The 71,773-nt window shown below is 39.7% G+C and overlaps 3 protein-coding genes and 1 long non-coding RNA gene across 6 annotated transcripts; 2 read left to right on the forward strand and 2 right to left on the reverse strand.

Moving 5' to 3' along the window:
• The first annotated feature begins 3,824 nt into the window (after nucleotides 1–3,824).
• On the forward strand, nucleotides 3,825–11,652 carry LOC146689100 (uncharacterized). Its single transcript, XM_085437128.1, has 3 exons — nucleotides 3,825–4,239; nucleotides 7,285–7,338; nucleotides 11,407–11,652. Exons 1-3 carry the CDS (start codon nucleotides 3,825–3,827, stop codon nucleotides 11,628–11,630), a joined length of 693 nt encoding a protein of 230 aa, XP_085293254.1. The 3' UTR covers nucleotides 11,631–11,652.
• Nucleotides 11,653–19,682: 8,030 nt separating this feature from the next.
• On the forward strand, nucleotides 19,683–40,093 carry rhpn1 (rhophilin, Rho GTPase binding protein 1). Its single transcript, XM_085436217.1, has 16 exons — nucleotides 19,683–19,826; nucleotides 20,249–20,348; nucleotides 23,073–23,188; nucleotides 27,761–27,889; nucleotides 28,455–28,530; nucleotides 28,905–28,982; nucleotides 29,155–29,279; nucleotides 29,740–29,906; nucleotides 32,515–32,702; nucleotides 32,785–32,941; nucleotides 33,487–33,612; nucleotides 33,763–33,957; nucleotides 34,041–34,117; nucleotides 34,210–34,356; nucleotides 34,824–34,976; nucleotides 35,454–40,093. The coding sequence occupies exons 2-16, from the start codon at nucleotides 20,259–20,261 to the stop codon at nucleotides 35,664–35,666; spliced, it is 2,037 nt and encodes a 678-aa protein (XP_085292343.1). The 5' UTR covers nucleotides 19,683–19,826; nucleotides 20,249–20,258; the 3' UTR covers nucleotides 35,667–40,093.
• A 1,030-nt stretch (nucleotides 40,094–41,123) lies between these two features.
• On the reverse strand, nucleotides 41,124–46,416 carry atpaf1 (ATP synthase mitochondrial F1 complex assembly factor 1). Of its 2 annotated transcripts, none has more exons than XM_085436218.1 (10): nucleotides 46,359–46,416; nucleotides 45,483–45,740; nucleotides 44,754–44,862; nucleotides 44,492–44,554; nucleotides 44,061–44,123; nucleotides 43,916–43,966; nucleotides 42,605–42,652; nucleotides 42,161–42,256; nucleotides 41,737–41,844; nucleotides 41,124–41,593 (listed from the first exon to the last, which is right to left on the reverse strand). In XM_085436218.1, exons 2-10 carry the CDS (start codon nucleotides 45,695–45,697, stop codon nucleotides 41,411–41,413), a joined length of 936 nt encoding a protein of 311 aa, XP_085292344.1. In that variant the 5' UTR covers nucleotides 45,698–45,740; nucleotides 46,359–46,416; the 3' UTR covers nucleotides 41,124–41,410. The 2 variants fall into 2 exon arrangements, with proteins under 2 accessions (XP_085292344.1, XP_085292345.1); XM_085436219.1 differs by lacking the exon at nucleotides 46,359–46,416 and adding an exon at nucleotides 46,076–46,093.
• Nucleotides 46,417–51,230: 4,814 nt separating this feature from the next.
• Nucleotides 51,231–53,048, reverse strand: LOC146689103 (uncharacterized). Of its 2 annotated transcripts, XR_014916057.1 has the most exons (4): nucleotides 52,780–53,048; nucleotides 52,484–52,522; nucleotides 52,208–52,305; nucleotides 51,231–52,063 (listed from the first exon to the last, which is right to left on the reverse strand). It is a non-coding gene; the product is annotated as an uncharacterized LOC146689103 (long non-coding RNA). The 2 variants fall into 2 exon arrangements; XR_014916056.1 differs by having other exon boundaries at nucleotides 51,231–52,305.
• Between the last annotated feature and the right edge of the window lie 18,725 nt (nucleotides 53,049–71,773).

Here is a 71,773-nt window from a genome sequence, read left to right on the forward strand (position 1 = left end):
GGTTCTACAGTATCTTTTACCAATGACTTTAATTTGTCATCAGTGAGCATCTTGGATTTACAGAAGTTGAGAAGTTCTCTTGTAGCAAAACAACAGCAGATTCAAAGGTCATTAGTTTAAACAACTGTTCATAAATATAAGTTATTCTGATGCGTACATTTAAAAGGTCTGAAAGAAGACCCAAACTGTCACCCTCAGATGAGAGTAAATTAGTTAAGACATCTCGGAACCACCCAGGAACCATCAATGCTCGAGCCTGGCATGAATTGGAAACTGTTGGAAACCCAGTGTCACTGTCCACAGGGAGTTTTACTTTACTAAGACAGTGTACCACTGTACCAGTGGTAGAACAATTTGCTGTTGGTTTTGTTTCCCTTCCACCCGGACTCCTCTGTGCACAATATCTCTCTCTCTCTCTTTACCAGTCATAGTCCCTATGTACAGTCCCTACTCTTACATTGACATTCTTGCTTTTTCTTCTCTCTCGCTGCCTCCTAAACCACCTTCCCCCTTACCTCTTCTTTCACTTTCAGTCAACAGTATCACACTTTCCACCATATCCTGTTGGTCAATAGGGTCCAGTTTGGAAATCTCATTCTTAATTATCCGCAAGTTTGATTTGGCAAAGATCTTGTTAATGTCAGCTATCAAGTATGGTGGTGGTACTTTAATGCTCTGTGGCTGTCTTGCTGATATGATACTGAGAGATTGTGAATAGAATTTAATGAGGAAAGAAATGTTCAACTTCACCTCAAATCAACAGCTAAATAGTTAAAACCTGGACACATTTGTGTGTTCCACCAGGAAAATGATCCCAAACACAAATAGCTAGTTTTGGAATGGATGAAGCAGTCTAACACTAAACCTCTGGAATGGCCTTCTCGAAGCCCCAACTCAAACCCCATTGAAAATGTGTGCACTGCACTTAAAAGTAGCTAGTGATTGCTTGTGTTGGGACACTTGTTAGTCAAAGCAGTTACACTCTTAAGTGGATGAGAAAATGCAGTTTTTGTCACTTCCACATTGTTCATTGAGCCCTGGAGATGGCCAATAACAGCAGGAATCTAAGATAAAAATTTTTTTATCTTGTGTGATCTTGGTTCATGGTATTTTAAAATGCATCTTTGCTCTAGTTTTCTATTATTTTGTTATTATATTGACTTGCTTGATTCTACATTGCACACATCACATTTAAAAGCTTCACTACAGGCAAAGTTAAAAGAAAATGACCTACTTTCTGAGACTGATGATGCTTGATGTTAAAAATCTTGAAGGAAATGTCACGCTCATTTGTGACAGCTGAACCTTTGAAGGCCACAGTGGCTTCGTCAGTGCCTCACTGGACATCATGATTGATTTAAGGGTCAGTGAGTCCAATACATTTCATCTGAGCTGATCTCTGAAGAACTGATGTGATCTTAATTGAGTCTGTTACATCTTCCCAGGAAAAGAGAAGGAAGGGACAAATACACAGGCCTCAGAGGTATAAGGAACATCACAGAGATAATTGATGCTCACAGTATTACATTGTTCCCTTCTGGTTCCAAACAACAGCACTGTTGTTTGACTATATCCAATTTGTTAAAATGTTGCAGTAGCATGACAACTGATGTATTTGATACCTGTATGTATGTATGTAACTATTGTGATACACAATATATTATATAATTACAGGTACACAAAGTCATCAGCTTGGTCTAGAACAGATACAGAGGTATGATAACAAGGTTCTGCAACTCTGTTCATAGAAAAACCTTTCGTGGTTTAAATATGCCAGATCTTTTTAATAAAGTAGTTTTCCTGTACACCCCTGGACCGCTTTCAGCACATCTGCTTTTTTTTTTTTAGATCACTTCACAGAATTTCCACATGTACAGTTTCATCACAGGCCTTACACATGAGTAGAGAGCAAAACATCAACCTCTATGTATGTCAGGTCAACCCTGCCTTCATGTCCAGAATGAACACTGGTGAATGCCAAACATGAGAACAGGAGTTTTCAGTGCTAGAGTCCATAGTGTTTAAAGCGGAAGACAGTGTTCAAGTTACAGATGCAGTTAGTGTCCTTTTTTTTTTTTAATTTTTGCATTATACCAGCTCAGGGTGCCAGTGCTGACTTTTCACTGTCTCTGTGTGAGGAAGAACTTTGCAGCAAACAAATCATGGTGTGATATAGGCTATGATGCCATAGTGCCTTTATAAACCAGCAAGTTGTCAGGGGTACAGGAGAAGGTCCCACCATGTAAATTTCTGTTGCACTGATGTGACACAATTTGGGGGAGCAGCGGGGCACATAGTTGGATTAAATTTGGATACTAAGTGAAGAAATAGTTAGTAACTTCAGTAATGTTCAATGAATCTACTTCAGTTCCTCTAGTGAATGATTATGTTTTTTAGTTTGTATTATAGCGCATCCTCCACTCACTCTGAAAATAGTGCATTATTTCTGGGAATGTATTTCTCTCTTCCTGAATGGGAATGACAGTATCTGCATCACTGGAGTGTTATCATTCTTGAACTTCTCTACATTTGCTACTGGTCATAGGCAGTATATTGTTATAGACTTACATGCTATCTGTCCTAAATAAACTTTAATACGATTTACAAAGGCTTTAATGACACCCTAACTTTCCCTGTGCCACCATGTTTTAATTTTGTGTGAAATGTTTCCTACTTTTTTGAATAGACTGCAATCAAATTTAGTCCAGATTTGCATTTTGCTATCACAATGACTTGTAATCAACCCCATATCAATCGGAAGTATTGTTAAATGCTTTCATTTAGGGTATAAGCAGATCAAGTATATTTTCATTTGCCCTAACTCTCCTGTCTTTAATCAGTAAATATTAATATGCTAACAAGCTAAATATAGATGGTGAACATAATTCCTGTCTCCCACTTCCATCTCATGTAAAATAATATGACTTAAACTAATTTGACAACAAATCCTTCATCCTCAAAGCAAAGATAGACCATGTTTATTGTTTCTGGTTGCTATCTACCGTGAATGGTAATACCGGTACAATGATAGTTAATCATCCACTTGCCCAGGGGCTATACAAGCCCCTTTTCTTCTTTCTGAAATAAGAAATACATGAAGGAATAGTTCTCACATCTTACTAACATCAGCAGTTATCACTGGATTTGTTGAATACTGAGTTAAACCTAGTAGTGAACAAAGATCTGAAACGCCAGATTGAGGAAGAATAAGGAAACTGGTATGAACTTACTTCTAGTTGTGGCTTCTGTAGAGAATCGCTCCATCCGGAGTCTGGAGGAAGAACGGACAAGTGCTCTGACACCAGCCGTAGGGCTACTGTTTATTTCAGATCCGAGAGAGGTGAAGAAGTGTCCTGCTGGCACCGTGCAGTCGTCCTTGCCGTACATAACGCAGGTGCAGGACGGGCTTTTAGTGTGTAACTGTCACCATCTGCGCACGTGAGAGGCACAGGGACGTGGATTGCTGACTGCGGACACTCTCTGTTCCTTTACTTGACGATGACTCTGCAGGCTGGTGCGCTCTGCTACTGCACTCTTTTTGTTTTACTTTAGCAAACAAACCAAAGATCGAATGCACTAAATTCCTTCTTTCGTGCGTAATAGCCGCGCGGTAAGGCTACGGTGACGCGTTTTGCCTTTCATCATTGAGAGCGGGGCAAGTTTTCAAAGGCACCGATGAGCTACTGTCGGAGTGAGACTTTGGCATCTGAGGGTACCTGTTGGAATTAAAAAATATATATATACAAACGTTACTTTAAAGGGAAACTGGATCGGTCCGTGTTCAGTGGATTTTTTGCGCCTTGGTGACCCTCTTGTGGTGTGGTATGACGGTGGAAACGATGTTTTCATGCAATACGAGTGCCATAAAGGACTGGAGCTACTTTCTGTCTCAGATATTGCCTTTGATGAATAAAACTACAGCCTCCGCTTTGTCGATGGTCAACATCGACAAGGCGGAGGCTGTGACGACCACTGTGGTGACATCCTTGCAGCCGGACGGCGCCATGAGCGCGAGTAATCCCCCTATCGACTCCAACCATACCTCGGGCATGGAGCACGTCTTTCAGTACTCGTACTCGGAGAGTGACCTGCTGTACACGGACTATCGGACACCGGAGAGAGATCCCATGCCTCTTCCCAAAGCGGTGCTCTATCTGGTCATGGCAGCGCTGGTAGTAGTGGCAGTGGCGTATGCGATAGTTGGACACCTGGTCAAAGATGTGGTGAATGACTTCGTCGGTATGTGGCACCTACTGTGCTTATATGTGTGTGTTGAGTGTACATTCAGTGCCAATGGGTTTACTATAAAGAGCGTAAAGCATGGAAAGGTGGTAAAAACGTTCATGTGTAATATCATTAGGGGAGACCGGGAATAGTTGTAACATTTTTCACATTTCTGTCTGTAGCTTGGAGCTCTTTTAAGGTAGTGGATTCAAAATGTAATGCAAAGTATTTACATGTCTCTGCTATTAAATAGTGCAGCTATTTTCTCTGCAGCACAATTACCCATTGCCTGGTATGGCCTCAAACACAAAGAGTGAAATGTTACAATTAACCCCATAGTCTGGGTTAGTTGTAACATATCCTGGGGTGAAATCTAACACAATGAAATAAGGGTACTAACAAAACATTAACATGTAATCTTTGTTTATTCAACACATGAATGCACTTACATCCATTTATGTAGCTGTGTGTGTGTGTGTGTGTGTGTGTGTGTGTGTGTGTGTGTGTGTGTGTGTGTGTGACAGAATGCAGAAATCTAACTCTGAACATATTCCAACCCCCCAAAAAAGACAAATTATAAAATTTTCTGAAACTGAATATTTCATTAATTTTGGCTGGTCTTCCTCGAGTTTGGCCTCATTGGCTCAGTGGGCATTATAACCTACAACTCTTGCACCAATTTTGAACATAACAATGAAGCTGAAAAAATGTAGTTGTTCACCAGCATCGCAATTCCATTACTTTTTATCATGGCTTACCTTGGTGAGGTTTGCAGAGTGCTTCAGAAAGATGAGGAAATCTGTTTCTTGCACCCATCCTGATTTATTTCCACTACCAGTACTTCCTACTGGTCCATCTCTGACACAGAGGTCTGCATAATGTATGTGTGGGAACACAAACAGTGAAGTAATTGTGTTGCCAATGGCATTAACCGCATATACAAATGCGACCAGTGAACCTCTCTCTGCTGATGTCGTTGCCCCAACTTGTTTAATATAAGTTAAAGTAATAGTGTGGTAACATCTGCATTATTGTTACAACTGACCCAGACTCCGATAGCCATGAACTAGCTAACATTACAGCCAACGGCTAAAACACTAGCACTAAAGACTTACACAGAATATATCCCCATAGACATACAAATAACATAATTTGAGTTTGATGAGTTTAACTGCAAAGCAGATAATGCTATTAGAAATTGAAATAAAGTAGAAAAACTTACTTTTTGGCATACAAATTACTTTTTTTCGTGTTAAATTGTCTGTGTTTGACGAAATGTGCTGATTTTTCACATGTGATAGCAGAACTGAGTTGGGCATGCACAGGATGAGTCACATCATTTGAAACTTAGCCCTGATTGGAGAAATTGGAAGTGTTACAACTGACCCACATTACAACTATCCCCGGTCTCCCCTACATGAATTTGTAAAAATAAATAAGTAAATAAATAAATAAGTGAGACTAAATTATCTCTAAATGTCAGTAAGACCACTAGAAGCCTTAAAGGACTGTCCCTTGAGCCCCCTTTGAGAGTCACTTTTCCTTATTCTAGAAGAACTGCTGCTTGAAAGTGACACAGCAGCGCAGAAGAATCAAAATATCTTAAGGAATGCATGAAGGAAGTGACTTGGGGACTACCTGAAATAGCAAAAGTAACATTGTTTATTAAAGGAATATCTACAGGAGCTTTAGTGAGAGCACCCCCCGACACACACACACACACACACACACACACACACACACACACACACACACACACACACACACACACACACACCCCAACCCCCCAAAAACAAAAAATCCTAAATGATTGTAATGCAGATGTACAGTAGCTCTGCTCTCCTAGCCATTGACCTTGTGGAGGACAAACCACTGTCTGACAACTCAAAGCTGCTGTGTTTTTGTTTTTTTTTTCTATTTTTGAGGAGCTTCCTGTGACTGATACATAATATATGAAACAATGAAACAATGAGTCTATTTTTAGGGCACAGACACTCAGTGCTGTCTTGATCTGATAGTCAGCTTCTTCCATTAAATTGTTTAAAGAAAAATGCACTTAGTAACTAAGTGATCAGGACAGAGGAGGATATTAATCAAGCAGCAATAGGGGGCCCTAAGGGGAGTATAAAACACACACACACGCACACACAAGTGTGTGTGTGTGTGTGTTTTATATATATATATATATATATATATACACACACACACGCACACACAAGTGTGTGTGTGTGTGTATATATATATATATATATATATATATATATATATATATATATATATATATATATATATATTTGGCCTGGGTATGTATGGCTAGTGAAGCTGAACTCAGCTTCCAAAAAAATCTGAATAATCACAGTTAATTCATGATTTAATGTCTGTGTACAGTTCCTAGGGCCAGATAGTTTGGGTAGCTTTATTTCCATTAACTAATGAAGTCATAATTTAAAAACAGCATATAAAAATTATTTATGATATAATCTGGATATTATTTCTTTCATAATCTGAATGCTAACATAATTATAATATTAACAATAATATGTATCGAAAACCTTTGACTTTTGGGTTAAGCGTGTATGCTTAATTTCTTTCATTAATATGGTAATATTTCTTCTAGAAAAATGAGCACAACTACTCTTTTCTTGTGATAATTTGTCTTGCTGTAAGGAAAATAGTTTGCAAATGTATATTAAATTCATATCTATACACTATAGCTATCACTTTCTTTTGTCACAACACAAAACATGCATCACCATATATTACTATTTTTATGTACTTTTTGTTCTGGTATTTCCCATCACAAATAAAACAGGTATTATTCAACATTTATCACTTTTTTCTTTGCATCCTTTGTATGCATTTTAAGTGTCACGAATTATACTCAGTAGTACAGCAGAACTGTACTGGTCTTCAGCACCACAGTGGCCATGTTGGTGTGTTTTCATTACCTTTTATTATACCTGTTGTGTTCATATGATTTCTGTCTTTATCATTTCATAACACTCAGAAGGTAGTGTGCGCCAAATCTTACACATTTGTTCTGTTGCTCACTGTTTGCAGGTGGAGGCAGGTCGATTGTTGGGGAAGGTGACGGTACAGACACCAGTGAACCAGGTAAAAAAAATGTCCACATGGGTCACACGCTGCAGCACTTAGATTTGCCACAGAGACACGCTGCCCCTCCTCTCTGTCTCCTTCACCTCACCTGAACTGTTCACCTTCACATGAACATTCAAACTGACACACGTGCACTAACACAAACAGAGTGTTTGGCCTCCTGGGTATTTTGCTGAGGTGTAAATGTGGAGAATCTGTGTTGTGCAGACATTTTCCTTCTCACCATGGGAAGGTTAAAAAGACTACAAAGCCTCACAGATGCTCTCAAATTTGTCCCATTTCACATCAAGCCCATCATAGCATGCAATTACCTGTTCCACGGACAGCACAGCTCTTGTCCAGAGTCAAGGAGGAATGTCAAATTTGTTCTCTTTTTTTTTTAACTAAAGCTCCAGATTTGCAAATTTGCCTGGAGAAGCGCACATTTTAAATGCTTTTTCATATTAGTATGGTAGAGTCCAGCTTGGTAAAAAAAAAGAAGAGGAGTCTTTTATGCTTTTGTAGCTAGCAGAGGCAGTGATACCTGCTCTCCATTGGTAAAGTTCATGTATTACTCTGCGTATTTAGTTTCAGAATGGTGTTTCAAATTGTAAATTGTTAAATGTGTTCTTCATTAAGCACATGGCTTTACCCCTGACTTCAGTAAATAAGTACTTAGCTGTCAATCTCTTGTTAAAAACTTGTCGTTGTGCATCAGTCTTACTTTTTTTAATATGACATCTTTTGGTGCTAGCAAGCACACCAGCACCAAAAAAAATAAAAAATGGTGGGTTAGTGATATTGGGCTAGCTAATATAAAATGTGTGCTACCTGGTGGCTAGCTAAAGAACATAAAAACAGCTACAGAGCATAAAAACAATTCAGGAATTGAATTGAAAAATTGAATTGAAAATTCAAATTTAACGGGAACATTTAGGATGAGCGTTAAATTGCTCTCAAAAAAAGTGCATATTGAGGGTCATGAGCAGAGATAAACACCATCATATAAGATAAGCATTAAGAAGCCTACAAAAACACACTAGAATTTAATCAAGAGAACATTTAAGATGCTGTGGGGTTTGGATTACTCACTATGAAAAAGATTTAATCCTTAGTTTAATGACTACACTAAAATCTTAGTCAAGCTGACAGACTCTTTTCTGAAGTGTTCAAATATTTGCTGTTATGCTATGAGCTGTAGTGTACACTATGGGTTTTTATTCAATCTTTGCTTAAAGACATGCTGCACACAAATTTTGATTGTGAAGTCACATTCTTACTGACTAGTGACTTGTGATTGATACCAGGTTAGTCAATGAGCTACAGATATTTCTCCATGGTATGACCAAGATTTATAAAACATATTTAATGTTTTATTCAGAATGCCCCAAAATTCACCATGTGGTGGTTTTAGGATAAAATGAAGGTTTAAAGCACTCCTGCTTGTGACTTTATTTTTCTGACCTGGAAGCTACGTCCATATTTTATACCGTCTCTGGTTCACTTTTGAGAATTCAAATACATTTCACTTACTTTGTCAGGTTTTAGTTGTCTGACATTTCAGCAGTTAATAGTACATAGTATGATGGGTTAAATTTGCATTTTCAAATTACAAACAAAAGTAACCCATTAAATAAAAGTTTTCCAATAAAAGACTTTTTAATGGAAAATGCATCAAAATAGTAAAGGTCTTGTTGAATTTCAATATATAATCAAGATAATATTTACAAGGCCAAAAGGTCTTTTTTTTTTCTACAAGTCTCACACAACTTGATTCACAAGCTTGAACACGACAACTCAATAAAGAGAGGGAAATGTCTTAAAAATATGAAATAAATATTTCCTCTCCTGTGATAAAACTTGTCTCTAGAGCTCCATCAGTCGAGATTTGACTCAAAGAAACATACTTTACAGTATCTGTATTCCTCTTCTCAGGTTCATGACACTCTGAAGTCTCCTTTCTACAGTTCCACATCTCTGCTCAGCTGGGATTTAAAGTGATGATGTATATCATGCTAAAACACTTTTATCTAACCACATATTGCGATGGATGCAGGATGGAGGTTTCAGTATCATTTGTGCAAATTCTTTGACATATGAATAGGAGGAGCTGGGGATAGATCCACTGACCTGATTGGTAGATGACCCACTCTACCACCTGGTCCACAGCTACCCTGCTGGCTGCTAAAAATGCAGGGCTTCCAAATAACACCTAAACTGCATCAGTTCAAAAATAGGCTTAGAATTTATTGATGATCAGATCAGATGAATCTAAATGTGAATTTTTAGTGTAGCATGCTGTTGGCTCACTTTCAGTTTTTCTCTGTCACTTTGCAGCAGAGTCTGAAATGCATGATTTAACAGGGGAATCTATGGGTCTGAGGAATCCCGCCCTGCCTTCTTTCTGTTCCTCACACTCACGACTGTCAGCTATAATCTCAGATCCTAATCTGACAGAACAATGATTGATGGGTTCCAATTCAAAAAGGCTCCACCACACATGATGGGGCTGCTGTGCAGTAGACATCTACCCCCAGAAACAATTTTATGGTGCTTTGCCTCTAATGGAATTACAGAGGCTGAACCCATCACGACTTTTTGTTAGATGAAGTTTACAGCCTTGTTCAGTGCACATTATAAATGCTCAGCATGCTTGTTTTTGCCCCGTTGTAGAATGTATGGGTCTGCAGTTTATGCTTCCCTTCCACAAAGCATCATCTGTGATGGTTTATCATAAACTAACCATGGCATGAAAAGTGCTTATTAGCTTCACTTACATGGAGAGTTCAAGTTTCACACCTCTTCCTGTGAAATTCCTGAAATTGGGTTTTGAAATTACAATAATAAACACAGCTGTATTTCCAGGATTATTTAAGTGGGATGACATACAGCAAGCCGTGGGGAGGGGATAGCAATTTGAGGTTGGAATTTGGGGATGGGTCGAGGAAATAAACTACCTAAAAAATGAAAATGAAAGACCTTGTGAGTTTTTATTGTTAACATTGAAGTGTCAGATTGAATAAACTCACCTTGAAGGGTAAAGGACTTAAGGAATGGTAGGTGGTTAGGCATAAGAGTGGGAATTATTTAACACTTAGCTTAGGAAAATTATTATGATATTATGTTGATTAATATATTCTAATTACATCCAAGAAAGTTTGTGTAAGGGTCTGTAAAAAACAACCATTGATATAAAGTATACCCGATGCATCTGTGGCTTGTAGAACCACCTTTAGCAATATTAACTTCCATCTCTCACATCATTGTAGGGGAATTTTGGTCTGCTCTTCTTCACAGCGTTGCTTCACTTCGTTGAGCTTGTTTTTACACGACTCTCTTGAGGTCCCACCTCTTTCTGTCCCATTTCTTTATCTTTTCCTCTTATTCCTTCTCTTTTTTGCCTCCCCTTTCTTTTTCTAACCTGTCACTTCTCCCCATTTGCTCCAACCTTGTATGACGCCACAGATACTAATGTGAATAATAAAAGAAAGAGAAAAGGGAAAAGACTTAGAAGAGAAGCCTGTAGAGAGCCTATAGACCTCCTCTTGGCAAAGCAAATGTGTATGCCACAGCAGGCCATTAAGACCATGATTCTGCTTGCTAAAACTGCCAGACATAAAAGGTTTATTAAAACAAACAAAGAAAAAAACAGAGAATATGTTTATATTGAAAGGTTAGTATACATTTTTTAACTGAGTATTTATCTTTTATTTGTATTTAGTTAATTGCAATTCTGAGCTTTTTTTTTGGCTTGCAAAGAGATTATATTCGGGAACTGGGTATATTTTTTAGATTCTCTTACTGTGTGCTCAATTAATTCATGGATCTTCCAGGAATAGTGGTGATTGAAGGGATTGTTCAGTAGGCGGTGGTTTTGCATGTGAACATTATCTTCTTCGGGGAATGTTAGGTCAGTAGCCTAAGTGACAGTATGACGTACTAACAAGTACAAGTGAGCCAATTTGAAAAATGCTGAAAATATTACCTGAAGTTAGATCAGTAAGATCCCTAATCCTTCCTTGTAGTACAGGTATCTGCTTTGAACTGATGCCTATCAAAGCAACACTATGACTGTCTCTATTTCAGACTGGGTGTTTGGCTCTCGCCGTGCTGCCAACCGCAACAAGACCGAGGTTAACTCAATCACCAACACCATGAATGAGATGAGTGAGAGGCCCCCGCTGGTGGAAATGAGCTACATATCCCTGAACCACACCAACCATCTGAGCTCCAACAGACAGGAGGAGGTAGTGGTCACCATAGATGAGACACTACAGCAGCAACCTCCAAACACTCCCTCTGGGACTTAACTGCAACCTTCTGATCTTCACTGAGAGAAATCAAGCAGCATCTTTGCTTGCTTTTTGTGTTAAAGTGGATTTACAAGTCTGACACAAATGGAAGCTTTATCCACTGTTTCTTCACCTGCAGGTGGCTGTGTAATGTTGGGCCAGAAGGTACTTGGAGGCATGAGATGCTGATGTTTGTATGTGACTTGATTCTTTTTGGCTGAAATGACAGATGAGGGCAGCTACAGCTTGTTTGGACAAGCAGCCGGAGAGACAACTGTTATTTTTTCATGCTTAGTCCTCATCGTGCCAACCCTTTTATTTCTCTAAGTTACCCCTCATCCATTTAAAATGAAAACACCAATGCAAACAATATTTAATCGCTCTAGATATACAACACATGGTGGTCAGTGCTTATTGTAACATTTCTGATAGCAAAGTGAAAAACTTCACCCTCATGAGAACAGTTAGATTAACACTTTTGTCATTTTCGCTGAGGCTGCGAGATGAGGTTTTGCATAATCTATATAAATTTGTATCTCTTTCTATATGATGATACTGTAATTACCAAAGGCAAGTCTATCCCTAAAGATTAAATAAAATCATTTGGTAGTTTCATGGTATTAGCTTGATGTAAGAGGAAACAAGTGCTAAGTCACCTTCAAGAGCTCTGATTATACCTGCTGTCAACTCTCAAAAAATGTGCATTGCTTTTAATGTCATTATTGGTTACATGTCACATGGAATGGCTTTTGTCAAAGCCTTTGTTTACCTTTATTACCTCACTGTTAAGGGCTACATACTGCTGCTGATGACACTGCTCACAGACACAAATAATGGGGCTTATTTCTCCTTTGCATGTGGTCCTTATCCTCTGCACACATGGATCTACTATAAACAGTATCTTTGAAGGGTCTGTTCTACCTGAAAGTACTGATGTTAGAACTCCAATTTTCTCTCTCATTTATAATAGGTTTGAATAAAAGGTTCGAGGAACAGGCGTCTGGTTCACATCAACAAGATCTTAGTTTGTCCCTTCCCCAATCTGCAAGACTTTTTTTTTAAGAGTCTTGTTCCTCAAATATGTTAATCACACTGATCTGTGAGTGTAAAAGTGGAAAACAGTCTGCAAAAAAAAAGCAATAAAGCAAACAAACAAATAAAAACCCATGCTCTTTCATTTTTTACCATGCTGTTAATCGCTGTATTCCTTTCGGATCATTGAATAAATACTCATTGGTAAAAGTATTTGTTTTGGGTTTTGTGCTTCTTTAATATTTAATATTTAAGATAATAAAAAAATCTTTTTGTTATATAACAAAGACAAGTATCATATTATGAGTGAACATCCATATACATGCACTCATACAGTGGGGCAAAAAAGTATTTAGTCAGCCACCGATTGTGCAAGTTCCCCCACTTAAAATGATGACAGAGGTCAGTAATTTGCACCAGAGGTACACTTCAACTGTGAGAGACAGAATGTGAAAGAAAAATCCATGAATTCACATGGTAGGATTTGTAAAGAATTTATTTGTAAATTAGGGTGGAAAATAAGTATTTGGTCACCTCAAACAAGGAAAATCTCTGGCTCTCACAGACCTGTAACGTCTTCTGTAAGAAGCTTTTCTGTCCCCCACTCGTTACCTGTATGAATGGCACCTGTTTGAACTCATCATCTGTATAAAAGACACCTGTTCACAGCCTCAAACAATCAGACTCCAAACTCCGCCATGGCCAAGACCAAAGAGCTTTCGAAGGACACCAGGAAAAGTATTGTAGACCTGCACCAGACTGGGAAGAGTGAATCTACAATAGGCAAGCAGCTTGGTGTGAAAAAATCAACTGTGGGAGCAATCATCAGAAAATGGAAGACATACAAGAGCACTGATAATCTCCCTCGATCTGGGGCTCCACGCAAGATCTCATCCCGTGGGGTCAAAATGATCATGAGAACGGTGAGCAAAGATCCCAGAACCACACGGGGGGACCTGGTGAATGACCTGCAGAGAGCTGGGACCAAAGTAACAAAGGTCACCATCAGTAACACACTACAACGGCAGGGAATCAAATCCCGCAGTGCCAGACGTGTTCCGCTGCTGAAGCCAGTGCATGTCCAGGCCCGTCTGAAGTTTGCCAGAGAGCACATGGATGATACGGCAGAGGATTGGGAGAATGTCATGTGGTCAGATGAAACCAAAGTAGAACTTTTTGGTATAAACTCAACTCGTCGTGTTTGGAGGAAGAAGAATACTGAGTTGCATCCCAAGAACACCATACCTACTGTGAAGCATGGGGGTGGAAACATCATGCTATGGGGCTGTTTTTCTGCCAAGGGGACAGGACGACTGAGCCGTGTTAAGGACAGAATGAATGGGGCCATGTATCGTGAGATTTTGAGCCAAAACCTCCTTCCATCAGTGAGAACTTTGAAGATGAAACGAGGCTGGGTCTTCCAACATGACAATGATCCAAAACACACCGCCCGGGCAACAAAGGAGTGGCTCCGTAAGAAGCATTTGAAAGTCCTGGAGTGGCCTAGCCAGTCTCCAGACCTCAACCCCATAGAAAATCTGTGGCGGGAGTTGAAAGTCCGTGTTGCTCGGCGACAGCCCCAAACCATCACTGCTCTCGAGAAGATCTGCATGGAGGAATGGGCCAAAATACCAGCTACTGTGTGTGCAAACCTGGTAAAGACCTATAGTAAACGTTTGACCTCTGTTATTGCCAACAAAGGTTATGTTACAAAGTATTGAGTTGTATTTTTGTTATTGACCAAATACTTATTTTCCACCCTGATTTACGAATAAATTCTTTACAAATCCTACCATGTGGATTCATGGATTTTTTTTTTTCACATTCTGTCTCTCACAGTTGAAGTGTACCTCTGGTGCAAATTACTGACCTCTGTCATCATTTTAGGTGGGGGAACTTGCACAATCTATCTATCTATCTATCTATCTATCTATCTATCTATCTATCTATCTATCTATCTATCTATCTATCTATCTATCTATCTATCTATCTATCTATCTATCTATCTATCTATCTATCTATCTATCTATCTATCTATCTATCTATCTATCTATCTATCTATCTATCTATCTATCTATCTACATATACATGCGTGTGGAGTTTATATAAGCAGCTGACCGTGCTGCTTATATCAGCAGCCTGCTAATTGCTGCTACATATTCTGTTGCTCATGTTATACCTGAAATAAATAAACACCTGATAGAAAATCAGTGTCTCTTTATTGTATTATTTAAATTCACACATTTATTGCTAGACAAGATTAAAAAAAATCTTCTTCTAAAAGAAGCTAATTATTTGATCTGATTTGACAGCTCACACATCACAGACTACCCCGGTCTGAATTTTTCATCACCCCAAAGCACCTTCTAAGTTTGAAGTATTACAGTCTTCATGTGTGCAGAGGACAATCCAGCTTTGTACTCATAATGCTGCTGAGTGTAGCTGTTGTCAGGGGCCACCCCCATTAAAAGACTGGATGACACGCAAGCTAATGAAAGGGCAGCAAGGCCTGCCAGGCACCCTGCCCGCTCAGGTAACCTTCTGTTACAAAAAACTGCCCCCTAGCTTGCTCTGTGGGACCTCCTGTCACCTCAGTGGCTTTGTCTTAAGAGCTGTCACCTTGCTTCATTAGTACCACTTCCCAGTGAAGTGCTTTCAACCTCACAACCAGCACCCCTGAATGTGCTACCTTTAGTGTCCCTTTCCTTAGAGAAGACTAAAGTTTGTATGCAGTACCTTGTACAATTCTTGAGTCACCCCTCAGTGGTTTAAATTTTGCCATAAAAATGGTAAATAGGTGCAGTAATTTATGTGCAAAGAAGAATGGAAATACAGTATAACTGGCAAAACCAGAGTTTGTCAGATTCTAATGGCCTAGAAAGTCAATATCTGGTATGACCACCTTTATACTTCAACACAACAGGAACTCTTTCAGGTAAGCTTTCTTGTAATTTCTTTAAGGCATCATCAAGAACAGTGCTCTGGGCTTTTTGAATGAAATTCACAGCTCTACTTTGGATATTGGCTGCTTGTTTGTTCTGTTCTTTGTCAAGGTGATCCCACACTGCTTCACTAATGCTTATGTCCAGGGCTGTGGGGAGAGCAGTCCACAACTCACAGTGTATATTATTCCATCCAGGCATGTTTTGTACCTCATTGGCACTGTGTTTTGAATCACTGTCACACTGAAAAGGGAAGCCTTTCTAGTTGGCAATACATGGTGGATCCTAATCTGATGGTACTTTTCTGCATTCGTAACTCCATTAAGCTCCTCAACACCACTGGCTAAAATGCAGCACCAAACAATGACAGAGCCACCACCATTCTTTTTTTTTTTTTTTTTTTTACAGATAATGGACTGATTCTTATATTCAACCATCCTTCCATTAAGACCACTTCTGGTGAGGCTTTGACGAACAGTACTGTAGATGGATTGGCTGAATTGTCAAAAGCATTTCTCAGGTCCTGTCTCAGGTCTTTTCCGGATTTTTCCCTATTGCTTAAGGACATGTCTTCTGATACTGTTCATCTGCTGTAGATTATTTTTAAGGGTTGCCGCTTTTTCTTTTGCCCTCCACTTTTCCAGTTTCCTCAGTGACACCCTGCACACCAACCAAATATATGCCAAGTTTTTGGTTCATAGCTCTTTTGGAAACATGTTGCTGGTGCAAAATTACTATTTTATGCCGGTCTGTGTTATTGGTGGCATTTAACTAAAGAAATGAGAACAAAAAGTTTATTTTTGCAGCAGGTCACTGCTAACAAATTGCTTAAAGCTACAATTTAAAATGTTCTTTTCTAAGTTGTCTGTTATGTGTGGACACATCACTGGTCCATCACTTAAGTTAGGTATCTTTTTATGCTTGAGTGATGCAGAGAACAAACAAACATACAAACAAAAATAATAAGGTACAAGGACCCGACTAATAGTGAATGAAAAAGCAGCTAAAGTCCACAAAAAGACCTTCAGGAAGCCTGTTGAACTACTGCTCAAGACCACTTAAAAATGTCCAAAAAGTCTGATGGAACATTTGCACAGTACCTTATTTTCTTTTCAGCTCAATTCCATTTAGCTTTATTCATATACCTCTTATTCACAACGACAGCCACCTCAAGGTGGTGTCTGAAATCACAGTTGTTCTGCCCTAATCCATTTCGGCCTGCACAGAATGTCCATTTCCCCCCTGCATGTGAGGACGAAGACATTTTTCACATCGACAGCAGGTCCTCCTCATTGTTTGCTGTGAAGGAGAGAACAACACTAAATTATTGACAGTGTGAAAATGTCACAGACGTTCCTATAATACTTGGCCATTGTGAGCAGAAAAAATTTTATTTCTACAAACTTTGTAAAGAACAGTGTACATGAATGAGCTTCATCACAGTGGTTTGAAGCATTTCTAAATTTGAATTGGCAGCTATTCAAAGAGTAAAAAGGTGCAAACTGAGCACAAAAGGTCAAATCTACAGATGGCAGGTTGTGTTCTGGATCCACAGGTGGACAGAAATTACTACCTTTATGTGTTGGCATTTGGATTTACTGAATGCAACAACATCACCAGCCCCCAACCCCACCACAGTGTAGTAACTGTAAAAATGTACATAGTTTGAACCATAGATACCTCCATACAAATAATCACAGAGCGCACAGAAAAGAGAAGTGTTTGCAGGATAGTATTTTACTGGCTAAAAGGGGAAAAAACTGCCCCCAAGTGACCAAAGTGGTACAAAGCAAGGAGAAGGGAAAATCTGATCAATCAAAAAAATCAAAGACAGACAGTGGAATACTTTAAAAAAGTAACCAACTATTGTATTAGAGCTTTTGATTTAGATTATTTATTTTTATTTATATTTATTTAGGTTTTTATTTCATTCCATGTAATAACAATTCACCACAATTAATGGAAAATCTGTTGTTTTTTTTGGTTATTTATTGGAGTTTGTTGTATATACGTAGCTTCTTCCTCACACCAATCATTTTCCCCTTTTTGTTAAAAAGTTTCTTAAAGCTGCATCATATCCATTGATGAAGTGGTAGTTCTCTATACTTTCTTGAATTCTCATGTGCATATATTGTCTACTGTTTACAAGAGCCTTTTAAATATGAGCTATGGAGACTACCATCACCTGTCAAGGCAAACAATTTGATTGGGGTAAAGTATATCCAGTAAATGGCAATATAACCACTATAGCTCTTTCACATTGTCCCACAAAAAGCCAGAGGGTTGGATTTGAGAAGCAAAGTGTGCATAGTCTTTTCACACTGTGTAAAAGCTCTATTCTGTTGCCCCAATGCTCTCAGCTACAGATTTTACAGCACCACTGGAGGTTGATGTAAATGTTACTGGAGCTGGAGCTCTCTTGGTTCAGGAAGAATGTCTTAATGTCTTATATACTCATATAAAAAGTTATCTGCTGACCAGTGTTATAGCTAAAATAAATAAATAAAATGCATCTAGCATGTCATTGTTTTGCTTATGTGTGTGTGTTTTTGTTTTTTTGTTTTGTTTTTGCCTTTGTGTTGTAGGTACTGTCCCTGATTCTGCATTTCATTTGTGCACTATACAGCTGGTATGAATGTGGAATTCAGTGAATGAATTTGAACATCATCAGCTTAACTTCAAATTCATCTCTGCTACCCTTTATGTAACAAACTCTGACCATGACTACAGCCACTGTGCGCTAGTCACACACTGTTCTTTGGTTTAAATCCATGCTGTTTTTGTTTGTTTTTTTGCAGCATGTTTCACAACTTGAAAAACACAATCACACATATACAGACCCAGTATTTAAATACATGAGTACTTAAATATAAGCTTTACATTTCCAGTTTATCAAACACCACTGAGCAGTCCTTACCTTTAAGTCTAACCTCTCTTCTTCCTTTCTAGTTCTGGCTTTCTTACCTTGCTCCATGTCTAAGTAAATTTAACTCTATTTCTTTTCTCTCCCTGTGAAATACATGTCCTGACACAAAAAAATTACACACTTATGCTCACTCTTCTTCTGCATGGCTAGCTAGATGCTGAAGTACCACAACTTATGGACACCCACAGTCATTCCAATGTAGTAGCAAAACAAACAAACAAAACAAATAAATAAAAACATGCCCACTTTAACCTCTGACTATGGCACACAATTTTGCCCCTTTCATCTGTTTTTATGTGACATCCTCTCGTGACTAATAAACAAACAAGATTGCCTTTCATGTGTTACTGCTTATTAAAAGCATTATTATTACGATTATTACTATTATTACCATTATTATTATTAAGCATTATTATTAAAATTATGTTTGTTCTTTCATTTTTGTATAAACCAATAACAGACAGAACAGTTATATTTAAAAAGCCTATTTCACTGATACACTTTGGTTGGTAACAATCTTTTAAAAAGACATCCGCTGGACGATGGTTTTAAGAAAAATTTATTTTGCCTTACGGCAAATCTGTGAAGGGTAAAGACCCCTCAAGGCCATAAACCCACCAGGAAAGTGCTGAAAAGCCTCGGTTTCCCGTAGACTACTACCCATCGAGAGGATTTGCCCCCTGCTGACTATTAGGAGGGATGCATGTTTAAGCCACCTTAGCACTGGCTTACCTTCCTTCCTGCATGTTTTGTTACATGCAAGTATTGAGCTTTTTACCCACTTCTTCTCTGCCGTGGCTTCTTCAGATATAGACTTAGCATATAAAACAAAAACTCTATCACCATTTACAGAATGAAACCCAACTTATTACATCATATTCAATATTTTTTTTATTTGTAACCTTGTTGTAACCTATGTTGTAACCTGTTTATTAGTGTTTCCTGTTGATGAACTTTACATACATTCTAAGTTAAAAAGTTTTTAAAAAGGCAAAAAACGCTGCCATATGACAACAGCAGAACAGAGCACGGAGACAATGAATAACAGAATAAGTGATCTAATGTGGAAAATTGTTTTCAGTCCTAGGTTGAGGCGGAGCTTCTGTAATCTTTCCGAGGCCCACACACAGAAGCCAAAGCCCTGCCGTTACCATAGAAACGACTCGCGGAGTATGGGAGATGCCACGAGCGACTCGCAATTGGTCACCTCGGATCGTTGTTCCGTCCCAACCTCCCCTATGATTTGTTTCATGTATTGCCCGTCTTAGAAGCTGCAACATGATTGGCTACCTTCTACATTCGCGGCCCGCCTCTGTGAGTAAGCGCTCCCAGCTGCACACACGTCGGGAAGAGTCGTACGGACGACGTTGTACATTAAAGCGAAAGCTTAGTTGTTTTCAGGAGTAAAAAAGTTAATCTGCGGTTGACTGTTTTTGGAGTAGTACGCTTACTTGGAAATTCACAAAGTGGTGGGAAAGTTGGGAGACATGTAGAGACTTTTTGATCGCCGGTATTGTAGCTTGACGATGGAGGAGCCAGCGATAAGGCAAGGATTAATGTTAGCCAAATTAACGCTTTTTGGGGAGGATATTTTTGTTTTGTTTACGTTGGGATAAAACTTACGTTTTAAAATGGCGAGTTAAGCTAAGAGTCTTGTTCCAAGAGTGCGGTGGTGTATGAGAAGTGCGTCTAAACGTGCCTGAGTGTAATAAAAATGCTGACATGAATCTTTGCAGAGAATTTGAGATGTCCCTGTCAGACGGTCCCTCTGACGACGACGACGAATTCCCGTCGACTTTACCCACAGATGGCAGCCACAGTGGGAGCATCCGCAAGGTCAGACACCCACACTCTTACATTCATTTCAAATTAAAAAAAAAAAATACTGGATAAGTAAAATTAGAATACAGTCCACGAGATGATGCTGTGTGGCTTCACATGGGGATCTTATTGGACCTGTAATTAAAACTAAAGAACATGAAACCTGAATGTCATCGATAATCATGTAAATTGGCAAATGTAAACTTTAACTTAGGGAACAAAGAAAGTTAGCAGCAGGGATAATACCCACATTATTGGGAAAAAGAGCACATGTTTTCGCTGACCACATTTTCTGAGTTTTGACATAGTGACCATCCCAATACATCAGAGAAGGGCTGAACTGATCTAGCTCTATATTTACATATACCTTGGTTTCGTGTAGATGTTCACAGAGTGCTGATCGTATACCACTGTTAAATTATTAGTCTGTAATTTATTTATTTTTATGAGACTGTGTGACATCAGGATCCCCTGAAACATTGCTTTCCTGACATTGTTAAATAAAATGTAACAAATAAGTAAATCACAGAATATACATTTACCAAACTGTTAGTTATCACTTTTACCAATAAAAAAATAATAGATGATATATAATCTATGCATGCTGTATTAACAGCAGTGTGTAGTTACTTTGCTTACTGTATGTATATAATAGTGTGTTGTACCAAAAACCTCTTGGTGGTTGCTTTAGTCATTAGCTGGGTGCCACGGTTGCAAGTAGTGTACCTGGAGGATTGTGACATGTCTGCAAACAATTCCAAACTACTTGCCAAGTTGTCTGTGAAAAGCAAGAAGCAAAATGAGTGAGCATTTGCCTTCCAAAAAATTTGCAATTTTTAAAAATGTGTTTCTTTCAGCAGTCAGGCAGAAGTTTCACTGTTGAAGGCGAATGTTCTTTGCCTCCTGTTGGCAGTTTTTCACATTTTCACAAGTTTCTCTAACGCTTGGAGAGTAAACAGCAAGTGTTTACAGACAGTCAGCATCTTCCGTGCACCAGTCTGTTAGTGACCAAAGCAATCAGAAGTACGATTTTCAGTCTTTGTAACCTGCCCTGTCGTGGGAGATCAGTTCAGTTCACTGGAGGGTTACTTGATGTGCGCATGTTAAACAAACTCCTTTACTGGGAGGTAAAGAGATATATGAAGAAAAAGAGAGAGACAAACATAACAACTATATACTGTTGAGATTCCTGGAAGAGGGATAGAGAAGAAGATGGAAGGAGCAGTAGGGCATAAGAAAAAGGGAGTATTCAGCTTGTTTACAGTACAGCTCCGCCATCTGTCATGTAACTGTACATTTGTTTACCTCAGAGTGTGAAAGTGTGCTGTACTGTATGACACATGTCTGGTTTTAGTGAGCACACAAATTACCAGCTGTGAGGCAGTTCTTAAAGTATTGTGAGCAAATTGCCTCTGTTGAAGCAAGATTTTAAAAAGCTGTTAAATCTTCAAACACATGTACAGATCCTGTTAAAGTTTTTTATCGTCTGAGAGAATGTATGTCCTCTGCTTTGTTGTGGCACAGTATTATCATGTTAAGCAGTCACAATGACCTTCACGTGTTGTCACGTCCATCATCTCTATGCTATACTGGGTTTGTAGTGCGAAGTAATTCTTTCAGACTGCTCTCCACTGGCAGTAATGACATGCCATGGTGCCATGGTAAAACTGGGGTTAGTGTCATGTGAAAACAGGAAGGCTTAAAAAAAGTAATTTCTCACTGCGCCGCAGTCTGTTTGAGATTTATTTTCGATATATCAAATCTTATCCCCACTGTGGCTGTGTCTCTTACGGTTTCTTTTTTTTTTTGGACAGGATAATTTCCATCGGGGAAAACATTAGTTAGCTGGTTGTAAGTCTGCCATGCTGCTTCCAGTACTTCTTACTCAGATCATACAGCATGAAGTAATGTTGTCACATTTGCACAGCTGTTCTGTGTTTTCTTGGGCAGACTGCCAAAATATATTAACAGCCACCAAGTATATTTGGTAGTCTAGTGTAGCTGTCTTTTTTTTAAGTTTTAGGTTTTTCAACAGCTTCCATGATGGATTTACTGGTACTACATCAGTTTGCTCCGGTTTTGCAAATTCATTAACTCAACCAGCCCTGACCCTTCCACTTTGTGTTTCTCTAAGGCTCGATATCATTCAGCTTCCTCTCCAGACTCCAGTGTTTCTCATACAGGGACTTGATAACGATATAAGTGGAAGTTCACATGCCCTTACCATCGTGTTTCTTTACAGTCTGGTCCACCTGCCAGTTTCTTTTGTTGCTATCTTTGATATTAGTCAGCTGCTTGAGTTTCTCATCCTGTAGTCAACTGGATGGTTTTAAACTGGTGTCTGGAAGTATCTGTGTTGTTCTTAGAGCAGCAGTCCCCAACTTTTTTGCGCCACGGACCGGTTTATGTCCGACAATATTTTCATGGACCGGCCTTTAAGGTGTCGCGGATAAATATAACAAAAATAAAACCAGTACTGGTACCAAAAAAATAGAAGATTTAATCATAAAACATAATTGAAAGACCCAGGGAAACCGAGTTACCGATAAAAACGATAACCCCATAACCTTTACACCCTTATAACATACAGCATCATTTACGCTATTGCTTGGAAAAGGGTTTGCTTTCTTGCCGGTGAGTAGATTAATTAAGATAGTCTAATTCTGTGGGAAATGCAACTTTTGTAGTTGGTCATTCAGTAATTCTTTTACCTCCTCCATTTCTTTATTTCATCTGCAGGGCTGTGATCCTTTGGCTCAGACTCAGCGCAGTAAGCTGCAGCATCGACGGGCTCGCATCAACCAGCAGATCAACAAGGAGATGCGTATGAGAACTGGAGCGGAGAACCTGTTCAGGTGAGACATTGCGACGGATCAGAACATTGCACGCACAATTTTTATTTTATTTTTAATTACTTTTCTGTTGTAATGTTACACGAGGGCAGCACGGTGGTGCAGTGGTTAGCACTGCTGCCTCACAGCAAGAAGGACCTGAGTTTGAATCTATCGTGTGTGTGGAGTTTGCATGTTCTCTCCAGGAACTTTAGCTTACTCCCATAGGTAGGGTGGTTGCAACCTGATATCACAATAGAACTTGAAATAGACACAGCAGTCCACGGTGTCCATTTCACGTACATGCGCACAGAAGTTGCAGTAACGGCAGAGGAAGATATTTTATTTCAAGCCAACATGAACATAATCGTGGAAAAGCATTTTAACAGACATTATTAACATTAACAGTTATATGTATATACATATTAGCTGCCTAGCTTAATCAATTTTGATGATTAAGGACCCTGGAATGTACTTCATACATTTTTCTCACTACCGAATTCGTGGCTTTAAATAGATTATTTCCTCCTTCTAGTAATGCAACATCTGCATGCGTGTCTGTTTCACAGTTTGGAGAGGCAAAAATGGACACGAATCTTCTTGGAAATAAGTGATGCAGTGCTGTAGTGTTGAGCTGCTTTTCCAATCCCATGGGTAAAAAATAGTGAAGCTTTGTGTTTGTCAGCTGTATCACAGTTGCTTTAAATATAATGTATATTCACTCATCACACAGCAACTTTTTCTGTTTGATTTTGTGAGAAATGCCATTCAGGTGCCATCTGTGTTGTCGTCTTTGTTAGTTGCCTCACATTTTTGGTTCAGTCGGTTGATGGGAAAAGGTCAGAGATCACTCCCATCCTAAAGAAACACACACACCAGCACCACCCAGTTTTACAGCTCTGTTTGTGTTCACTGTGTGTGAATATGACTGTTTATGTGCTTGTGCTGGTTTATCTCCTCCCTGTTGTGCAAATATTTGCTTTTTTTGTATTAATGCTTTTTTCAAACAAAACAGTGAGTGAACACTGCATACTTTGGCAGCATGAGCACCACTGAAGCTAATCTCCCAACTCTCTGAACTGCTGGCCCTGTGTCTTGAAGCAGCCAGTTGTCATTCACACAAACCAGAGAGTTTTACTGGTGAGGAAAGTGAACGAAGTTAAAAATGAAATGTTCACATAGCATCAAGGTCTTGTCTCCGAGGACATTGGCATCATCTTTGTCCAGTGTCTCTCCATGGCTCTCCTCTATATTCTGTCTCCTCAACTCATTCTCAACACGTCCATGTTTATTGCCCACTCAGAGGTAAATTAGTACAGAGCCTCAGAGTATATGCATGAAGTATGTGGATACATTTGCTCTAAACCTCTGCCGTGGCAGTTTTAGAATGTTTAAAGTATGAGCAGACCGCTGTGCAAAAGTCTCTGGAAAGACATGGGACATGCTGCTGCTCCAGGACTATTCGGGAGGAGGAGTAGGAGGAGCCACTTAATTAAAGCAAAGAGCTCCTTTCTGCTTCCTCAGTGGTGCCGCATTAAAATCTAATCTAATCAAAATAACCATGTTTTTAATTTAAGACAGACACTGTTGTCTCAGGACTTGTTTTTGCAACAACTGGTAAAGTTGAAAAAAAGCTTTCTTCTTTCTTTTTTATTTACTCTGTACTCTGTATTATTTTATTGTATTATTACGATGCTTCAAAATGCTCCCATAAGTTTAGTTAGTGTAGAAAACCACAGCTGGTATGAGATTAATAAATTACTCTTTTGATGCCCTATCTGTCGTTCTATTTGCAAATTCTTATTTCATAGTCAAGCCAGTTTGAGTGGCCTGACTGCAGTGGCTGTTGCTGTTTTGTTTTCTAAATGTTTCAAATGATGAAACAGTCCTTAAAGTAATTACTGTGTAACAGGGTGTTAATTTATTTTTATTTGTCTTTTCAATGTTTCCCTAGCTCCACATTTGACCTATTTAGGCTCTTATCCCGAAAGGTGATGACTCAGTTTACTGGATATAAAACAAGCACTCTCTCCCGTTCTATTGGGACGCCCGGTCACATAGACAAAGACCCCCACACAACCCGTCAGCCTGTAATCAGCTAGCTTTGTGTCTGCCCCCGTCCTGTTCCCATGCAGAGATTCCCAGCGGTGCTCTGGCAAGCTCATCCCCCACTTATTTGTCTGGTGCTGTCAGACCTTTTTTTTTTCTGTCCTTCTTTTTCCAGTCAAGTGGAACACATAGACACATGAACACACACATACACAAAAACATGTAGCTTTCACTTGCACTTCACTTGTTGTGAAACTGTTGTGGAACTGTGTCATGGTATTAGTGCTGGTGTGTGGGAGTCGATGTTTGTGTGTGTTTGTATGTAGGGGGGTTTGGGATGCTAATTAAATACAGGGGAGGGGGTGTCACTAATCAGGGTTTGTGATTGGCTAATGAAGACGTCATGTTTTGTGCTGCATGTAGGAGCTCAGCTGAGGGGCTGTAATGTTGTTTAAACATCATCCCAGTGACAGGGGTCCATGCAGACCCCAGAGGTCTGCAAAATATCTCTGCATGTGAGATATTTTTCTTATCTCACAGGTGCTTTATATAATTTATTTCATTTATTTATTTAGAAAGAGGGGCAATAGATATTAATGAACATTTAAACAAATGTAAATATGCCAGATTATAGCCTTGTGCTAATTTCCATCTGCAGACCCTCTGGCAGGTTGGTGTTAAACACAAGTTAGTAAAAACATACAGAGACACTATTTACAGGTCATGTGACAAGGACTATTGCTCAGTTTTTTAATGACTTTGTCGATCAGTTTGTTCTTAATGATATCAAAACATTGTTTTCTGTTTCTGCTTTGGTTAGTGCTTTTAAAATAATTAAAATGTGTTATGGCGACAGGAAAAAAAACTTCTAACATTTAAACTTCTCTGATTCTTCATCTCATAAGCAAGAAATACTTGTGTTACCCTTCCGGAGCTGCAGCATGTTGTGTGTGTAAGTGGATGTGTGTGAAGGGGATATTTGGCAGCCTTTTTAATGCTGACTAATCAGATTGGCCCTGGCTTGATCCTACATATCGGCGTTTGTGTGTGTGAGACTGGGAGAGGCAGTGACAGATGAGGAGAGAGGTGAAGCTGAAGTGGTCTAACTGGAAAGCTTAACCTGATTTAAAAAGTCCTCAAAAGTGAGCTTCAGTTGTGTGTTTGAACTGAGATTGGTCATGTGTTAAAGGATAACATGGAAAAAATGCCACAAATTTTTCAAATTCAAAGTGATGTGAGTGTTCTGGTAACAGGTATATGCAACTGAAGCTGAAGTGCTATTTCAAGATAAACACTCAAACATATGTTTTTTTTTTAGCTCTTTACCGCTCAGCCATAAAAGGCTGATGGGGTGTTGTAGTCATCCCTCCAGATGGGCAGCTGGGCAGGCTGGACACCTAAGTTTGTGATAACTCAAGAAGGAAGTCACCTAGGATTTTCAAATGCCATAGGTGCATCTACCAAAAACCTCGGATGAGTTTGAGTCTTAGTGACCTCAACCTAAAGGTCAAAGGTGAGGGGTAGTTTTCTGAAAAGCTTGTGAATGTGATAACTCAACAACAAGGCGACGTAGGAGCTACAAATTGATATCATCGATGTATCTCCTAGAAATATCTGAGGATTTTGAATCCTCAAAGTCGAGGTCAGAGGTTTAGTTTTCTGAATTTTTTTTGAATATGATAACTCCAGAATGCGACAGTTTATTCATATTCATACCACAGGTGCATCTACTGAAAATCTTGGATGAGTTCGAATCTCAGTGACCTCACTCTCAAAGTCAGAGTAAGTTTTCTGAAAGTCTTGTGAAATCGATAACTTGAAAACAAGGCGACGTGGAGTTTGTAGAAACATCTCCAAAACTGACACCAGATTTCCCGCTAAAACAAGATACAGAATAGATGGGGTGGATAGATGGGCCAGAGGAAATGTAAGTAAATTTGATGTTGCAGGCCTTTCTTTTTTCAGTTCATCTAAACTCAACCATTTCTTCTACATTTCTGTGAATTTGACACAGTGCCCATTTTGATGCATTTCTCTCCTTCATGGATAGAATGTCTTTATGACTGCAAAGTCCCAATAATTTTGTGCACTGTTTAGGACCAATAATGGAGGAATTCTCTACCACTTTTCTAAACAACAACATTGTAAACTAGAGATGCTTCAGATTTCTGGGAACATTGTGTACCCCATAGAAGTATGAGCTGGCATTAGTCATCGACCCTCTCATTGTTTTTGGGGGGTGAACCGGAGAAAGTGGTTGACAGAGGGAGGAGAAGGTGGAGAGAGCTGCATAAATTAAAGAGAGGCTTTTTTTTGCCTTCACCCCATCCTGAATTTATGTTCTCAGAAAAGTTTGCTGCATCCACTAATACTGAATGAAAGTAGCAAGTCAGTTTTTAGCTGTGTTGTTCTAATTGTGATACTGGGCTCTACGACAAAGCAGATTAGGAATCAGCCCAAGTACTGTTTTTAGAAAGCCCACAAAGAAGTATTGAGAACTGAAAAACAAAACAAAACACCTGGACGTCTTTGTGTTTTATTCTGCAGGGCGACAACCAACAACAAGGTGAAGGAGACGGTGGCTCTAGAGCTCAGCTTTGTCAACTCCAACCTGCAGCTGCTCAAAGAGGAGCTGGAGGAACTTAACAGCAGCATGGACGTCTACCAGACAGACAGGTGCACAAATGCATGCGTATTTGTCCCATTAATTCCAGGCCGTGCTTATTAGACTAATGATCATTATAATTGGGGAAAACAAGCATCCATTATATTTTTGTAGTGACGCTGGCACTGGGTGTATAACCTCCTTGTACTTGGATATTTGTGATGACCAGTCCTTAGAAATGTTATCTTTGTTTTTTAATAATAGGATGGGGTTTAAGTCAAAGTTGGGTTTCAGTCACATTTATTTAAACAGACTAAAGGAAAAAAGCATCCACATGTGTGTCATGCATTCTGTCACAGCCATAAGATTTTTGCCTCCACGGCTCCGTATCGTGTGAGGGAAAAATCCCCTGATTAGAGTATAGTCAATAACCCTGTGGTGGCAGTGTGCACATTTGTTGTTATTGTGAATGGCAGTAGGTAACTGTGGGGGGTGACAGGCTTACTGCTTGGCTTTAGCTTTTCTGATTAGCAGGATGAAGCACTGAGAATAGTGCTCGCTGGTTTTGAAAACAAGCAGATGGCAGCAGCAGTCATTGCCGAAACCTACACTACCTCTGTTAATTTCTTTTTGTAGTGAGGCTGTCAATGTTCCAATGATCCCACTTGGCTTAAAAGAAACCAAAGAGGTGGATGTCACTGTTGCTATCAAGGTGAAGTCAGCATCTATCTACCTCCTTCTCTTTATTTATCCAGTTTGTTGTTCTTTTCAAGAAAAACTTGTGTTTGAGTAAAAGATTATTGCAATAAATGTATCCTAATAAAAGTTACTGAATCAATGTTTTTAAGCTTATTTTACAAGCAGTGTTTATATTTTTATGCTAATTTACATTAGTTGGCCTGACTTCTTTTCATTACTTGTTCATTACTAAACATTTGACACAGATGGGTAGTTTGATGAAATATCATATTTTTGTGCTTATTTGCTTTCCTTTTTCCAGATAGTATAGAAGAATAACCAAAATCATCTTCATGTGGACACGTAAAGATAATTCTTTTGTCACCGTGTCTCTGTCTGCCTTCACAGGACTTCATATGTGAGCACTACGGGGAGGACAGCTTTCTCTATGACAAGGAAATCAAAGAGCTTATGGAACTTAGACAGGTTAATAAATTCACCCATACAGTTTGATCCAGAGTAAACATTCTGCTCATCATGGGTAGAAAAACAAGTGGAATGAAAAGTATTGATTTATTTAAAGTTGATGTCTCTTTTAGGCTGTCTGTAGCTGACATTAAATGAGTGTTAACATTTAGTTTATTGATTATTCAATCAGGCCATGCGTACACCCAGTCGAAACCAGGCCGGTCTGGAGCTGCTAATGGAGTACTACAATCAGCTGTACTACCTGGATCAACGCTTCTTCTCTGCTCAGAAGAATCTGGGTGTTCATTTCCACTGGTATTATATGATAGCATAATTTAAATACTGAAGGGTTATCATAATCATTAACATGCATTTTACAGTATGTGCAATATGCAGTAAAATAAAAATGGGCAAAGGAACAGTTTTTTAAATGTGCACTTTAGCCGTGTTGTTACTACATCCTGGTGCCTTACTGCTGCTCTCTCTTTCAGGAGAAAATCGAAGCATTCAATAGTTGTTTTCCAGGGACAGATTTATGTAATGTGACTATAAAACCATTTTTCCAGAATTAAAATCTCATTTATGTTTCTAAGTGGTTGGCTACAAATTTTAGTTGAGCTTGAAGGTGCTAATTATGAAGCAGAGCATGGATGGCAGTGTCTCATTCCATGACTGTAAAAAAAAAAACTTAAGCTTAATAGAAACTTTTGTTCCAGCAGCTTAAACTCTGGAGGGGCTTTGCTCATTGGTGGTTCCCTTTTCGTTTGTCATTCAGGTATGACTCTTTGACTGGCGTTCCATCGTGTCAGCGTGCGCTGGCCTTCGAGAAGGGAAGTGTGTTGTTCAACATCGGAGCCCTGTACACGCAGATCGGAGCACGACAGGACCGCTCTGCAACAGCTGGCATAGACCGAGCTATAGATGCTTTTCAGCGTGCTGCAGGTAGCACAATGGCAAAATCATACATCAAAATACTTGATTTCTCGTTTTGTGAGCCTTCAAATACGAGGGGCTTGTTTTTTACACAAAACAGCACAAGGCAATATAGTCCTAGTGCTGGTCCCAAGTCCAGATAAATAGGGAGGGTTGCATCAGGAAGTGCAGCTGATGTAAAATCTTGACCAGATCAAAGATGCAGATCATAAAAAATGAATTTTTCATTCTGAATTTGTCGGGTCTGGGTTAACAATGACTGCATACTAACCCTTATGCCGCATGTGCAAACTGCAAGATAAAGGAGACTGCAAGGCAGTGTTCTGTAGATTGTAGCTAAGCATGAGCAGAGAGGGATAAAGGTGGTGAGCCATACAGTAGGGCAAAAAAGTATTTAGTCAGCCACCGATTGTGCAAGTTCCCCCACTTAAAATAATGACAGAGGTCAGTAATTTGCACCAGAGGTACACTTCAACTGTGAGAGACAGAATGTGAAAAAAAAAATCCATGAATTCACATGGTAGGATTTGTAAAGAATTTATTCGTAAATTAGGGTGGAAAATAAGTATTTGGTCACCTCAAACAAGGAAAATCTCTGGCTCTCACAGACCTGTAACGTCTTCTGTAAGAAGCTTTTCTGTCCCCCACTCGTTACCTGTATGAATGGCACCTGTTTGAACTCATCATCTGTATAAAAGACACCTGTCCACAGCCTCAAACAGTCAGACTCCAAACTCCGCCATGGCCAAGACCAAAGAGCTCTCGAAGGACACCAGGAAAAGTATTGTAGACCTGCACCAGACTGGGAAGAGTGAATCTACAATAGGCAAGCAGCTTGGTGTGAAAAAATCAACTGTGGGAGCAATCATCAGAAAATGGAAGACATACAAGACCACTGATAATCTCCCTCCATCTGGGGCTCCACGCAAGATCTCATCCCGTGGGGTCAAAATGATCATGAGAACGGTGAGCAAAGATCCCAGAACCACACGGGGGGACCTGGTGAATGACCTGCAGAGAGCTGGGACCAAAGTAACAAAGGTCACCATCAGTAACACACTACAACGGCAGGGAATCAAATCCCGCAGTGCCAGACGTGTTCCGCTGCTGAAGCCAGTGCATGTCCAGGCCCGTCTGAAGTTTGCCAGAGAGCACATGGATGATACAGCAGAGGATTGGGAGAATGTCATGTGGTCAGATGAAACCAAAGTAGAACTTTTTGGTATAAACTCAACTCGTCGTGTTTGGAGGAAGAAGAATACTGAGTTGCATCCCAAGAACACCATACCTACTGTGAAGCATGGGGGTGGAAACATCATGCTATGGGGCTGTTTTTCTGCCAAGGGGACAGGACGACTGATCCGTGTTAAGGACAGAATGAATGGGGCCATGTATCGTGAGATTTTGAGCCAGAACCTCCTTCCATCAGTGAGAACTTTGAAGATGAAACGAGGCTGGGTCTTCCAACATGACAATGATCCAAAACACACCGCCCGGGCAACAAAGGAGTGGCTCCGTAAGAAGCATTTGAAAGTCCTGGAGTGGCCTAGCCAGTCTCCAGACCTCAACCCCATAGAAAATCTGTGGCGGGAGTTGAAAGTCCGTGTTGCTCGGCAACAGCCCCAAAACATCACTGCTCTCGAGAAGATCTGCATGGAGGAATGGGCCAAAATACCAGCTACTGTGTGTGCAAACCTGGTAAAGACCTATAGTAAACGTTTGACCTCTGTTATTGCCAACAAAGGTTATGTTACAAAGTATTGAGTTGTATTTTTGTTATTGACCAAATACTTATTTTCCACCCTGATTTACGAATAAATTCTTTACAAATCCTACCATGTGGATTCATGGATTTTTTTTTCACATTCTGTCTCTCACAGTTGAAGTGTACCTCTGGTGCAAATTACTGACCTCTGTCATCATTTTAGGTGGGGCAACTTGCACAATCGGTGGCTGACTAAATACTTTTTTGCCCCACTGTACATGAAGCTAAGGGAAAGAGTTGTGGAAGCTAGGTTAAGAAGAGGTTTGATCAGCGAGCAGCAGTCTGGCTTCGTGGCAAGAACTACACATGCAATGTTTGCTTTGAGAGTATTGATGGAGGTCAGAAAGAGCTTCACTGTTGTCTTTTTGAATCTAGAGAACGCATGTGTTAGGGTACCAAGAATAGGAAATATTGATATTGCATGAGTAAGTCAGGAGTGACAGAGAAGAATGCAACATGTAAAGAGGAGGGATAGTGGATATATTGTGTAAAGGATGTTGAAGATGAAGCTTCCAGGCAGAAGGAAAAGAAGAAGACCTCAGAGGAGCAAAGGAGGACGTGCAGAGGGTTGCTGTGACAGAAGACAATGCTAGGGATAGGGCGAGATAGAGGCAGATGATTCACTGTGGCAATCCCTAAAAGGAGCAGCCAAAACAAGAAGATTGCCATTAATATAACAGATTTTGTTGTTGTTTATAATCAGCTATTGATGATTTTGAGGTACCCAATCCTGTAAATTTAAAGCTTTTGTTCAGTTGTTTTTATTATATACTTTTGATATAATAAACATTGATATCAGGATGTTTGAATTCACATGGCTAATTGGTAATTTATTTATTTTTTAATGTGTAGGTGCATTTAATTATCTTAAAGAGAATTTTTCCAACGCTCCAAGTCTGGACATGAGTAGTCCATCACTCTGCATGTTGGTGCGGCTCATGCTTGCCCAGGTACAGGAGTGTGTGTTTGAGCGCATCACCCTGACCACACAGGACACGCACTTTACCTCCCAGCTCCGGCTGGCACAGGAGGCTGCACGGGTGAGTAAATACATATGTGCTTTGTTTGTGTTATTACCCTTAATGCCCTATGTTTAACTGTATGCATGTGTGTTTTTTGTAGGTGTCAGATGTTTACTTGTTAGTGCAGCAGACTATGACACAGCCTTTGATGAAGGACTACGTGCCATTTTCATGGGTGTCCATGGTTCAGGTAAAATCTGAACACTTCCGCGCTCTCTCCCACTACTACGCTGCTGTTGCACTCTGCGACCACATGTGTAAGTACAAAATTTACTCACATGTTCATTAGGGAGAGTTCATACTTCTTGTTTTGTAGATAACCTTCTGCCTTGGCTATATTTAATTTTGAATTAAAGCAGTACACTTGTGTCTTTAAAAAGTCTTAAAATCAAGTTGAAGCTTGTTACATACGTAAGACACTTTTTGCTGCTAATTTATAAACAGACTGTAATGTAATATTTTTTATCAAAGACTGACATTCTTGGTGGTGTGAGAGTGGTGTCAGACTGATCCAGCGGGCAGTGTGCGACGTTATCTTGTCTGTGCTTGTCATCTTGTCAGCAGTCTGTTAATGCCTAATGAGGCAAATTCATCAACAAAGCTGTTTTCCTCTGTCACCTATGGAGTACACCTCTGTCCTGTGTATCACCTATGCAGCATCAAAAGCACTGTGTTTTGAAGAAGAAAACTGACATTTCTAGTGATTTACCCAATAAACCTAACTATTGTATTCTTTTCCAGAGATAATGCTCACCTAATTAGCATTTCTAAACAGATCTTAGCTGTATATATTTTTCCATAGTGTTGGCAGGAGGGGAGGAAGAGGAGGAGGAAGCTGAGAAGGCCTTCCTTCAGTGCCATGCCAGTGTTCCTGCTGGGCCACAACTCAGCCAGGTTCTTCAAGATCCTGAAAAAAGACGAAAACTTGGTGAGTTTGTATTCATCACGTAGCTGCTATGAGCTGCGTTGTGCAAGCATCTTGAAAATGAACCAAAATGCTCATGTTATAACTTGAATAGTTATATTCCCATTCTTTGAAACCTTTATTTTTTTAATAATAATTTCTGCTTACATGAAGGTAAGGCCCACCTGCGGCGTGCTGTAATCAGACATGAGGAGGCCATGCGTGTCCACAGTCTGTGCAAGATCCTGAGAAAGATGGATATCCTGCAGGATGTGCTCTCTGTCACACACAAACGTTCCCTGGACAAATACTCAGAGCTCGACCGAGAGGACGACTTTGATGAAATTGCAGAGGCCCCAGAGATACAGTGTGAGTGTCACGTATAATCGTAAAGTCAGTGATTACATTTTCTGTTTGATTAAATCATAGTGACTAACTGGCTTCTTTACCAGCTCATACCCACCAGAAACCAGACGTCATTCCACCCAACTTCTCCACAGTCAAGGTTACTGATATCTTCCAAAGACTGGTAAGTCCCACAGGGAAGAAATAATACACACTTGGCAGATACCTACCCAGGTTAGGTAACCATTAAAATTGTTTCCTGTTCTTATGCTCTAGGGTCCACTGTCAGTGTTCTGTGCGAGGGCTCGCTGGGGCCCGATGCGTGTGATCTGCCTGAATAAGAGAGAAGGAGGACTGGGGCTCACGCTCAGAGGAGACTCTCCTGTCCTGGTGGCTGGAGTGGTGCCTGGAGGCTGGGCAGAGGTGAGATATACCCTGCACATCTAGAGAAGATTCTGTGAGAAGAAAAGATCTTCTCTTGTATTCTTGTAGTCTTATTTCTATTCTATTTTTATCCTCTCAAAAGGAATTGATTTGCAGTTTGATTCTAAGATTTAAATATTTTAAGACCTGCTTTCCTGTCTACTTATTGTATTATTATGGGGTCTACCTTACAATATAAAGTGCCTTGAGGTGACTGTTGTGATTTGGCGCTGCATAAATACAGTTGAATTGAACTTGATTAAGTAGTTAACTGCAAAAAAGAGCCATTCATTTGTTATTTAGAAAAGAGTTGTGATGGACATGAAGGAGACAAAATGCAATACACTTCCTTCTTTTGTCTCCTTCTTCATTGTGGGAATATATTGCGGGCCTGCATACTTGCATGAAAAAAATGAGGTCAAAACATGTAATTAAGATGAACTAATGATGTTACATGATGTGTTCAGGAGGCTGGACTGAGGGAAGGAGACTACATAGTAGCAGTAGATGGAAAGGACTGTAAGTGGGCCAAACATGGTGAGGTGGTCCACATGCTGAAGAGCTGCAGTGACAGAGGGGTGGAGATCAGTGTGGTCACATTACACTCACATGATACACAGGTAAATATGTGTATGAGCTATGTAGGGTATTCATAAGCATGTAGATTTCAGATAAACTTCCTTCGTAGAGACGTAGAGAACAATAAATTGTTGCAAAGCTTTTTGGTGGCATTTATTTTTTGTTGTTTTCCATGGATGTCTAGCCCTTTTCCAGCATAAGCAGCATGAAAAGGCCGTGCTCAGTGACCTTTTTTCAGAATTTACCCTTCTGTCTCTCTGATGGATGCTTTTTACCCCTCACCTGTAAAATGCTGAAACAAGGGAATATGAGTGTTTGTCATTTGATTACATTTGAGCCATCTTTATACTAACCTAGTATTAGCCTGAAGGCTCAGGTCAATGCAATACTTTATTTTCAAACCTTTGAATCAAAACTGAAAGTCTCTTCTTTGATTCCTTAAATTGTGGAAATATCTGTGGGGTTTGGCTGCTGTTTCAGTGGTTGTGTACCTGTGTGTATGCTTTTTTGTTTCTTAGCAGGTGGAGAGGAGGGCAGTTATGCTGTCGCTGTGCAGCGACAAAGAAAACACTCGGCATCGTCTGCTGTCTGGGGCTAAAGGCCAGAGCTCCGCCTCTTTGCTGAACTGGAACAGGAAGAAAAAGAGGGAAGGCAGCACGATCACAAAAAGACTTGGAAGCGCTTTCAGTTTGTCGTTCGGAAGCATCCGAGACACTGAGGCCATGTACTAAGAGACGACTTCAGAAGAATCACTCAGGGAATAGCAGCGGAGCACACGGTACAAGTACAGCAGACACAAAGAAACAGCCTCTCCTGAGTTGAGGAGGTAGGTGATGATGCAAAGCTGGGACAAAGGAAAAGAAAAAACATGTATAGTCAAGGAACACGTGCTGTGCCAGGTTCTTCTTGCACACTCCAGCATATCTGACATCTTCGTCAGTTAATCATTGAAATGTGATGTTTATTACTTTTACCCATTGTACAAAAGTGAATTTGAAGTATCACAGAATTGTGTCCTGGCATCTTTCTAACAGAGACTGCGCAGTAGGGAAGTCGATAGTGGAAATATGTCTGTAATTTCTCACCTGAAGTCACTACTATGAAGGATCTGTTTGCAAATGAGCAGCACAATATGGCACTGCCCACATCCAAGATACCATGGCTTCACTTTTTGGGACTGTCTACATTGTACAGGCCTTGAACAGTGTCCCCAGTTCCTACACTGGGGTAACCTGACTTTGAATTTAAATTGCATGTTTAGGAAGAATGTGGTGGCAATGTATATAAAGTCAGTAAGTGTGTGAGTAAATAGATGCAAATTTTCCACAGGGCCTAGCAAAGTTACATTTGTAGAATTTCAATGAGCTTTATGTCATATAAGTGCAGTAGCTACAAAAATAAAAGCACAAAAGTATAAAGGGAGCAAAATAACAGAACTGAGGCTTCTTCTTAATTAATTTCAAGGCTTTACAAACATACATGCTTGCTGTGTTGAAGCTGACAGCTGTACAGTACCCTTCTTTATGGACACACTTTAAGTGTTCAAGCACTGTACAATTCTGCCTGATACAGCTGGCAAAGTTATTTGGTAAGAATAAAGAAAAAAAAAAACAGCTTCTGTCAGAGTGTAGTGGTTTACACAAATTACTTTGGGGTTGCGTCAGAAGAGATATCTGGTGTAAAAACCTGCCAATGTGGTGCTACCCACTGTGATGATCCCTTGTAAATACAGCTGAAAGTAGCTTCTCTAAATGTTAATAATCGTTGAAGAAGATAGAGCAGAATTAGCAAGGAAGCACAAAATTTCTTGTACTGTATTCTTGATGGGACCGAATAGACCAGCAGTCACCTGTGATTAACCACTGAAGGCCTCCAACGGTTAATCTGTTCACTTCTGACAGAAAGCACATTCAGTTTTTAATAGATTAGGATTAATTCAGACAGTCAGTTCAACCTGGATTTATTACTAAAAGTGTCATGTTGGAATTAATCCTTAGATCATTTTTTTATGTTTAGTTTTATCATTTCTAGGTGACTAAAGCACTTGAACTTTGCTCTGTTTTCTAATGTAGTTTTAGTATTTTGAATGCACTGTGACAAATATTTTGTAAATGTAGTTTCAGGTTTTACAATAATGCCTATGATGTACTCACATTGAGAGGATGTGTGTTTGGATGTCAAATGTGATAGAGAGCGATCATGTAGGAAAAGCATGACATGAGGTGTGATTACATCAAAGTCCACTGTGTTTAACAATGTCCAGCCACTGTACTGTATGTTAGAAACAGCCAATGTTGCATCTGTAGTTGTAAGAGCTGTATTGAGAAAATGTTTCTTTCTTTAAATCAATGCTGTTTGAACTTTTTGTAAAATTTTGATACAACTTGAAGTAGCATTTTGTTCCAGCTTAAAATGAATGTTATTTGAGTTTGTCGTGTTCACTGTGACATGACGGTCCATAGTCATGAGTGTGGAAAGCATGAGGGGACAAGAGCAAAAATTAGTGTTTATCTGAGTCTTGTTTCGTCTAGAAAATCTTAAATATAGTTTTAAAAGGTCTGACAACTTCTTTCACAATGATGATATTCACATTCCTTTGGAAATTAGCAACTTTTGTGCCACTTTTGACAGTAAGAAGACTATTGCGATGCGATACCATGATTCGTGCATCCACCAGAGTATGAATGTTAGATAGAAAGAAAAATACTTAAGCATAGAAAAAATTGCTTGTATGAATAGACATGAACGAGGTACGTTGTATAAAGCACTTTGATTGCTCAGCTATAGTAGAAAAGCACTATATAACAACCAGTCCATTTAACATTTACTTTTCTCCACTTGTGTTAGCACAGAGATGCTAATTTCTTTCCTCTGTTCACTAACATCAACTACTCCAGTTTCTGGAACTGAGATAACAGTTTCATTTTCTCCATCCTGTGTTTGAACATTCTTGATAACCCGTTTTTGACCCGAGGCTGCCAGATAATCTTTCCTCCATCCTGCTTTTGAAACATTTTTTAATTCCCTGTTGAGACACTGAGTTACCAAATATGCTTCTCTACATCCTATTTTTTCCATTACATTTCAGTTCACATTGTCAGCAGGTTTCCAGATACACTTTCCCTATTCTACTTGTTATATTTGTCTGCTTAATTTGTATTTGTTGAGCATTCTCCTGTACTGTGTTTAGCCCCAATAAAATTTAGCAATTACATGTTATGAAATATAGCATGTCTGTCTTCTGAGACATGCAGCTTGTGGGGATAGGTTAATTGGATAATCCAAATTGCCACTAGGTGTGAATGTGCGAGTGAATGTGAGTGCGAATGGTTGTCTGTCCCTGTGTGTTGGCCCTGCGACAGACTGGCGACCTGTCCAGGGTGTACCCCGCCTCTCGCCCTATGACAGCTGGGATAGGCTCCAGCACCCCCCCGTGACCCTGAAAAGGATAAGCGGAAGTGAATGGATGGATGGATGGATGTATGGGAAATATACTCACACCCCTTATCAGTTCAGGTGCTGTAGGAAACTGGTTCAAATGAAAGAACGTTGCTACAATCCAGCACCTGATTTCAGCTCTCTGTTTTCACAGCTTAAGTAAGGCCAGTGTACATCTAGGCCATGATTTTCTTCCATCTTCCTTCACTCGAAAGCTAAATCTTTGTCAGAAAGTATTACTCAGTGGTCTTATCATTGCATTTCCGTTCTCTGCAAGCATTGTTGCATGCAGTTATGTGGTCAGATGTGTTTGATCAGTAGTGCTCTGACTACAAATGGAAACCAGATGGGATTTTCTGCAGTATGAGATCTTGTTCCTTTCCTTCAGATTACACATTTATATGCAGGAAATGCAGATTGCTCCTCAAGCAGTCTACCTATTGTTGATGAACTGCTGCTGCACGGCTTTGGTTTACTTGCACACAATGTTGATAAGTTAAACTTCTGATGCTTTCAAATCCATAACACCCTGTTTCTTAGGGATCAAGCCATTTCAGACAGAAACCACTGAGAAACGTGACCACACACATCTCCACAGTTGCCCAACAGCACAATTACGTTGACACCCTTTGCCAGCTTCAATGGCAGTTTTTAGGGCCAGCTGCACTTTCAGCAAAACACTTAGCACTGCACAAATACCAATCCAGCCAGTTTTATGGCAGAATGCGGTTCTACACCAAACGACCCAAGTTCAGTCAGAAAAGTTTCTTCTAGCCAACATCAGCTGTTTTCAAATTTGTTCGGTAGTAATAGTGGCTCATCAAGAGATCCATTTTCATTCACGTAGACAACCCAACCTTGTTTGACATAACCATCTTAGACAGAAGCAACTGCTGTCTTTGACTTAACATGACTAGATTTAGAAATTTGGTTCATTTCATCCCAAACCTGCTTTTCTGAATTTTCAGTCACTCCCTATTATGTGAATTAAAATGTGTACCATCAAAGTGTCACTACTCATTACAAGCCTTCAACATTAGATTCATTTCTCTCACTGTCTACATTTAACTTCCGATCCCCGATCCTAACACGTCATTAGCATTTAGTCGGTATACAATCACAGCCACCCCGTGCAAATCCATTCTGCTTTCTTTGGGGATCTGCCAGGGCCAGAAGCCACTGCTGACTGTCGAAGAGACGCTGGCCTAACTTGTTTCGTTTGGAGTTAGTAAAAGTTGAGATTAAGTTAATAGAAATTCATTTTTTTCCTTGTCTGTACTTTTTTGTGTGATTATTAAGTAAGTCTTAAATTGGCTTTATAATTGTATTTACAGCTCCCAGCTTAAATTTAAGGTGTTGCAACCTGCAGATGCACTGCATTATTTTGCAATGACATAGATTTATGTCTGTTGACTATGTGTTTCTATCACTACAAAAACTTTGTTTATGGCATTAGAAAAATAGATTTGAACTCTTTGAAAATACTTTTTAAATCTTTTTATTGTGATTAGACCCAAATACTTTTTTTTGTTATGTCCTCTCTGGCTTTCCGTGTGTGTGTGTGTGTGTACATTTGAGTAAATGCTTGGAATTGACTGTTTTTAAGAGAAATGAATTTGTGTTTTTGCCTGAATATGTGACCATCCCTAATACTGCATTTGGGGATTTGCACAGTACTTTTTTCCTTAAATAAATACAATAAAAGTGAATAATGACCTGCTGCCATTCTTACTGTTGCATTTACTGTAACACATGCAGTAGCACGCATCATAGAACCATGATGCATTGAGCCACAGCTTTTAATCTTTGAATTCAGCTGTTTTCAGTCTCATAGGGGGTCGTGTGATTGGTGGTCTTTCCCTTAAAATATAAAGCACCTTAAAGTTACTGTTGTGAATTGAAGCTGTATCGATTAAAATTAATCTGTACATTCAATTGCATTGTTTCATACAACTCAATAAATATCAGCAAATACAAAGTGCTCCTATGCAGTGTAGCGCAGTCTGCTGAGTATTCTCTTTAGTATCACTTATCAAACTCCACCTTTACACAGCTGTATTCTGGCTGGAGGGTTTGAAACCAGCCACAAAGGCTTATGTAATATCTGCTCTTATACTACAGGGTAAAGTTGAGTACATCCACAAAGCATACCAAACCTCAGAAGCAGCAGCACAGGTTACCTGCCCACAGCTTACATGTAAAGAAAGTAAATCTAGTAAAGCTAAAACAATTTTGTACATGACTCATTTCTACTTTCAGTTATTTCTAAATTCTGCACCAGAGCCTTTGGTGCCTCACTTGCAAAGTTCCACTTTAGGCCCAGAATATATGTTTATGTCATTTTATGCAGAGACTGCCCACCTCTGCTGCACTGTTGTTAAGGGTGTTATTATGGAAGTTTCTGATAAATCCATCAGTGTTATGTGTCAAAAGGAAGGACACACGTGAAATGTTTCCATCACTGTTAAAAAAATAAGTAAAATCTGTCATAAATATTTGGTTAATGTGAACTCTAACGTACAGTAACAGTTGTATGGAATGATACCACACTGATCATTAATAAGTGGTCAGTCACAATCCAGGCTGTGAAGACTTTCCTGTTTGCCTCAGTATTGTGTTTAAAGTTTTTCTTCTGGTTAGAACGCTGACTATATAAACAGGTTACAGTTTTGAAGATGATTTATTACTTAATTGGATTCCTATGAACAATGTTCTTCTGCTTACATCACAGTCTGATATGAAAAACAAGACAAAGTGAGAACTATTTATTATAGAAGTGCTCACTTCAACATTATTTTCCCATTGAGGCAAACTGACAACACACAAGATGTGTAGTAAATATTGAGAGAAGCTGTTTGTGCTTCTTTAAGTTCTTTTTTCTGTAATTCACAGCTGCTGCTGGAGACTGCACACACAGAGCAAGAAGCAGCTATATCCCACTGGAGCGTGCTGAGCAAAGAAGCTTGGATATCTTTGCGACTGTACACGGAGACCAACAGTTCCTCAGCAGGCTGTCTGGTGGCAACTTCAGTCCATCTCAGGAACCCGTGGAAGGGTTTGCAGGCCCCAAACCGCTCTGCTCCAGCTCTGCTATGACTGACATGTGCTTGAATTCTGCAGGGTGGTGGTTAAACATCTCCACCAATCGGTAAGTCTCCTGTCTCTGGGTGCCGTAGAAGAGCTGCACCTGGTTAGCCAAACACTGAGCCTGCTGGACGGTCTGTGGAGATGAGGGACAGATGTTGAGGCCTTAAATACACATCAGGTGTGACACACTACATCCGCTGCATCGCTGTATTTGTGAATCTCTCAAGAACATAAAACCTCTGAAGTCTATTCATATAGGCTCGTATGTGGACTTACTATGAACTTGGGATCCATCTCTGCTGTCATGAGCACGATGCCCTTCTCCTCCTTCAGGTCTGGGTAGTGGTATAGGATCAGCTGACTGGGAGCATTCTCACCCAGCGTCTGCACACAGACACCATCAGGTAATTTACCTTGATAAACTCAAAGTGGAATTACGAGAGTTTGGGCAAAGTTGTTGTTACTGTAAATAGCCAAGCATGAACAGATCAACTCATTTCCAAAAAACGTAATTGCTAATTTCAAAAATGTAAAAAAACAAAATAAAGACTCTCTTTCCATCTTTTATGGTTAAAAATACCAAAGGAAAGGTGCCAGAAGGAATGACTCTGTAAAGCCTAGTTTCACAAGCTCCGGAATCCAGAGAGTAATGACCTTTCCCAGAAGCATGTCAAGGTGTTGTAAGTCTGAAGCACTTTACCTGGACGTTGATGAGGGAGGTGAAGTGGAGCTCGTGTCGGGACCACTGACCCACAAAGAACTCGTAACCCTCTTTCTGAGGCAACGCGTAAAGGAACTGAGATGAAGGAGAAACAGAGAAAAGTCACCGAGGTGACGACTTAGAAAAAGAGGGAAAAAAATTGGGCTGCCTGAAAACAGAATAACAGCATCATGAAAGTCTTGATGATCAGATGGTTAATGAATAATCACAGGTATGACAATTTAAAGTTTAGTACTTTGCAGCTATTCAGCCAAACTTTGTTGCTGCTTTTGAAATACCCATCAATCACTTTCTGCAGCTTTTTTTTTTTCTTATCTTCAGTATTTTTATTCCTTCGCTCCGAACTTTGGTCAGTGTTGCTGTTATTAAAGTGTTCAGAAATAACGTTGGCTTAGCTTCCATAGCTTGCTGCATTGATCTTACCATTGGGCAGGACTGTGATCTGCTGAAAATCATCTCATAGATCTGTGTCTGCAAATACAAGAGAGGAGAGAATATTAGATCATTATGAACAGTGCTTATCACAATTTAATCTGCAACTATAAATATTATCTTAATGGCATCGTTGCAGTGTTAGAGTGTTATTATCAGTCAATACCAAACTGCACAGAAAAGCCCCAAAGAAAAAAAATCTGCAATTTAAATGTGTAGATGAGTCAAAAACAAACATTCTATGAAAGCAAGCACTTTATTTTTTTCCTGTGTTATTACTGACACCATGTCAAAGGAACTCTCTGCATCACTGCACAGCTTGTCCTTTTGCTTGTACATCATATATGAGTTAGCATTACCTAAATAGCAATGAGACCACAGACTGTATATAAAATATCATCTTGCCCTGTCAGACAGCAGATCATCTTCCTCCATCTCACCAAACATCCTTCATTACATCCATGACTCTTCTCTCTTTTCTTCCTGCTCTGCACACGTCCAAACCATCTCAGCTTTGTTTCCAAACATGATCTGTGCCTCTTATGCACTTGTTTCCAATCTTGTCCATCCTGGTCACTCCAAGTGAATCTCTGCCTCCTGTCTTTAGTTCGACCATCACAGCTGGTCTCACTCCCATCTTGTAAACCTTCCCTTGCTCATGTCCTTCTGTCACAAATCACCCCTGGCGCTCGTCTCCACCCAGTCCTGCACCACAACTCACATACTTCTCTATCACTGCTGACCACCTCATGCAGTACCATCGAATTTTTTTTTTTTTTTTAAGTATTTGTATAAAATATCACATCATAAAAATTAAACCCGATGCTAAATTTACAAAAACCTGCATTCTCTTGCATGGACAGCAGGGGGTGATTCCTCCTACTTGGTTTGGTTGTGAGGAAGAACATGGCCCTCAGCTTTGTCACTCTGTGACCTAAGTAAACACTTTTTTGGTCAGTCTGTGGTCTCAGCTCCTATTTACAAGTTATGCTAAATAAAGCACAAAGTTCATTTTGGAAATTGAGCTCATTATTAGAATCAGAAAGACAGAAAAATTACGCTACGTTCATTGGCCAATTAGTTAATCACAACTGTTTAGCCAATGAGCATGTTGTGTCACTTGATTTCTCTGTCACATCCGGTGTTTAAAAGCACATCTTTTCATCAAAGCTCATTGAACCATCAGATTTACTCTAAAGACTAATAGACAAAAACAAACAATCAGAAAGCCACCAAATATGAATATTATTTTCACATTTAAATCCAAGCAAAAAATAAAGGAGATAAAAACATAAAGCTCACTGGGATGATGGCGCTGACTGTATCCTTGGTAGAATAATACTTCATCCAAAGCTGAGAGAAAAACAGGAAAGGTGAAAACAGTTTCAAAAGGTTTCTGTACAGAGAGTCTGAGGCTGATGTGCACAGGCCAATCCCACACAATCACCTCTGCAATCTCCTCGCCTGTCTTGTCCTTGATCATCTCCAAGTTGAGGATGGAGCCCAAAGTCTAAAGAAAACACATCACAGTCTGAGACAACAGCAGAAGGGGAAAGTGACTTGAGAACCTCACTGTAATCACTTAAGTTGCTAACCAGCTACTGCAGTCACTCACAGCTTGCAAGGAAGATGCTAATGTGCCTGCAGACACTTGTGCGCTACATGCCAAGTGATGTAAAACAGTGGAAAGTGCGATGTAAACCAGAAACAGAGACAATTCACCTTCAAAATAAAAGCTGCAGCTTTTAAAATGCTTTGCTTGTAGCAGTTAGACATAACTCTTAAATTGAAGGCAAACTGTCTCAGTATTCCATTTGTGTCCTATTCAAGATCCACTGCTGCCAACTGAGGCCCAAACCTCTTCTATCTTTAGCTCACCTTATTCTTTGTAAAACCTCCTGATGTTGCGTCACCAGCTGCCATCTTGTCCCTTTTTTCCAGCTGCAAAGATTTCCACAGCAAAAAGGAAATTCACTGACTACAACCAGACCATCCTAATGCAAACCAGTCACACGCATCTGAATAAAATTGTCTACGCAACAACACAATTGTTAACAAGTGGTTGTTAGAAACGAAACAGTTTCTAACTAGTCCATTGTCTCATCATGTTGTTCAGTTGTGAGCCCCGCTGATACTCCACCTCCTGCTCCATAAATCGGACAAACTCTGCCTGCTTCGAGTGTCCCAGCACTTCCTTATTGGCTTCATGCCTTTTCTCCAGTCGGGTCTTGTACTCCTGCGGTTTGGCACTACAGAGGATTCAGACAAAGTCAGTGTAAAAACAAATTAACTAACTAACTATCTGTGTTTAATATCACTATTCTATCATGACTGTAACTGTACACATCATTATCATCTGATCACAGTTATTATTATCTTCAGGAACTTTTGATAAAAACATTAAAACAACCAATAAGTCAACGGTAACAGTGGAGAGTGGTTGTAGTTATACTATAATCCATTTTCGTGGCTTTATAATGATAACATAATGAAACAAGTAAACTGTTAAAAGCAGAAATTCATTCACTATCTTCCACTGGGTACTATTCCAACAACTCTCAAAGTAAACAAATGATAAAAGATTCACATTACATTTATGAAATGAATTCAATGGATATTTTTAATATTTATATATATTTCATATATACTACATGCTGGATTTCTCCTGCATTTTCACACGCCGACCCATTATAGTTTAACAATAGATATTCATATTAAAAACATATCAATAAATAATATTAGACAACTTCACTGTGGGTGAAATCTTTGAAGAGATACTCCGTATACCTCAGCGTTAATGTGAAACTGTAAACGACGGGAAACCTATCGTTTGTAAGGGGGTTGTGGTGGTGTGTGGCTGGTGGCTGACCTGCGCAGTTTCTGGATCTTGTCCTGGTACTTGCTGTAGTACGGATTCTCCTCTAGCTCGGGCTCCTTCCGCACCGAGAAGGCTCGGAACTGGACCGGGACCAGCCCGGGGATCAGCGTCCTGATGCCAGTGGCCCTGACCGCTAACATCCCCCGGTACAAACATGACATTTGCACCATTGCGGCCGCCATCTTTCCATCGTTCCCGTCCCACATCTATAATACTCCGGCGGAGAGAACGGTTTACATATTGGTTCCGCTAAAAAAAACAAAACAAAAAAACAACAAACAGTTATCGCAAATAAAGTATCGACTTGTTTTAACATGTTTGTACTTGGACTACCCGTTTACACCACAATAACAAAGTCATGTTTTTTAGTAGCAAAATATGACTTTTTACACAGAGAGAGGGAGAGAGAGAAAATTACAACTTCGTGTTCATAAAATGTGTAAATAAAGTAAAACTAAGTAAAATTAAATGAAAAATTAATAGTTCACAACACGTAATCCTTTAAAATTCAACTTCAAATATATATAGGTATAACAATTGGGAAGATAAGATAAGATGAAGGCAATCCATGCGGGTTTGTGTACATTTTTACAATGCTTGTATCTCTAGGCAGATGATCTCAGAGATAAGTGGACGCCTGCAATTTCCATCCTTATGTTACAGCCATTCCCTTAAAAGCTGGAGGATTATTCTCGTTATGTATCTCCAAATGTATCAAACAGCAGTGGTGAAAGATGAACTGCTTTAAGTCTGATACCTGTTCTGACACACTGTAACCTGTAGAGGTCACTGTTTACTTTCAATAAAAACTTCAGTGTTTTCACTATACATCAAAGCAGCCTTTGTTATATTAATGCCCTCACTTACTGAAGACTATCAACTATATAATAAACTGCTCCAACTCCGAAGAGTCACTTACAGCTCTGACTTTGTGTGTGTGTGTGTGTGTGTGTGTATTATGCTGGCTGTAAATTTAATGAGATGTGTGTTTCCATGGTGACTGTCTGAGTGCTCCTGTGTTTACTTTCCACAGCCAATCATTTTTCAATCACTAATCAATAAACAAAGCAGTTGGGAGCAGTTCACAGCAGATGATTATGGCATGCGTGGTTGTGAGGTTATGTGTTCATGTGTAGCAGATGCTGCATAACATATATAAGAGACAACACTATTAAGGAGGTTAGCTCATTTAAATAAGAGATGATGAATTCTGAAGATTTTTTTGTCTGCAGGAAAAGTTTTTATTGATTGATCCAAGATAATGTTGCTGAACGTCTTTAGGGGAAACTGTATGTATACAGTTTATGCACGCAGCACATGTGTTTAGCGCTGCTAGAAGTGAACTTGGTATGTGTTGTTGGTGTGTTGTGATTTTACAGAAAGGCAAGAAGCAGAGGTAACGATCACCACCTCCTTTAAAAGAAGAAAAATGCATGTTTGCTACTGTTTAAATACCTTATTAAAACACAATATTTAATGACTTTGCGCTATCTCTCAATATTTTATGCACTCTGCATAGACTCCTTCGCCTGAAGAATTGTAAAATATTCTTATTTCTATAGTTGTTATTAAAATCTTCACTATTATTATTTCATTAGTCAATGAAGAGTGTTGGTGGATTTAATTTTTTTCCTTTAGTAAAAGTAGCGTTGCAAGTCTATGTAAAGTCCTCAGCATGTACCCCAGCACATGTAACTTAAAGCATTAAAGGTAAAAGTACTTATTCTGCAGAAAAATGTTTCCCATTAGTCTTACACGGGTTAATATTACTGTTGCAAATGTGTAAGGATGGTCTTATTTTAAATGTTTTATATAATTTGTTTTATCTACAGTATGAATTCAATTCTATAAAATGTTATTTTTGTGGTATGGGTGACCTGTATTATGTATAAAAGTGGTGAATTAATGAATTCAGATAAACAAACCTACAAATTGATTATTAAAACATATCAATAACATTTTAAATCTACAGAATGACACATTAACTGTCAATATCTGCAGTGGGATTAAAAATATTAAAGAAAACTGATGGTGGTGTATTTGCAAAACAACTATGCTAAACGTAATAAAATTCCTCTCTACATTTCGGGCAAGGTCATTACAGAAAACGTATTTATTTAGATGATTAATCACAGAATAAGTTTGCTTGGTTACTTTTTAGCTGCTCTGTTTTCACACACATGCAATGTGCAGTCTCTCACATGCAAACTGTAGCTGATCTCAGAACAGTGAAAGCAGAATCAGGACAAGCTGCTCTTTTGCTAAACCGACAAGAGGTTTATCCACAAGAGCACGCACAAGCAACCAGAAAATGCTGCTGGCCTCTAATGAAAACGACATAGTCAAGCAGAGTCAAGCTAGCTTCTAACTGCAGCCATTAGTTACTAGAAGGAAGTCTGCAAAGAGGCAACGTGAGATGTTTTATGTGACAGAACATTGTTTGAGATGTAACATTGAGATTGATGAGATCTCTTTCAATAAAAAGGTTTTTTTATTTTTTACTTTTTTTATTTTTTTTTACTGAGCAAGCACTGTTGTATATGAAAACTGCAATCTAGATGGCATCAAACTGTCAGGAACACACATAAAAAAACCCATCTAAAATTGCATATTGAGTTATACATGGAATATTTTCACCTCGTTAACAAGCAGCCTGCAAGTCTTTAGTGTTCTCTGCTGTGCTTTTATTCAAAGACTTAACAATAAAAGGGTTTTAAAGTAAGAACAAATCTTGGAGAAAAGGCCGTTTTTGGCAGTGTTGACTTAATTTTTTAGGTCTGTGAATAAATACAGTCACTCACTGTGCTGTCATGCACAGAGAGTGGCACTTCCTCCTTTCTCACTGACCTACTGCTCTCCTCCGCCTCCTCGTCTCTTGGTCTCTCTTGCTCTCTTTGTTATGGGGGTCCTGCATGGAAGATGTATATTTTATGTGCAGCTCTGGAGGCTTTTACCATTAATTATAGAGAAACACTAAGCTCTCCATTTGCCGGACAGATGTTATTTTTTACTTAAGGAGAGAAAGGGGACTGTTCCATAATTCAGAGGTAATCCCACTCACCAGAGAACAAATAAATAAATGAATAAATAAAGAAAGAAAAAGCAAAAACCACAAACATTTGGTACTCTGCTCCTGCGTGCTCAACACAGCAGCATGCACAGATTTCCTCCACGGTGTTCCACCTTTAAGTGCCTTCTGCGTAATAAATATGGAACAGCTGCTCCATCATTTCATTTTTTATTCAACCTCGAAGTATTTCTGAAAATCACAAACACACACACACACACACACACATTGTTGCAACATTTTTGAGCTTCAGAACAACGGTTGGATAAAGATGCCAAAGTGGAATTATTTGTTTCAAATCCAGACAATAATATAAATAATAATAAAGCAAAAACAAACAAACAAAAACACTCAGTCAGATATGGCACTATCTGTTGTTTGATATAGCAACAGACATATAAGACAAGTTTCTGCTGTCAGAACCTGTGACACTACCACAGGTACACTGAGAAACAGAGATTATAGGCAAACGTGATAATTCAGTCTTATTTACTCGCAACAGGAACAAAACAGATGTGTAGGTCTACAGTTTGCAAAAATATACCTTTTAAATAATGGTCATTTTTTAATACCACAAAGATTTGTGAAGCGTTGGGATTTCGGCTGGTCGAACGAACATGCGACATGCGGTGTTGGACTTTTTGCTTCAGTATTTCCATCAATAGTAATTTATTTTGTCCCATTTTGTATATATGAACCTATTAACAGGCTAATTGAAAAATGCAAATGACATGATTGATGTAAGTGTTTTAAAGAACCTTATTTCCAGCAGCTCACGAGGGGGCTCAGTCATTATAAAACTAATTATTAATAAAATGCAGCTCTGTGATAGCTACATCATTAAATCAAAAGCACAATAACTGAGTTTTTCTTTTTTTAATAATACAGACTGTTTCCTCATTACAATAAAACAATATATGAGAAACAAGAGTACATTTGAATGTTTTTTAAATGCATCAACAAAATAAAAGTAAGCCAAAAAAATAAAAAAATAAATAAAAATAAATAAATAACAGAAGTCAAATGTACTTTTTTTAAAAAAGTGGATCTTAAAAAAAACTACATATAACAAGAAATAGTTAAAGGGGGCATTGCTTCATCAGCTGCTTGACGTGTTGCTGGGTGTCACGTTCATTTGAGCAGTTTTGCAAATATGGCACCTCATTGAGACTGAGCCTTTGCTGGATATGTGAGATCAAGAGTCTGAGACAATGTGTCCAAAGTGATCATGGGCTGGATTCACACGCTGAAGTGAGCTCACAGGCAGAATCTTGGAGTCCATGATACATGACACTGATTATTTTCCCCAATACCCTGGAATGAGCCACTACTCTGAGGCATGAAATGTGAGTCAGAAAATAAATAAATATCACCACTGCAGAAACTAAATAATAGTGTTTTTATATGATACATTTATATCATGGGTTTTTAGGCAAAAATACATCAAAAACATCTCACGTGGGGTTTTCTGGTAGTTTTGTGTAAAACGTGATGAGATGGGGTCTCCTCATTATACGAAGAGCAGTTCAGCAGACTCAGGGTTAAACAGTAGAAGAATCATTTACTGTGGGAACTTATGCATCTTTGCAGGTCATATTATCACCCCACCTCTGAGGCTGCGCTCGACCACTGGGAGCATTTTTATATATCAGAAAATATTCTGCTCATCCCCTCATTCACATAAGATACTTTCTAATCCTATCATCTCTGTCATCTGATGAGACAGGTGACAAAGATGGTTTTGCCAGGGACACCAACAGGATGTCACAGAGCAGAATGCCTAAGCTTGACCTCTTGAGAGTTGTCCAATAAAAAGCTTTTCCAGCTTTCTGCCAACTCAGTGTCAGTAATGCATAAACAAGCATGCACTCCTGTAAATAACAAATTGGTAAACAAATCTTAAAATGCTTGACTTGTGAGGCTTTCATTCTGAGAATTTTATTTCAGGCTACTCTAATGCATATTGAATTGTGTTGAAGAAGTTGCCTGATAAACACTCCTCTGTGTCAGGGGCTGATGAGATGGAGATATTATACAAATTTGGGATCAATTTGGGATTCATCAAACCGTTTAATCCCGGATTAAATCACAGGCATGAAGTACAGCTCCTGCTTTTAGCTTTTTTTACTCAGATGCTAATCCAGGCTTAAAAATGTTGCCCGTGAAACCTGAAGTATCATTGTTTGATTTAATGATGCAGAAATATTAAGGAATCATCTGAAAAAAATCTACATATACTGAACATGTGATTTTGTTATTCACTGAGACTTTCTTTATGTAAGGAAGTGTGACTTTAATTTATGGGCATCAAAAAAGACAAGCAAATAAATAAACAAAGAAAGACTGGAAAGGTCAGCAAAAAGGATGATTATTTTTTCCCCATATATTATTAAAAATGATCCAGCTGCACGTTATATTTGTGATATTTTCACGTGCACTCTTGGCGGTCGGGCTGAGTGCACAACGTGTGCGATGAGGTTTCATTTCAAACCTTAGGGTTTTCAGGGTCTTGGGACTACTCACTTACCCTCCCTCTGGAAAGCTGAAATCGCACCCCTGGGCCGGGAGATGACCCTTATCCACACCTCCTGCACACACACACACACACGCACGGTTAAGCACTCACTCACACACAGAGTGTGTGTGAGTGAGAGGATGAAAAAAAGGGTCGCACTTGGCAGAGGAATCCCATGGTTTTAGAGCGGGATCCCATTAAAAGTGCATGAGTGTGTCTGTCTAGGAATCAAGACACCCGCTCTGCTGCTGCTGCTCAGCCGATAGCTCTGTACCTGTGTATGTGTGTGTGTGAGTGTGTGTGTCACGGTCTGGCTGGGGCAGACCGTATGTGTTGCAGAGGAGGACTCAAACGCAGACCAAAACGTAGTGTGGATAAACAAAACAAGCCGTTTATTGAGGCTAGCAATGAGGGTAAAAATAATCGGGCATCGGTGAAAACTAAACAATAACCTAAACTGGGTGAACTAATAACAAAACATGAAAAAGCTTAACCATAGTGAACTGACATGGGTACCTGGGGATGAGACATGGATGAGCAGACGACCTGACAAAGAATGGCTGAGAGCACACAGACTAAATGGACACAGGAGGATAATGAGGGAAGTGGCAACACATGGGGAACCAGCTGACACACATGAACAATGGGAGAGTAAAACTGAACACGATGAACACAGACACACCAGACCTCTTCACAATAAGACAGGAAACAGTGAGATATAAACATGACAACCTGGACTGACAACATACGCCACAGACATAAAATACATGAAAGCAGGGGAGACTTAACATAGTGGAAACACGAGGGGAAAATAACTAGTAACACCTAGGCATGATAATGATAAACTTAGGAAACCTGAAGGCTACATAAACTAAACACAAAACGCTGGGTCAGCAGACCCAGGATCATGACAGTGTGTGTGTTATTTATTCATGTACGTGGTTATTAGAACATCTTGTAGCAGGCATCACTCAGTCGTACCGGTTGTATCTAGAATGAAGCAAAGGAGAGTAGGTAGCTGTTTTATCTCTGGGTCTCAGGTCTTCATAAGATCATTAACTCGACCTCCGACCTCTTCAAGCACAGTCTGCACAACTTCAAGTCAGGTTCCAGGACAGGAAACAATATACTCACGCTTGGAGGTGAGGAGCTTAGTGCATGAGTTTCATGTCGCGTTTCTGTCGCACTGACTGGTTTTCGCTGTCAGACTGTAGCTTTGTTGACCTCGAAACCTGAAATGCAACATTTTGTAATTTTGTGAAATGTGTAACAGAAACAGAGACATGGGAGGAACATTTAAAGAACAAGAGATCTGAAAAAGAGATTTCCCACCAAGATTCTAACAGAACATTTTGTCAGGTTTAGTTCGGTTTCTTGTTCCTACCTGTAATGCTGTCGTCCTTCACTTACCTAACCAAGGCTGGATACACACTGTCCATTTATTTGGTTCTGAAAGTGAGTTTAAACATGACGTCATATAAGTAATTATATTCACTGACATGACATTTGATACAATGATGATCCAGTAAAGTGAACATAAGAAATAGTATGTGCACAAAATTATGAAAACATGCATAATTATGTGTATAAATGAAGATAAAAAAAAATTGAATTATTTCAGCACAGATTAAGTCAGAAGCTCTCCTTTTTCAAGAACGATGCAAATATTACTTTTTGTGCACGTGGACATGTTGAACTTATATTACCTTCATTCACATCAGCCATAAAATGCAGATAAGTTTGTTTTCTCTTCCCGCTCCCCCTGATTTCCAGCTCTCCTTTGCGGCAGTTTTGCAGCCCTTGCGATTAAAACACACACACACACACACACACACACACACACACACACACACACACACACACACACACACACACACACGCACACACACACACACACACGCATGAACAGCAAAAGTCACGCTCACAGTCCGGCTTTGTTTGTCTCCTCTAGACGTTCAGTCTGTCTTCTCTCGCACCTTCGCGCTCGCTCTGAGCACAGCGCTGCGCTGATGCTCGTAGGAGCGCCGAGCAGAAGCTGCTGCAGGCTGCTGCGCTCCCAGCCAGCAGGCGGCGCTGCTCGCACGTTAAACAGGAGCAGCTGCGAGCCCACAGAAGAGGCCGAAGAACAGCAGCCGAGACTGGAGAGGTCAGAGTGAATGAGAAACGGACGAAGCCCAGTTTAAATTTACACCTCTATTATTATTATTATTATTATTATTATTATTATTATTATTATTATTATTATTATTATTATTATTGTAGGCCAGTGACTGGAGAAACTGCTGAGCTTCTATTAAAAAACCCCCAAAAAAACCAGTTTCACTTATTCCCCTTGTTTCAGCCCTCAGTCTTTCCTTTCCTTTTACTTCTACCCCTTTCATCTCTTTTTTCCTCCGTTCATCTGTTCTTTTGTTTTTCTTGTTTCTTTCTCTCCTTGATTTTTTACGTCCTCGCCCTTCATCCCGTTTCTATTTCCTCCTCTTGTCCCCTCTTTTTCCTTTCATTTTCTTCTTTTTAGATTTTCTTTTTATTAAAATCTAATTCTACCCAATTTATTTTACTCTTTCTTCTTGACTTATTTCTTCAGTTTGTTCTCTTGCCTTATTAAAAATATCTGCTTTCCTTTTCTCTCATTTTCTTAAATATCTTTCTTTTCCTCCTCTCCTCTCCTCTCCTAGTTCTGGCCGAGCTCCAAGGACGGATGGAGGGGGAGCATGTGGAGTACGCTTAGTGGCGCTGACAGCTGTCACTTTGGCTGGTGCTACTGCAGATGGGCTAACCTGAAATGAGCAGGGACAGGCCTGTAGCGGAGTGCGTCACTGACCGCCTCCTTCATCCTCCTCCTCCACGTCCTCCTCCTCCTCCTCCACAGGGAGAAGGTAGCAGCAGAGTATGTGGTGAGGGCTGAGGTGCAGGGTGCTGTGGCAGGTTGGGAGAGATAAGGCAGAGGATATAAGAGGGGTCAGTGGGGTCAAGGTGTGGTTAGCACTGACAGCAGGGCTACGAAAGTGATCCAACACAGAGCCTAAAACAAGCCTGGGTGAGAAGGAGGAAAAGAGAAAGTAAAAGCAGGAGGCAGGAGCAGTGGTGGAAGAGGACAGAGGAAGATGGAAGACGGAAAGTGATAGACTGTCGTTCTTAATGTGTGTAAATAATAATAATAATAATAATAATAGTGTGCTGAAATATCATAATAGCATAAATATCATTGAATGTGACAAAATGACCTGTTCCTAACTAATATATAACTAATTTAAAACATTAATAAATTGCATATTGCCTGCAGATGACGACCTTTAAAACGACTAATTAATGCTCAATAAAGAACATCCTATTAAAAGTGATTGTGAGCAGATAGATTTTGAGGCAGAAATCTTTCATATCTAAGATTATTAAAGGTGCATTGTAAAAGTTTTCCACCATTAGCTGTTCTGTAGATCAATGTGAGCACACTAAATAACCGTGATTGATCTGATTAAGAAACCAAGGGATCCTGCTGTCATTGCCCCGGGTCATTTGTCCCAGTACTTCGTGATGCTTAGTGTCTTGTGTCTTGCTTTTAGTTTTCCTTTTGTTGTCTCATCCTCTGTAGTTTAGCTCAGCTGTGTCTTGTTTTTGCATCTGTCTGTAGTGCTGCCCTTCCATTAGTCCCTCACAGAGCTTTATGTTTCAGAAGTTTATAGTTTTCACTTTCCCCTTTTGCCCTTTAAGTTCTGCAAACAGTCAATAAACAGGTCGCTTTTAGTTCAGTCCACTCTGTCTCCACACGACCGCATTTGTATCCTCCACTAGCAAGGAAGAAGACGATACAGACTGCAGTGATTACCTTATTCCTAAATCTGACTTTGGAAATGTTTTGTGAGGAAGGAAATGCAGTGTACACTGCATACCAAGGATAAATAAATCAATTTTGTTACCTTTAATTGTTTTGTGACCTTTGAGACACCAGGAGAGAGAAACTTTGAGGAAAGAGAAATGGTGGCGGAATGACAAAGTGACAGTTTCTGATTCTGAGGACTCCTGCTCATGAACAGCCAGTGCCAGACTTTGTCTTTTCCTCCTGTATCTCCGTAAATGTCTGATGTGTGTGTGTCTGTGTGCGTGTCCCACTCTGTGCATATCCACAGTGCGTGCTGATTCAGCTCGTTATCTGATGGAACCGTAGACAGAATGAGTTTAAATCTCACCATTGCCGCAAGCTCTCAAAGTGCCTCATCTACTTTTTGCTCTCTCTCTCTGCACACATCAGACTTCACAGGTGCACACTTACTGTGAAGCAAGACTACACCACATATCACAAAAATATGAAGCAAAATGTTGTTTTATTAAAAGCTTTGTGTGGCTTTAAACTACTTTTAGAAGCAGCTCAGACTTAGAGTGAGAGAAGCTGGTGAAACTGAGGACTAACGTCTTGTTTCAATACCACAGGTGTCAATATGCAGATATCATCCTCTGATTTCAGACTTTCAGTAATATAGCCTTTCGTCTGCTCCTATTCACACGTTATTAAGGGTTATTGATAATTTCAGGCAATTTGGAGCTTTATGTTCAGCGTCTGGACCACGCTAAGGCTGCATGCAGTTTTATAGGCCAAAGAAAACTGGTTAATCTTAGATGGGACATGCACCAACTGTTGAAAAAAGTCACAGTCCCCGAACTACCGTTTTAACTATGGCCTATAGTTGGGTTCAAAATTAAGCAGGCTTTAGAGGCTGTCAGTGCGCCCCAGGGCAGCTGTGGCTACAATGTAGCTTGCTATCGTGTGTGTGAATGGGTGAATGACTGAATGTAGTGTAAAGCGCTTTGGGGTCCTATGGACTAGAAAAGCGCTATACAAATGCAGGCCATTTACCATTTAAATAATTAAAATCTAAAATAAAAAGGAATAATTTTACTTTGGGACACTGTATTTTTTTTTTTTTGAGACAATGAGAAAAATCTGGTTGTTTAGTCCAAGGGTGTCAAGCTCAGCTAGTTTGATTCCCAAGTGGGCAAGACAAGCAAAACTATTGCATGATGCCCTATACAAAAATTGTTTTTTCTTTTAGTTTAAAAATGTGCAGTGAAATTTCAGCAGAATGATTTTTTTTCTCCGCCAGTCTACTGTCATTACTGTATGGTTGGAAATCAAAATAAAAGCTGGCAAAGCTCTTTGGCTCAACCGTCTTGCTTCAGCGTGGTATGACAGGCTGTGGACAATGTCTTTGTCAGTAGGAATGCTGGAACACTTTCACACCTCACACTCAGGTGAAATAACCAATTTGGACAGCCCCTCTCATAACACATCTATTCTTAACAATCTCCAACACAATGCTTCCTTGGTGCAAAACACAGTAACAGATTCAAAAACTGCGCCTGATTTCACCTCAGTTTTCACACACTGCAAAGGCATACGGCGGACCGGTTTCGAACCTTTACCGACCAGGTTATGGCACATCGCTCGCATGATTGACAGCTTTGGCTTAGTTGGAATATTTGGTGACAAAGTAAAAAGTATTGTAAAAAAAAGTGCAAAATATCCGCATGCTCTAACATGAAAATAATTTAATCAACAAACCTTTATTAGTATCATTTATAAATGATATAAATGATGATCATATAAAAGCAACTACAGCTTAAAAAATAAGGATGGCACTGCATGTAAAAGGAACTTGGTATTTAACACATCCACAGTAAAGGTTTAGGGCAATCACTCTCAAATACGGATAATCCTGAAGTAAAAACTGACAAATTTTTCATCCAACCCCTCTGGGTAATTTGAGCTCATGGTCTGTTAAATCTACACTGGTGTAATAGTCAGGATAATCTGTCTGTAATAGGTGGATTACAGTAGGTTAGGGAGTTTGGACTCTTTGGGAGAGCACCCCTTTGGATATAAAGTCTAATTCATTAATCAACTAATGCCCATTCATGGCCTGCTTAGAGACAGTCACAGCAGAGCTCTGAGAACTGATGCTTCAGCCCTCTATAATTATTATCCCCAGAAGTTAATTTCAGATGGTAAAGCTGGTGCTCTATACTTTTAATTTTCTTAGACTAAAATCGAAGAATATTAGCCCACCTTTCATTGCTTTCTGGCCTTCCTACTCTCTAGTTTTGTTTAGCAAATTTTACTTACACAGGATATGAGGATCAATCTACATTTGTTACTCTGGAGTATTTGGTCCAGCAGGACATAAAGTATGTGAGGAGTTGTAGGCCATTTAGTTCCATTCAAGTATACATGGACTCAACAGCAAGTCATGTGGAAAAATTCATGAATTTGATTGTTTTTGTCAATCACAGTCTGTCTCCCTCCCTTAACCACAATTGGGTGAGGGTTGGGGGGGAATGTTAGACAGTGGTTAGGCATAGATAAAAGTTTTGTTTGTGTGATTGGGTCAGTTAGACTTGCATTAGAAAGGCCTTTGTGTGCTTAACTGAGAAGAAATATCTATCTATCTCTATATCAGTACCATGTATGCTAAGTATGTATGCCGACTCTAATGAGTCGTCTCCAGAAACAGAAAGGATGGTATGACTAGCCACGCGAGCAATAAATTTATTAGGTTTCTTTATCTCTGAAGATTATCACAATTTGCACGATTCCTTTTGCACATTACACATCCACCTTACAAGTGAAAGCTTGTGAGAAGACACAAAACCATTTGAGGTTACAGCAGGAAGGACATCTTCTGTACAAAACCTACCAAACAGGTAGACATGTTCTACCTGCTCATGTTTTGTAGGGTATTTAAAAGTAGAATAGAAGGGAGAGCCTTCAGTTTCCAGGCCCCTCTTCTGTGGAAGCTCCCAATTTGGGTTTGGGAGATATACACCCTCTCTACTTTAAAGATTAGGCTTAAAACTTTCTTTTATGATAAACAATAGAGTTAAGGCTTGATCAGGTAACTCTGAATTTCCCCTTAGTGATGTTGCAATAGGTCTAGGCTGTGTACAGATGTATTGTGTGTTTCTTCTTCACTCTTGTCTTCCACACTGTGTTGTTTGACCTGTCTCATTCCCTTAGCCCCATCCTCACCCTCCCCAACCAGGGCCAGTCATCTGCCCCTCGCTGACCATGGTTCTGCTGGAGGCTTCATCCAGTTAAGAGGGAGTTTTTTCTTCCCACTGTCATATGGGGTCATCTGATTGTTGAGGTTTTCTTTGTATTACTATAGAGACTTTACCTGACAGTATAAAGTGACTTGTGATGATTTAACGCTATATAAATAAAACTGCAGTGAATTAAATTAGTACAATGCCTGAGTTGTTATATTCTCTTTTTACATTGCTGTTTATGGAATGTAGATATTTACTTTTGTTTTTCTGAGTTTAGTCCCTTTTCGAGTGACTTCCAGACCTCTGTAGGAGTTTGGCATGTTATCACTGTCCACACAGGGACACACAGGGACAGTGATAACAAGCAAACTCCACACAGGAAGGCAGCAGCCAGGGTTTGAACCAGGAATTGTGAGGCAACAGTCCTATCCACTGTAAGACATGCATGGACTTGAACAGTTCAAGGAACAACAGAGAGGTGGTTTTATTTGTGCCAGGATGAGTTTTGGTGGTCGAATCTGTGATAGACACACAGAACCTGTGTCTCAGTCCTCCTCCTCTCATATGGGCACGTAACGCTCCCTCTGTGGGCGTCACAGGTCCGGTGTGAAATGCACGCAAACATTTAAATATTTCAGACAGTACTTTCGCTTGGCAGCCAACCAGTCAGCCAGGCAACACATGCTCTGAGAGAAGGAGAGACAGACAGCAGCGACAGTTTCATAAATAGTCGATGAGGAATGAGCGGCCCCTCCTTGCCACAACCTGTCAACAGCCCACAATGATTTATTGATTTCTACATTTGTCACATACAATGACAAACTTAGCATCTCTGTGTTTTGTCCTTCTCTTTTTCCCCTCTCTTCTTTTTCTTTCCTTATTTCTGGTCTGAAAAGCAAACAGAGAGGGCAAATTGCCATGTGAAAGCGAGTTCAGTGTCTGTAGTCAAGGATCTTCAGTTCTCTGCTTGACAGCAAATATACAGACGAGCCTTTTTTCTTTTGTCTTTCCATTCTTCTTCCTTTTATTCCTTACACTCTTTTCCTCTCTACCTATTTCTTCCTTTGTAATTTCCTTTCTTGATTCTTTCTTCCTTTACCCTCCTTTCCTAATTGTTGTTGTCTTCCTTGAGATGCCTGTGTCATCTTTAATTTTCATTCTTTAAATGTCCTTTCTTTCTTGCCCACATTTTCTGTTTCCAATCCCTCATTTTTGCTTTTTATTTCTGCCAGCAACCTCTGTTTTTTCTTTCTTGCTTTAGCCTTCTTTCCATTTTTCTAATTGTTCTTATTTTTCTACAGCTCTTCATTCATGCCTCTTTTTCCAGTCTTCTAACCTTTTCTCATCTTCTCCTTTTTCCTTTCCCTGATCTGATTTTTCAGTGCTATTCTTTCTTTCCTTTCATTTTTAATTATTTTCTTTTTCTTGATGCCTTCTTCCTGTAGCTCCATTTCCCCTACTTGATAAAGAAGTTTTTAATGAGACCCTTGGTTGAAATTTCCTTTCCTTTTGTTTCCTTTTAGTTTCTTTCCAAGGATTCCTTTCTCTTCCTCTTATTTCCACGCTTCCTTTTCTCTGCCTGTTTTTCCTTTCCATCCAACAATTTCCTTTAGCTTGTCTTCCTTCATTCAGTCCTTTTCTTTCTTTTTCCTTTTTTTTGCTTTCTTTCATTCCATTTTCTCCAAACCAAATCAAAAATAGTTGAAAATTCAAGTCAGTCGTATTTATATAACTCCAAATTACAACAGTTACCTCAAGACACTTAATTTACTTCTAATGATTTTACTGATGTGACTGCTGTTAACAATCACTTTGACATAATTTTACATCATTCTCACCACAAAGTTCTCAAATAACCAGTCCATTCCCGCCTCATAGGTGTTTCTCATTGTGTTTGTGTAAACTTTCAATGTAGTTTCGACACATATTTTTCTACTGAAGATATTTATTACTGTGTTGATGCATTTCTCATCTGAACCTCATAACTCATCAACACAGTTTGTATTTTATGTTTTTCACAGTTTGCACAGCTCTCTCACATTCCTGAATACCGTCAGTTAGTCTTTTCAATCAAATTACTTTAAACTTCTTTTGTAATCCATTATGTTACCAAAGGTATTCACTCGTCTGCCTTCACAGGCATAATATAAACTTGAGTGACATTCCATTCTTAATCCATAGTGTTAAATATGATGTTGACCCACCCTTTGCAACTGTAACAGCTTCAAATCTTCTGGGAAGACTTTCCACAAGGTTTAGGAGTGTGTTTATGGGAATTTTCCACAATTCTTCCAGAAGTGCTTTTGTGAGGTCAGACACTGATGTTGGACACGAAGTTCTGGCTCACCGTCTCCTCTCTAATTCATCCCCAAAGTCATCTGTTTGATTTTAGGAGTCTGTGGAGGTCATAAAACTTCCACACCAAACTCACTAATCCATGTCTTTATGAACCTTGGTGTGCAGTCATATTAGAAGAGGAAGGGACCATCTCCAAACTGATCTCACTGTAACTCAAACAAGCCCACACCATAATCCCCAAACTTTAAATTTGGCACAAGGCAGTCAGATAAGAACCGTTCTCCTGGCAACCACCAAATGCAGACTCATCCATCAGAGCCCAAGTCAGAGAATCATAATTTGTCACTCCAGAGAACATGTCTCCACTACTCTAGATTCAGTGGCTACTTGCTTTACACCACCGCATCTCCAACTGCAAAGCTTTGCATTGCAGTTGGAGGCTTGAATGCAGCTGCTCAGCCATGGAAACCCATTCCATGAAGCTCTCTGCACACTGTTCTTTAGCTAATCTGAAGGCCACATGAAGTTTGGAGGGTTGTAGCAATTGATTCTCAGAAAGCTCTGTGCACTGTGCACCTCAGCATCTGCTGACCCTGATCTGTAATTTTACATGGCCTATCACTGACTTCCTGAGGTTGACCCATTCGTCCAAAAATGTTTGCAGAAGCAGTCTGCATAGGTGCTTAAGACCAAAGTGTGTAAAAACATATCCTTCACACAAACTGTCACTATGAGGCATAATGGATACATCCTTTTATGTAGTTTGTACTAATTTCTAAACTCGACCATCCAAAAGACATAGCAGAAACTGAGACTCATCTACCTGACAACAACTTCACAGCCGTCTAGTGTCCAGGTTTGGTAAGGCCATGTGAATCGTGGCCTCAGTTCTCCACTGACAGAATTGGTTCCAGATGTGGTTGTCTCCTGCTGTAACCCGTCTGCTTAAAGGCTTGATGTGTTGTGCTGTTTGTGTGATTTAAGTTACTTTTGCCTGTCTTTGAGCTTAAAACAGTCTCCTCTATCCTCTGCCATCAACAAGACATTTTTGTCAAGAGAACTCACTGAACATTTTCTCTTCCTTAAACCATTTTTGTATACCCCCAAGATGATTGTGCAGTAAAATCACAGAAGATCAACAAGTTTTTGAAATACCCAAAACAGCCCCTCTGACACCAACAACCAAAGTCAGTTAAAATCTCGCTATCTCTTTTCTACTCGGTTTGAACTTCAACCATTCCCATATGCCTAAGTACACAGACTCTCTGTGATTGGCTGATCACATATTTGTGTTAACAAGCAGTTAACCAGTGCACCTATCAAAGTGGCAGGTGAGTGTATAATTAGCACAAATTGGTACAGCAATGCATTAAAAGAAAACAATGTTTTGACAGTGAGAAGGGTTCAAACCTCTTCCTTCCCTCTTCTGCCCATAGTTGCATTAATATGACAACAACATTTTGAGAGAAACCACCTGAGATGCCAATCCAATTTGTCATTGCTCCGTATAGAAGTGTTCCTGGTCCTTTTATCTCCTACAAAAACATGTTTTCTAAAACATTATTAATCTCTCCTGAACTGTTACCAAACTCTAGTCACATGTTCTTTAGGTTTTTCTAGTCTCACATTCATTGAGTGCTCTCAGGTATACCTTACTGACTCTTATATCTTTTTTACTCACCCCCAATCTCCACCTGTACGTCTTCTCTGTCCATCCATCCCTCTACGTCCCCTGTCCCCTGCTTTTAGAGCCTCTCTGAGCGCTGGCAGCCTGTCGATGAGAAGCATTGGTTTGCAGCCGGCCCAGTCGATGACCCTGACAGTGTGCAGTTATCGTTCTAATTAAGATGCCACACTTGAGTTAAACCGTGGCATTAGGATTTGATGGGGAATTGATCAGGGTGTCAGAGGCGGAGTGAGACAGAGAGAGATAGAGGGGGGGACGGGGGAGACATGGTGAGAGAGAAAGAGATGGTGGGGGGATGTAAGACATAAGGAGGGTGGGGGGTAAGCTGATAAATGGATAAGCAGATGTACTTTATCCACTCCTGCCATGTCTTTATAGCTGAGGAATGAAGCTCAGATTAGATAATATTACATATTACAGTGTGAGAATGTCAGTGCCAGCTTTGATCTCCCATAGTTCTCCCTGTGATGGAGTATCCTGTATGTTTGTGGAGTCAAGAGGAGGAGCAGGGCGAAGGTTAAGATAATCCTTGATAACACTTGATTGCCCAGTCAATATCTTCAATGACAGGAGCTGAGTGTGTCTGTGTGTGTGTTTGCAACCTCTGAAAGCTTTGGCAGGGTCTTACTGCTTCTCCCTCTCGACTTTTCAGCTGAACCACCACACACTCGTGGCTTCACAGTGAACGTCAACAGTAAGAATGCAAGCTGTTTGCAAACACAACATGCGGTGGCACTTCCCGTGCTGCTTCACATTAGAAACGGTGAGTGTATGATTACCTGCAGTGGAACAGCTGCGGGCCAGCATGCATGCATGTGCCGCAGATAAATATGAATGAGCCGCAGATAGGCTTCATGCATTAAAGTGGGTGCGGCCATGCATATTCACTTGGCTCACTGCACACATTCACATGCATTTTAGACACATTCTCACACAGGACTTTACAAACAACTCTGCATGCACTACACAGCGGGCAGGAGAGAGCGGTCGCCGGGCAAATTAGAGGTCGGCTCAAAAGTTTTTGTACATGTCAGAGCTGCGAGAATACGTTTGCCTGCAAGCATCAGGCAAGTTTGTTAAGAAAGCACGTCAAACACATATGCAAGAAGAACAAAAACCAAACAAGCAAAAAAAAACACGCAAGTTATATTTAAAGGAGCAGTCTCCTGAGAAATGAAGCCAATGCGGTTGCTGTTCCTCTAATATGAGCAGATTTGGGTATTTTAGACTCATGCATTAAAAAGCATGTTAAGAAGCAAGAGCTTAATAATAATAAAGATTAAATACAAAACTGCATTAATGCTCAGTGAATCAAAAGAGGTGTGTCATGTGTCATTTTGGCCCTGCCTCAGATTTATATAGTTTGTTTCTTTTGATACACTCATGTAGTGAACTGAAAGTATAAAGGTATCATAAATCAATGTGACTATAAGAGTCAGTTGCAGCAGCAGTGGTATCATGGTTATCAGAAAGAAATTCGTGTGATTGAGCCACATTTATCCCTCAGCTGTATTATCATGGCTCTGGGTGCGAGTGTGTGGGTGTGTGTTCACTTGTGTTTGTGTCAGGTCCGGTTAATCACACGTCTTTTTCTGAGCAGCTGTTAGAAGCAGACAGCACTCTGAGGTCAGCCGTGTGTCAGGTGTCATTCATGCTTTTTGTCACTGACTGAGGACTTCGTCCTTCAAGTGCTTCATGTCACTCTCCCATTTCCACTCAGACAGGAGCGTCATCAGGACAGTCATAAGGTAAAGCTCACAACACAGTCCAGTCCAGATGTGGACTGACACCTCACAGGCAAGCAATGCTTCCTAGTGTATTTTTCCTGCTCTTGTGTTCTCATACCATGTACTGAGCTAAAAGCAAACTTACCTTTCATTTGATATTGAATAGTGGGTAGTTTCTTGTGATGTGATTTACTTTCAGCGTGTTCTGCAGGCACAGAGGCTACTCTTTTCTATCATTCTACTCTTCATCAGCACTCTTAGCATCTAAAATAGGACCAAACTTCCAACTTAGTCCTCTTAAAAGTCTGCAGAGTGTTGCATCAACTCACTTTGCTTATATGCTCATTTGTTGTTGGTATTATTGTAGGATCTTTATTCTACAATATAAAGTTGTTGTGATTTGGTGCTATATAAATCAGAATGAATATAATTAAACTGAACAGCAAAGAAAATGCCTTTTGTAAAAGTTTGACAATAATTCAAAAATTCAATAATTCATTTCCAGCTTGTTGCCTTTACAGTTGGAAAGAGTCCTTGTTTCACTTCCATTGTTGACTTTAGAAGTTTGATCGATTATTAAACACCACAGATGGTCCTGTCCATGGCAATGGCACACATAAAGGCAGCATCCTGTGGCCACAGGACAGGAAAAAAAAATCAGCAAATGCTGAAAGAATATGAAAAAAAGTCCAAGGAGTTGATCAGGCCTCCAAGGTAACCAGTCACCAATATTATCAAGTGTCCTCAGTATGACTGATTAAAAAATGCCCTGTCCATATTCCAGAGGACAGAAAGAGTTCGCTACCACAGTCCTGGTCTTAGACACCTTTTTAACAGATAAATATTTCAAAGAATGATACCAGAAAAATGCATTAGAAAGTCATGACTTGTTTTTCTTTTTTGAGAGCTGATGTTCATTTTAAATGCACTTTGATCCAGGTAGATTTTCAATTGCTCTCCTGGAAGCTGGAAGCTAATCTCAGCTCACACCCTCGTTGTGTCACCACCAGTTATTTGACCTTTATGGTCACTGAGACAATATTAGACAGCCAGCAGAGACTTCATGAAAGTGTGTGGCCAACTAGCAGTCTGGCACATAGACTGTGAAACTGCAAGACAGCTTTACAGAGGGTAAAGATGGAGTAACAATGTGACCTCTCATCTTGTCTACAAGGCTTTTATAACCAACCTGACAAAGAAATGCTGTTTAGATTGAAAATGTTCTCAATAACATTTAAGAACCTCAAGGCTATTCCATTCATTGATTACCACTGACAATGATCATTTACATAAGTATGGGAATGTTCAAGGTTAGTTCATGCTAAAATGATTTTCTGAGACCGTTTCAGGTAGTCTTCAAGAAAATAATGCATTTCCTATACAGAATCAAGGTCCATGCATGCTCGTCTCCATGCTCTCCTCCCCTCTCTCTCTGATGACAGAAAAAAAGCTATTGACTAACCATCAAATCTCCTATCTGCACGGTAGGCCATTTTTCCTTGTCTCAGCACTCCACACCTCCTCCATTATAGCTCATAATCTCATCTGAACAGGCAAATGACCCTCTGAGACATACAGAGCAAGAGAGAGGCAAGAAGAGAGTGTGAGGGTAAGAGAGAGAGAATGAGCAAAATATAAGCATACACTCTAAAAAGTAATTCAGAGGCTTAGTAAATATCACAATAAATATAAGTTAGATGAGCCTGATAAAATCTATGGATATGCTTTTAGTAATTATTTGAGTTTGATAAGTTGAAATAAATGTCTAAAATGTTAACGTATGTGTTCGTGTTAAATTAAGGTATTTATTTACATTTATCTCAGACAAAAAAAATTCAGTATGTGGTTCACAGAATACCTTCTTTGCATGTACTTAATATTTTTTGTTTAAAATTGAATCAAAATATTTGAGAAATAGGTATCTATACTCATCAGTATCTTGTACTATCATTAATTATCCACATCAATATTATTTATTGTCAGCAACTACAACTGAAAAGTGTAAGTAAAACACGATAACGTAGAGTAATTGACTACCGTGAGCCTTTTCCATTGTTTTGTTCATTTTGTTTTTTAAATACTCTGAGCTTTTGTGTTTGCTCATGTTTAACATGTGGTCATTTTTCATACATGTATTATGAAACACACAACTACATATTAGTTTGTTTGGTTTTTCAGACTTAGACTACCAGTGAAATACAATAACATTCATATCTGAATTCTAGGGGGCGATCGTGGCTCAAGAGTTGGCAGCTTGTCTTGTAATCGGAAGGTTGCTGGTTTGAGCTCCGACAGTCTTGGTTGCCTACTGGTTGCCTACTGCCCACCTACTGGTGGTCAGAGGGCCTGGTAGCGCCAGTGTCCGGCAGCCTCGCCTCTGTCTGTGCGCCACGCTGCCAGGCAATGTTATTCAATTGATCACTGTGGCAATGTAGCATGCCATCACCAATGTGTGTGTGAATGACTGAATGATTCACACACACATTCAGGATGATTGAATGTAGTGTAAAGCACTTTGGGGTCCATAGGGACTAAGTAAAGCGCTATACAAATACAGGCCATTTATCATATTTAATATTAAGTACAATTTTGATTACATTCAGTTTACAATATTAAGTAAATGGAACAAAATTTTGGATTAACTGACCATCTATAATTCAGTTACATTGACCAAGCATGTCCAATTGATCAAGTATATTGAACAGATTTGACTGGTTTCCAATCTACTCAATATTTTTAAGTGTAAAAGTGTTGCCTCAAAAATTTTAAGTAAATGTCAGTTTTAGTTTTTGGAGTGTAGCCCGGTTTAAATAACACCCACCTTCCTGACAGAAGCCAGGTCGGAAGGATAAAAAGACATGGAACATAACTAAGAGGGGAGTGTGTCTGTCCCTCTCGAAGAAAGTACGGATTTGTGAAAAAATTGCAAATATTTCTTTAATTAAAGCAATATTTAAATTTAAAATGTTTGAACTATGATTTGAAGGATAAACCTGGGGTCATCAGTGACAGCAGATATGCCATTAATAAGTCAGATACATTATCGGGAGGAGCTGATGTGGAGGTGGGCTGTATAGTGGCTTGCAAACACACAGCAACAGTGGGTAGGCTAAAGATGCTTAAATAGGGTACTATTTTCGATGATGGTGATTTTCTTATTCTTCAGAGAAGCCCTTCAAAAAACAAAAAAAGAGACACAAATCTCAGGACTTTTTATTTTATCTGTTGTACAGTGTCCTTGGGTGCTTTGAAAGGCGCTATTTAAATAAAATGTATTATTATTATTATTATTATTATTAAAGATGCTTAAATAGGGTACTATATATGAACTTTATCAGTTTGTGCCAAGCAAGTACCAGCATACCCATGGTATCTGTGGCTAAGAAAGTAAAACGGGTCATCTACTAATCAGAAGGTTGGTGGTTTGATCCCTGGCTGCTCCAGTCTACATGCCCAAATTATCCTTGGCAAGATAGTGAACCATGAGTGGCTTGTTTCAATGTTAAAAAGAAATTACTTGGACATAAAAAAAGTACTTGAATGGGTGGATGAGATATATTGTGTAAAGTGATTTTAGTGCTCAAATTGAGTAGAAATGCGGCATATAAGATCCAGTCTATTTACCATTAGCACGCCAGATAATGCGGCTGGCATTAAGATGAGCTCTTCTGCCTTCCCTGTGCTCGGTCTGCCTGAACTCAGACTCTGCTGCCATATGATCAACACTAAACGTGTCCAGTCACACTTCTGTAGCTACACATTGACAAAAATGGCAACATCTAGGCGTACTTACAGAAACCCTAACCAAAAATCTGACCTTAACCTAAACATTACCTCTACAATTGTTTGAAGCATCAGTAATACCCCCCTGAGAACAACTATATTTCTCTAACCACATAAACTAAAAGTATTGGTAACTAGATAGCAGTGTTAGGGTATTTGTGTGCATCACTAGAAAGGAGTTTATGAATGCATTACCCAGAGTTTTATTCTCAGCAGCTGCTTTGACATCTTTTAGACTTCTAGTCCTAAAACAATCTGGCTTTCCCACATTTGTTTTTTTTTTCCACTTTTCCTTTCTGGACTGTATCACTGCTACCTCAGTTAAAACAATCTACCTGCCACTCTCCATGTTTCTCTCATTGGGTGGCTAACCACTGCTACCGCCCTCTCTGCCTCAGCTGACCATTGATCATTCGTGACAGTGATGTCTCTACCGCACTCACTGTGATGTCCTGGCTGCTGTCCACCCAGGACTGTTCCTGACCCCGACGGCATCAGTGCCCACCAGTTACCGTGACAATTACATCCCGAGCTTGTCATTGGTCCGGTCTGCCTGCCTGCTCTGACTCGCCTTCTGGTGGCAGCCATAACTCCTGCCAAACGAGCCTTATGATCCCTTGCCTCCTACGCCCTTTATGGGTGCTTGGGGAGACAATGGGGCGATACAGACTCCCCCTCACCCCCCCAGTCTCTCTGAACTGTATTTCTCTTGTCACCCCTACCACCCCTCTTTCCTTTCATCACACATATATATGGCTGAAAGTGGTATGTCACCCCCATACCACCCACCCCCCGTTCTCAGCTGCTCAGTGATGGATGGAGAGACTGAGGAATTAACCTTGGCTTTATGGGGACTCCTGTGCCACTCTCCACTGCTGTCTGAGATCCCCGTTTGCCTCTTTGCCTCTTTCCTCTCGATCACGTTCTTTCTGTCTTCCTGTGCGTGCATGTGAAGGGTTTCTCCCGGCAAACGTCCCATGAACAGGGCAAATGATGCATTCTGAGAATTGCCTCCAAATGAGCAGTGATTTGTCTCCCCTCAACTGGAAGCAGTTAGTTAAACAGAGAGAGAGTCTCAAATATACGTTTAACATGAGACAATGAGGCACAAATGTGACCGCGATCATAAATTTGCAAATTGGGAAAAAAAATTTTCCATCGGTTGTCTCAAAAACAAGATTTGTGCCTTTCCTTCACTACTCCCACCACACAAACAGCTGACACATGATAATGAAAAAATAAATACGTTAGTGAAAATCAATACAATTTTTCATCCTGTCTGAAAACATACAGGAAACCACCGTGTCTGACAACTATCTGTTGGAAATTTTGCTGTTTGTTTGTGTTACGGGTCCCAAGGATGAAGACCACGATGACAAATATGTTACCTGTAAAAGCAGGTGAAGAGCAGAGTAAGGAAGACACGATGCATCTTTGTTTTCCTCTAGAACGTGTCTGAGGAAGCAGCGGAAGGTGGGCTCCACTTACTGCACCCTGAAACCCTGGAGCAACCACCAACGTTCCGCCCTCACTGCTTTCTAACATAAAATGACTCCCTTTTCATGGGTTTCTATTCTTTTAAAGTAACTGAAAAGGAGTACATACAGTAAGGAAAACTGTCCCATAACACTGGTGTTTTATACCAAATAATATTAATGTGGTCATTCCCTCACAGGGATGCCACATTTGTGTTGATTAAGTTATGCTGATGTGAAAGTTGTCTGTCAAACTAAACAACTAGATGACTGTAGCTGATAAGGTTTGTCTCACTTTGTCATGGAAATGGGAGCAAAGCAATTTAGGAGAGTAGATACTGATGTAACTTTGACTGCTATTAAAACAACAAACTAAAAAAAAAATGCAGTTGTACAACATTTTTAATGATGGTTTCACATTTTTACAGCCTGTCATTCCTCTGAAAACACCCGCATAGGTTCACCCAATAGATTTCGTTGTGCAAGCTGTTTTTCTTACCAAACGTTAAATTTCACATTTAAGCAACCTCCACAGTCTCGCATGTAAAATGCAAGCCTCTATACCCTGGAAATCTTGAATAGAGCTTTGTAATTAGTTTAATGTTGTAGAAGAATATATTCACTATAGCCTGTACGGTACAGAACATTTTCCTGGTGCCTTTTTGGGCTTCAGTCTTTGATTTTGTAAATTACTTCCCCTATTACAGTCCAGATTGATAAAGCGTTTATGCACTGACTTGAATGACAAGTCACTACGATACGAGCATGCAATTGATTTGGTTTTGCAATCAAAGTTAGATCAAGGCTTCAAACACAGAAGCCTGTAACCCAGTGGGAGATCTATAAGTGACTTCTTCCATGTTTTATATACAGACTATAATTTAAACTCAAACAGCTATTTTTTTCCCTTCACCCTAACAATATACAACAGTTTTTGTCACCAAACCTTATTAAATAGTGATAGCAAGAAAATGTGAACATCCCCTGACTTTCTCCCGAGGACCAGTCGTGATAAAATGTGATGTATTGAGCTTTCTCACTCACTATGTGTTAATAGACCTCTCTGCATTGAATCATTACTTGTTATTAATCTCTGACTCTCTCTCCTTCACAGCATGTCTCTTGTCCTGATTGTTGGGTTTTCCTCTGTATGTATTATTGTAGGGTCGACGTTAATATATGAAGCTCCTTGAGGCAACTGATGTCTGAACTACGCTGTACTAAACCATGTTTTGATGCAGTCAGTTTTCCCAGAACATCATCATCACCACAGTTGGATATGCCTTTAACACCAACAGGGTGACATATCACACAAAGCCACTGACCCCGCTCTTAACCCCACTCTTTTGCCCCTCTGATGTCCCTCTCACCAACACCTCACCCCCAGCCAATTCCAGGTAGTGATGGGGGGCGAAAGGGGGGCGGAGTGGAGAATGACAGGAGAGAGAAAGTGAGGGAGGCGGGGTTGATGGAGGTTAATAGTGCATCTCTCTTTACCGGCTGTAAAGTGTCCAGACACTCTGTTACTGCTCTGGAACCAGGTCAATCGTGTACGTCCCTTTGTATTAAAGCTCAGAGGTGACAGACAGCCAGAGAGGCAGGGTGAGGAGGAGGGAGGCAACTGCCCTGGTAGTTCAGTCCCAATACAACAAATGGTAGAAATTCTTAGCTAATCAAGAAAAAGACATCTGGTTAAGTAAGTGTGTATAAGTAAAACTTATTAAAAAAAACCCCACAAAATTCTAATGGTGTTAAAAATGTTTGAATAGTGCATCAATATCTGTAGCGTATCATCTACGTGTGTGTGTATGTGTGTGTATGTGTGTTTCTGTGCTTCTGTTGCAAATACACGTTTGCGTACAATATACTCTTGAGTTCCAGTTAAAGCCTCTGTCTCAGTGCAAATTCTGTCATATAAGGATTCATACAATGAACTATATCTGGACGCAAAGAAATTGGATTTTGCTCAAATTGCTCTCAGATCATAAAAAAACAGACATGTCAGCATTCACATTGCCCTCTTATGGGAATCATGCATACCCTGGACACACTCGGGCGTTCTAGTGCAGAAAAAATGAAGATAAATGTAAAGCAGATACAATCGGAACTAAATGAAAGTACAGTTACATGAAATTCAAAATCAAGACCGCTGAACTCTCTCAGACCTCTGAAGACCTCAAATTCATTATGCAAGTTTTAATCAATAGGAGTATCGACTTTCCTTCCCACTGTCATATGTTTGGAGACAGCTTCTCATTTAATGGTTTTTCTTTATTTTCATGACTGTTTATGATGTAGATTCTCACTGAAGGCAACAAAACTATGAATGAACACATATTGAATTATGTAGTAAAGAAAAGAGTGTGAAATAACTCAAAACATGTTTTATTTTTATACAGTGTTGAAGCAGTTCCCAGAGATGCTGAGCACTTGTTGGCCCTTTTGACTTCACTCTGCGGTCCATCTCATCCCAAACCATCTCGATTGGGCTTAGGTCAGGTGACTGTGGAGGCCAGACCATCTGGTGCAGCACTCCATCACTCTCCTTCTTGGTCAAATAAACCTTACACAGCCTGGAGGTGTATTTGGGGTCATTGTCCTGTTGAAAAATAAATGATGGTCCAACTAAACACAAACCGGATGGGATTGCATGTCGCTGCTGGATGCTGTGGTAGCCATGCCGGTTCAG

Source organism: Copadichromis virginalis, linkage group LG17 (assembly GCF_057382275.1).
Source record: "Copadichromis virginalis isolate Kocher_CV1m ecotype Utaka linkage group LG17, C_Virginalis_male_GT1.1, whole genome shotgun sequence".
In the NCBI taxonomy this organism is placed as follows: Eukaryota; Metazoa; Chordata; class Actinopteri; order Cichliformes; family Cichlidae; genus Copadichromis; species Copadichromis virginalis.

What these genes read in the sequence shown, in the direction of transcription:
- rhpn1 (XM_085436217.1), top strand. Translation starts at nt 20,259, where the DNA reads ATGTCCCTGTCAGACGGTCCCTCTGACGACGACGACGAATTCCCGTCG. An exon ending in ATGTCACTGTTGCTATCAAG is followed by an intron (nt 28,531 to 28,904) that starts GTGAAGTCAGCA and finishes CTGCCTTCACAG; the next exon opens with GACTTCATATGTGAGCACTA. An exon ending in TACACTCACATGATACACAG is followed by an intron (nt 34,977 to 35,453) that starts GTAAATATGTGT and finishes TTTGTTTCTTAG; the next exon opens with CAGGTGGAGAGGAGGGCAGT.
- atpaf1 (XM_085436218.1), bottom strand. Translation starts at nt 45,697, where the DNA reads ATGTGGGACGGGAACGATGGAAAGATGGCGGCCGCAATGGTGCAAATG. An exon ending in GATCACAGTCCTGCCCAATG is followed by an intron (nt 42,257 to 42,604) that starts GTAAGATCAATG and finishes CCTTCATCTCAG; the next exon opens with TTCCTTTACGCGTTGCCTCA. An exon ending in AGATGGATCCCAAGTTCATA is followed by an intron (nt 41,594 to 41,736) that starts GTAAGTCCACAT and finishes TCATCTCCACAG; the next exon opens with ACCGTCCAGCAGGCTCAGTG.
- LOC146689100 (XM_085437128.1), top strand. Translation starts at nt 3,825, where the DNA reads ATGACGGTGGAAACGATGTTTTCATGCAATACGAGTGCCATAAAGGAC. An exon ending in TGTGGTGAATGACTTCGTCG is followed by an intron (nt 4,240 to 7,284) that starts GTATGTGGCACC and finishes CACTGTTTGCAG; the next exon opens with GTGGAGGCAGGTCGATTGTT. An exon ending in TACAGACACCAGTGAACCAG is followed by an intron (nt 7,339 to 11,406) that starts GTAAAAAAAATG and finishes TCTCTATTTCAG; the next exon opens with ACTGGGTGTTTGGCTCTCGC.